General features: G+C 35.3%; 3 protein-coding genes, 1 non-coding gene and 1 pseudogene across 4 annotated transcripts; 2 read left to right on the forward strand and 3 right to left on the reverse strand.

Annotated features, from left to right (window-relative positions):
- Nucleotides 1-8,176: 8,176 nt before the first annotated feature.
- Nucleotides 8,177-9,116, forward strand: LOC125995916 (olfactory receptor 14J1-like; annotated as a pseudogene).
- A 10,916-nt stretch (nucleotides 9,117-20,032) lies between these two features.
- On the reverse strand, nucleotides 20,033-20,995 carry LOC125995917 (olfactory receptor 14J1-like). Its single transcript, XM_049764868.1, has one exon. It carries the CDS (start codon nucleotides 20,993-20,995, stop codon nucleotides 20,033-20,035), a length of 963 nt encoding a protein of 320 aa, XP_049620825.1.
- Nucleotides 20,996-25,368: 4,373 nt separating this feature from the next.
- Nucleotides 25,369-25,539, forward strand: LOC125996887 (U1 spliceosomal RNA). The gene has a single exon (XR_007491548.1). It is a non-coding gene; the product is annotated as a U1 spliceosomal RNA (small nuclear RNA).
- Nucleotides 25,540-33,140: 7,601 nt separating this feature from the next.
- On the reverse strand, nucleotides 33,141-34,106 carry LOC125995918 (olfactory receptor 14J1-like). Its single transcript, XM_049764869.1, has one exon. The coding sequence runs from the start codon at nucleotides 34,104-34,106 to the stop codon at nucleotides 33,141-33,143; it is 966 nt and encodes a 321-aa protein (XP_049620826.1).
- Nucleotides 34,107-41,477: 7,371 nt separating this feature from the next.
- LOC125995919 (olfactory receptor 14J1-like) lies at nucleotides 41,478-42,428 on the reverse strand. The gene has a single exon (XM_049764870.1). It carries the CDS (start codon nucleotides 42,426-42,428, stop codon nucleotides 41,478-41,480), a length of 951 nt encoding a protein of 316 aa, XP_049620827.1.
- Nucleotides 42,429-63,909: the final 21,481 nt, after the last annotated feature.

Here is a 63,909-nt window from a genome sequence, read left to right on the forward strand (position 1 = left end):
TAACTTGGTTCTAACATGAATTCTATACAGAGATACTTTTTTACCAGCATTGCTTATAGAACAGATCTCAAAGGGGAAAAAGCAAACAAACAAACAAACAAATAAAGCAGTGGGCAATATTGTCACTGCATAAGAGAATATTCAAAAAGAATTATAGATGTTAAGGGAATACATCTAAGATATACAAAGGAGATAAACATGACCCTTTTATATTTTAGAAATAGTTGGGAGAGGGGAGGGTGTTGTTTCAGAGACATCACTTTGGTCTGTGATTTGGCATCTGGGGTCTGTACACAACTACCAGCACTCCCGTATCAGGAAATGTCTTTGAGTGGGGGAGTCTTGGAAAGTGATTATGGAAGCAAGCACAGGTACCCAGTGAAGGAAATTGGAGGATAGGAGTTTGTTGATAATAAAATTGATAGGAACAGAGTTTTGGTTTCTTCTCAGGCTGAGATTTTATTTTTTCATTTTGGGAGCTGGCTGGCAGTTAGCTTGAGAGAGGATATTAATCTGCTTCATAAGGGTAAACACCTGAGGGTAAACATGATTACATGTGGGGGTGAAAGTAAAGAACTAGAAATGAGCCTGTAGGTGGTGAGCCAGTGGGGGAAGGAAATAATACAATATAGACATTCTGTATACTGTAAAAGTAGATGAACCCCTAGGATATCCTATTTATCCATACTATTTAAGACTAAGTGGATTAAACTATATGATATCCTATAAATCTATATACATTTTACACATGGGGTGGTAGCCCCATGAAATTTGAGAATGGGGATTAGTGGGAAGAGAAGTTCACCTGTCCCCTCCCCCATTACATGCCACTGGTGCAGCGTGGGGGATGACCACCCCAGGCAGGTGGTCTGGGGTAACTGTGGGATCTGGAGGAAGGAAAGAGAAGGTTGTGGGATGCAGCCAGAGGCCGCATCTTCCCCTAAGTTTGGCCAAAAAGCCTACAGCTTGACAGCACACTGTCCCCTTGTTCCTGCTGAAGCTTCCAACTTCCAAAGAGGAGTTTGAATTCTTAATTATGCTGGAAGCCAGAAGATCAACAGTCCCCTCCCTTCCCCATGCAGGATGGGGAGATCTGGGGTCCATCCCCTTTAAAATGATTGCCAGACCCACCTGGCTGCCAACCCAGGCAGGCAGTCCCGGGTAACCCTGGAGTGTGGGAGGAAGGAGAGAGAAGGCTGTGGGATATAGCCAGAGGCTTCATCTTCCCCTAAGATTGGCCAAAAAAGCCTACAGCATGGAGCTACGCTGTCCCTGTGTTGCCTGCTCGGAGATATGTTTTATAGGCCAGCATGTGTTCTATCCTGGAGAATGACCCATGTGCATTGAAGAAAAATGTGTGTCCAGTTTTCTGAGGATGAGTGCCCTTTCTATATCTACTATCATACTCTCTTCCATTTATCTTTTCAGAGCTTGTATATTTTGTTGGGTTTCAGTCTGCTTACTTATCAAGGGGTAACAATACTATGTTGAGGTCTACCACAATTATTGTGTTTTTTTTTTATATCTTTTGTCAGATTTGTCAACAACTGTGTTAAATACTTTGCTGGTCCATCATGGAGTGTGTATATGTTTATAAGTCTGATTTCTTCCTGTTGTAAATATCCATTGATTAGTACAAGATGTCCATCTTTGTTCCTTACAACTTTTTTGAGTGTAAAGTTTGTGTCATCTGTTATTAGTATGGCCACTACGCTTTTTTTAGGGTGTTGTTTGCTTGGATAATTTTCCTTCATCGTTTTATTTTGAGTTTATGTTTGTTTTGACTATTCAGGTGTTTTTTGTAATCAGCAGAAGGTTGGATTCAGGTTGTTTTTTTTTTTTTATCCATTTAGCCACTCTGTGTCTCTTAACTGGTGCATTTAGTCCATTGACATTAAGAGAGATAATTGTCATGGGATTTAGTACCATCTCTGTGTAGAAGTTTGGGTTGTCTCTTGGTCAGTCTTGTTTTATTTTGAACCAAAATAATAGAAGTGGAACAAATTCAGTATTTAAAATGGAGAACAAGTAAATTCAAATCAACAAACTTACCAGTATTTCAGTGGAAATTATGGGCCTGTTTTTGGCAGGCAGTAGTTTGAGCATCCCTGCCCAATACTGAGAGGGGGAGTTGAGAAACAGAGAGAAGGAGAGGAGTTGGAGACTGCAGTGCACATCCCACACATATGCACTGTGAGTCCAGGATGAGTCTGCAGCTAAGCAGGATAGGCAGTGGTGGCAAAAACACCAGGCAGGCTAATAAGTGTCCTCAGTGGCCCATATGTGGGCCCACAGCCTGAGTTTGAGGATTCCTGGCACAAATAGTAATACTATTATAAACTCTGTTAGCTCATTAAACATGATATAGAGAGATAGAAATAAGATAAAGGCAAAAATAAAGCCTGTTATATCAAATTAAGTTTCTAGACTCATAGAACAGATAGGTAATGCAAGTCATAAATTTTTTTAGGCATTTGTAATTTATTTTTACAACATTCTGTATTTTTTTTAAGTTTTACTCATAATTCTCTTATAATTTGTAGTTTCTGCTTTTTAGATATCTGCACCTAAATTCTGATAGGTGATTCTTTACTATTGCCTTATTTCATTCAACATGAATGACCGTTTTATTTAGTAGAGAAGATTTAGTCTCCAAATTCTGAAATTCAGAGATATGAGCAGAATAAAAGCCTTCTATGAAACCTTTCCATGACATTTTTGGAGGGGGCCAAATCTAACTCTGCTCAGAAATTACTACTAGCTCTGCTCTCAGGGGTCACTCCTGGTGGGCTTGAGAAACCATAGGGCTTGTTGGAGAATGAATGTGGGTTGGCAACATGCAAGGTAAGAGTTTTGTTCATTGTATTTTCACTATAGCCAATTTGCATGAAAATTTTTGTATAAAGGTGGCATCTATAAACAACTTACTAGGAAATGGTTTTAAAATAAATATACATATATAAGTCATTTTTTTTCCTGTTTTTGTGACAAATTTTAAGATCATGAAGGCTCACTTTCCTGAAATATAACTCAGGACAGAGACCTGATTATGAAAATAAAGAGTAAATTGGACCTGATCATGAAGCAATGAGGTTGTTTAAATATGATAATTAATATTTTATAGTAGTTAATTAATCGAACAAACACTTTCAGAGTTTTTAATTTGTAATTTTCTTACTCAAAATGAAATTTGATTTGAAGTTAAAAAATTTATATTTCGGAGATATTTCTTGACTTCATTGCTTGCAACCAGGAGTATTTACTCCCTATTTAAATACAATTGTATTAGATATTCTGAGGCAACATTATAAATCATATAAATATAAGCAATTTATTTCATTATACTTCATTCATTCTTTGTAATTTTATTGTAAGGTACAAATTATAGGGAATGGAGGTGCAGTTTAATGGCAGAGCACTTAGTTTGCATGTGTAAAGCCATGGGTTCCATCACCAATACTTCAAAAATAAATAAAAATTAAAACACAAATTGCAATGTTTTTCAAAGATTTGGTTTAATAAAGAAATCTACAGCTAAAATCCTGGAAACTTGGTTTCATCATTAGATCAAGTCAAATGTACATGCTCTATGAGAAAACATAGTTAGTTCAGACCCAAGGGCATTTCTAAACAATGTCAATACCTTGAGGACCCAGCAACTCTGCTCCTACCAAAGGGACTTCAGACCCTGTTCTCTAATGACCAAAGAAGGATTAAAATAAAACTCATTCTCTTTCCACAGTCCAACGCTTGCTGAAAACTATGAATAACAAAGATCAGACCTTCAATAACATAGGAAACACTGCATCTCAGTTTGTCCTTTTGTTGAGCAAAGAAGTTTCTGAAAGTGTTCAGGTGAGTTTCCTGAAAACCAAAAGAAGAAGATTATGTGATTAATCAAAGTCTTAATAAGTTACTGATATGTAGAACCTTAAATAAAATGTATGAGTTCATATAACTTTCATGAAAACAAGGAAACTAGAGTAGAAAATCATAAACCCTTCCATCCCAGAAACATTTTGTGCAGTAAAATTTGACTTTCCTAGTAAAACATTGCTTTGACAGCTATCATGGGAGAGCAGTAAAAATGTGAATAAATGACATGTTTTATATTCTTATTATGCAGATTATTTGTATCCTATTATGACAGATATAAAATTGATTTTAAAAGTTGTGAACTATTTTCATATCACATATCGTAAGTTGTTTTTAGAAAGATAAACATATTTAAAAATGGAAAACAGATTAAGTTCATTTATCGAGGCATTTAGATACAAATGTGTATATATATATGTATACATATGGATATGTGTGGCATGAGATCAAATGTAGGTCCTTATAAATATCAGGGATATTGAATTACATCCTTAGTCATTGGAGGGTCACAATTAAGAGGGACTCTGTAAATTTATTATTCATTGTGCAAATCATATATGCTTCAGTCCTTTGATTTAACTCCAAACAGTCTGGATCAAATATTTTCATTTCAGCAATCACCCACATTTTCCTAAGAATAACTTAAGAGATTAATAAAAAAGCAAGAATAGAACTGAGGTTAAGAGATTTGCCTTGCATGTGGCCAAGCACAGTTAAAAATTTCAACATAATATAGGAATTCCCTCGACACCATCAGGAGTGATTTCTGTGCACAGAGCCGCAAGAAAGCCCTTAGAAACAACAGAGCGAAAAAAAAAAAAAGATAAACCTAAAAATATATAGCAAAACCAACATGAGAGAATGTGATTTCTCACACCCAAGCTTCCTTCCTGATTTCTTCTCAAAGGGAGAAACTAATGGGGAAAAAAATCTAAAAGAAAATCCTAGAGTAAAAATAAACAGGAAGGGCTTATTTTGAGAATTACAGGGAAAAATTTGTTCAGCAGAAATAACTGGTAAAAACACTACAAAATGAATCACAGGAAATACTTATTTAATGTTTTGTAATCACTAGTATCCAAAAACCTAGGATAAAGATGTAAAATTTTGACTGTGCCTTTGTTAGAAGTGAGCCTGTTAGAAGGAAACCCGTAAAGCCAAAAGGCAAGTCCTAGAGTGACATTTGAAGGACTAATATGCTACTTTGGGATTTTATTTATGACAAGTGACCATTAAAAATAGTTAAAGGAAACCAAAAAAGTGTGGAAATTATATCTAAAAACAAAGAAGTTACCCTAACATTCCCTTTACTTTTTCCTGTGGAATTCTTGATATCACAAAAGTTGTGGATAAAAAATTGAAATAAAGGTTAGCCCAGTTTTTATATGACATAGGTTGTAAGCTTATTTTATTTTTTGAACCACATCAGGAAAAGCTCGGGGGGTTACTCTTAGCTCTGCACTTAGGAATCACTTCTGGGTGTTCTCAGAGGTTGAATGCTGGGGACAAACCCAGGTCAGCCAGGTACAAAGCAAGAGCCCTCTCTGCTGTTCTAACATTCTCACCACAAGTAGTATTTATTTTATATACAAGTTGATTAATATTGATACATCTAACAAATATCATTATATACTTTACTATATTTTCAAGGAACAAAAATAAATAAAGTAAAAATCAACTTTTGGATATTATTTTACTATAAGGTCATAGTATTAACTGTAGTTATAAATTGGGGCAAAATGCAGATACAAAATTTTGGATAAATATGCAGTTTTTCTGTGTATATGAGTGAAAAGAAGTTTTTTTTTTCCACACAGAAAATTAAGGTAATTCTTGAAATATATAAACATAGGAGTTTCTGGAGACTGAAAAATTGACCTAATGAGTTCAGTTCAAGAAAATGAGAGTAGCCTAAGTGAGTAATGTATCTTTGTCATATCTAAGAAGAATACAGTTCAGTTACCTAAAATTTTCCTTTTTAGTCTAGATATAAAATTAGTTCAATTTAATCACATATGCATGGTGATATAAACCTAACACAAGTAGACAAACAGAATTAAGGTGAACCAGTTTTCAAATAGTTTAGATTCAGTGTGTAATGGGGGATGTTCTTTGGATCAAATCCTTTCCTTCAATCTCAGACTTAAGTATTCCTATATAATACTTAATACATAACCACTTTATTAATGAAGTATTTGTTTATACAAAGCATGAAAAATACCATTATATATGTAATCAAACACCTATTGGAGAAATGAAGAATTATTCATGCTTATATAGAATAATGATAAGATAATAGAACTCCAATACAAACATCACTTAGTATTTTCTGTAAATTCTTACTTTTTTTTTTTTTTTGGTTTTTCGGGCCACACCTGTTTGATGCTCAGGGGTTACTCCTGGCTACGCGCTCAGAAATTGCCCCTGGCTTGGGGGGACCATATGGGACCCTGGGGGATCGAACCTGGGTCCTTCTTTGGCTAGCGCTTGCAAGGCAGACACCTTACCTCTAGCGCCACCTCGCTGGCCCCATAAATTATTACATTTTTTAGGGAAAAGTAAGCTAAAGTTGTCTTACAGTTTTGCAAAGTTCTCTTTATTTAAAAAAAGAGATAAAAACTTTCATTTGTAGACAGCATGACAATACAATATTTTGAGCATCATTGCTAGAGTTTACACCAAGTGTAAGTATTTTTTTTTTGCTATTTTTAGCTGGTTTATTTGCTTTGTTTATTTACATACCACATGAGTGAACCCAGCCAGTAACTGTCTCTAAGTCCAAGGAACGTGTAACAATTGTGTTTGTAGTGATGCTTCTGTGAACAGATATAAAGATTAATGAAAAATATAGTAGCTGAAAAGTTGATTTAGAAATATATGCTTAGGGGCCAGAGAGATAGCATGGAGGTAGGACATTTCCCTTGCATGTAGAAGAATGGTGTTTCGAATTCCGGCATCCCATATGGTCCCTCGAGCCTGCCAGGAGTACCATATTTTCCGGGGTATAATACGACCCCCTAATTTTGCAGTTAAAACATAGGTGTAGGCCTATATTCGCTGTATCAGACAGAACGTTCCTGTGCTGCAACTGTATGTACCACAGTGAGCCAATCACAACAAGCAAAGGTTCAAAGGTTCAAAGGTTCTACTGTCATAGACTTCCTCTCTGACTCTGGCCAATCTGAGCAGGCTTTTGACAGCGTAGATTCGGTACAGAATATTGTCTAATTTTCATGCATCAAAAGCCTGCTTGGATTGGCTGAGTTAAAGAGGCGGTCCGAGCAGCCTGGCAGTGATTGGTGCAGGATCGAGTTGGAAAATTCGTTTTGTGGCAATATCCAGATGATTTTCATTTAGCAGCATATCAAAATATTTTTCTGGATATACTTGGTGTATAAGACAACCCCCGATTTTTGGTTGACTTTTTTTTTTCAAAAGTCGTCTTATACGCTGGAAAATACCGTAACCCCTGAGCATTGCCAGGCGTGAACCCCTATCAAAAAAAAAAAAAAAAAGAAAGAAAGAAATATATGCTTAGAGTAGAATAAAAATCATGACAAATAAAATGGAATGCTTCACAGAGCTATTATTAAAATTGCTCTTATATTTAGTTTTATGTAGAACATAGTTTCATTTTTAAATAAACTGAAAGGGCAAAATTTGATGAACTTCATTAATTTCCTGAATGTATTCTTTGAAATGAAAAAAGGTCATTAAAATAACTTGATGTCATTATCACTATGCAAAACTGCTTTATCTTTATAGTGAGAAAGATTTTTATTACTTTATTTAAACACTGTGATTACAAAATTGTTCAAGATTTAGTTTCAGTCAGACAATGTACATCACCGTTCATCAGTGCACATTTCCTGCTATCAATGTCCCCAGTTTCCCTTTCACCCTCTTCCCTGTCTGCCCTTGGGGAAGACATTTTATGTCTCTCTTTTTCTTATAATCTTTCTTCATTTTTTTCCTTTTAGACACTGTGATTTGCACTATTGCTAATGAAGAGGTGCCATGCCTTTTACTATATCTCCTTCCAACACTCGGATCTTATCCAGAGTGATCAGTTCCAACTATCAGTGGACTTTTCTCTACCATAATTGTGTTGCTTCACTCTTTGTGAAAAGCTTTCTAACATGGATATTATTACCATACTATATTTTGTCTTTCATATATCCCACAAATGAATGATATTATTCTATGTCTATCTGTCTCCTTCTGACTCTATCATGAGAAAGTCTTGCTGTTCAAATGTTTCCATCTGTCTAGCAGGAAATACAATCGAATATCAAAGACGATGGCTAATTTTACGATGAGTGGGTTTATTCTCATGGGGTTTTCTTCCAACCCTGAGCTAGAAATATTATATGCTTCTCTCTTCTTAGTCTTATATTTATTGTCTCTCACTGGCAACATCCTCATTATCACAGCAACTTCCATGGATGAGAGTCTCGACTCCCCCATGTACTTTTTCCTGAAGCATCTCTCCTTTTTGGATCTTTGCTACATTTCTGTGACTGTACCAAGATTCATTTGCAACTCTTTTATGCAGAGTGGAGAGATTTCCCTCTGGGAATGTATATTGTAATGCTTTGCTCTAATTCTTTGTGCTTCTGCTGAGCTGTTTATGCTCACGGTCATGTCCTATGATCGATCGCTACGTGGCCATCTGCCTTCCTCTGCGCTATGACATCATCATGGATACCAAAACCTGTGTCCATGGAGTTGTGGGTGTCTGGGTCAGTGCAGCCATCTCTGGAGTCATGCAAACAGCAGTTACTTTCTCCATGCATGTCTGTGGTCCCAGGGTCATTCACCAGTTCTTCTGTGATGTCCCCCAGCTGGTGAAACTCTCCTGTTCCAACGAATATATAAGAGAGATTGGAGTAGTTTTTTTCCTGGCCTTGGTAGGATTTCTTTGTGTGATTTTTATTGCATTCTCCTACATGCGCATATTTTCTTCTGTGCTAAGGATGCCATTTGCTGAGGGCAGGGTCAAGGCTTTTTCGACTTGCCTTCCTCACCTCGCTGTTGTCGTATTATTTATGTCCACAGTTGCCTTTGAATTTTTAAAGCCTCATTCGGACTCTCCTACTGGTTTGGACATTTTTCTCACTATCCTTTATACTATTGTGCCCCCAACAATTAATCCAGTTATCTATAGCCTGAGAAATAAAGCCATTAAGACAGCTGTAGGAAAGGTATTTCAAAGAATAAAAGGACCCCTCATATATTAAAGTATTTCTATTAATTCTCAGTTTGAAGACAAGTTAAAGATATATTGGGTAATAGTCATATTATACATAAGCATAGTAATACATAAAACTAGATAATGGATTGTAAAATTGTTTTATGCGTAAGTTTTCATATGTACACTACTTGAGTAAAAGAAACTCTCCAAACATATTTAGATGTTTAGGTAATAATCTAGAAAATATAGAAGATAAAATATTTTTCTTACTTTAATCTAAAATAAGATCAAACTGGGTTGACTGCATGCCAGGTAAGAGTCTTAATTCCTATAGAGTAGTTAATTATATTAGTTGAACTAGTCTAAGCCTAATTTAATTACAAAAAGTGGGCTAGGAATATGATTTAAAGTTTTTGAAAACATATCTGGCATGTATGATGCCATGGATTTGATACCAGGCACAATTTGTCCCTCCAGCACACCTGAGTGTAAGTCTCATGGAAGAAGCCAAAAATCAAGTCATGGAGTTTGAGGGTAAAGCCGAGGAAAACATCAACAAAGAACAGAAAACAAAGAAGATACGATATGAGTTCTATGGGACTGTCTCAATTAGCCAAATCATTTGCAGAAGAGAGATTACAAATCTCTCTTCAAAAATGATAAAGGGAAAGAATTACTGGTTGAGGACACAGCCTTAATGAGCACTTATTTTATTTTTTAAAAAAATATCTTTATTTAAACACCTTGATTACAAATACGATTGTAGTTGGGTTTCAGCTCTCCAGTGAAAAAGACACGCATATACATTGTTCCCTGTTGTGCAGAAAGCAATCAAAGACAGAGCACATGCTGGGATACAAGCAAAGTGTCGCGTAAATCAGTAAGATAACAATCACATCGTGTTTTCATGGCACAGTGCAATAAATCTAGGAATTAAACAAAAATATGAATAATAAAAATAAAACAAAAAATCCTCAAGCACCTGGAGACAAAAAACAAAATGTATTATCTACCAGAATCTATAAAAGAGGAATTATTTAGAATTTACAGTCTGCAAACTGAACCAAGAAGAGAGAGAACACCTGAAAAGTCTATTAAAGAGATTAGGGTCTAGTGAATGTCTAGTAAAAATGGAATCAGTGATCATATTATTGAATGACTTTTGTGACTCATGAGTGTTGGATATTATCCAGTTGGATTGTCTTGCCTGTGGCCTTGCAGTTTTTCCATTTCCTAAAGAAATTTTCCCTGTTCACTTCATCACTCAGATTCCTGTCTGATAGATTAACCTCATAAGTCTGATGGATTCTCTGTGCTCTCAATTCTATTCTAAAATTAAAGAAATACAACTTTACTAAAGAAGCTTACTTTACAAGTTATTGAAAATTGATTTTTGGATATATAGTGTTCTAGCATCAATCCCACTACCTGAATCAACGTTCCTCCACTAGTGGTCCCAAGTTCCCAAATTTCTTCTGAGTCTGCCACCTTGACAAGTACATTTCATAGTTGGTTGTTGCAGTTTGGATTTCATGTTTTTCATGTTTGTTGACTGTGGTTTAAGTATACAGCTATACAATCCCCTACATTACTGGTGTACACTACGTCCTAGAACCCTGTTATTTCTCTTCCTAATCTTTCTTTTTCCATTGATTTATTTCCTTTTCTGCCCTTCTTTTTGCTATAGTCTGTCTTTATTCCAGTATCATATAGTTTTGTTTACTATATATATATATATGCATACATACATATATGTATAATTGGCTCTGGGCTCAGAAATCACTCCTGGCAGGCTCAGGAGACCATTTGGCATGCTAGGGATTGAACCCAGGTCTGCCTAGGGTTGGACGTATGCAAGATAAATGCCCTACCACTGTGCTGTCATTCTGGCCCTGCTTACTGTATATTAAAGTATAACTTCGAGTCAGAAAATGCAAGCCTTCCCATAATTCTTTATTTCAAAATTTCTTTGGTTCTTTGAGCCAGAATTTTTTTTTTACTATATAAAGCAGTAATTCTAAATCTGAAAAAATATCATTAGAGTTTAATAAGAGAGGCATTTAATCTATGTGAAGTTCTGAATTGGGCGGATTTTAAAATATTTGCCACATGTGGTGGTGTTTAGGTCTTAATTTCAACTCTGAACTCAGGAATCACTCCTGTGGAAGTTGAGGAATAATTGGTGCCTGGAATCAATCCCTTACTGGCTTAGTCAACATGCATGGCAAGTACACTATACTATCCTTTCAGTTCTAGCATAATCATTGTGGCCATCTAAATTATTTTAGTACATGAATATCAAATATTTTTACATTTCCTAGTGTCTTTTTTTGTTTTCTTTAATCATGACTTATAATTGACAATGTGTAAGTTTTTCATAAACAATGTTAAGTTAAATTTTAAGTACTTTCTGTTTGGTGACTACTAAAATGGGGGTAATATATAAAAGTACAAAAAACTTTTGTGCGTTCATTTTGTCATCTCCAACTTTGCAGTATTGGGTTATTGTTTCTAATAGTTTCATATGCAAATAGTGACATTTAACTGTTTTTTTCCTTCCTGAATACCTTTGATTTCTTTTTCATGCCCATTACTCTGTCACAAACTCCTAAGACTATACTGATCACAGGTGTAGAAAGGGAACATCTTTGATTTATGCCTGATCTTAGAGGAAACTCTTTCAGGTTTTTTGCCATTAAATTGATTAAAAATTACATGCTAGAAAACAATGAAAAAAATGTATATCAAGAAAAGCAGAGGCAGAAATCTCCAGGATATGAACCTCAGATGTTTAATTATCAACAATGATACAAAAAAAGAAAAGAAATGGGCTCCATCAAATTAAGATGGTATTATATGCCCAAAGAGATTCAGAATCAAATTAAAATACCTTACTTAATACAAAAAATTTATGCACACAAATCAATCAGAAAGACAGAGGCTAATATACAAAATTTACAAATCTCTCACCATGATGAACAATAAAAGTTTAAATAAGTCCATCAAAATTGGGAGGAATGATTGATAGACATATTCCTGAAAAAGATTTATGGATATATCACAGATGCATAACAATGAGTTCATCATCTTTTATTATCAGGGAAATGCTAATCAAGATAACAGTGAGATTGTATTTCACAACAGTGAGAATGGTAGAGGCAAGTGTATCTATAGAGAGACAGAGAGAGGTAGAGAGGTAGAGATATAGAGACTGGAAATACCCAAAAGTTGATACAGATGTGGTGAAAAGAAGTTCTGGTTAAGCCTTTGTAGAAAGCATTGTGAATATTTCTCAAAAATTTTGACCTGCACTATGACCAAGTGATTCAACATATGGGCACCTACTCCTCAAACAAACAAAAAAAAACACAGTTCTAAAACAATGCACAATTATCTTAATTGTAATATTTAGTACAAAATAGCTTATATATGAAAACAATCCAAGTCAACAATGACCAATGAAAGACTAAAGGATACAGAAGTTATTATAGAGATATATAATTTAGTATTAAATATGATAAAATCATGCAGTTGACTGCAATGTGGATACACTTGAAATGTACCATATTAAATGAAATGAGTCAGAGGACAGAAGACAAAGACCAGATAAATTTACTTATCTCTGGTAGATAGAAAGATAACTCAAGATATTGAATAGCATTGAAGAGTATAAAACAATGACAAATCCTTGCCCTTTAATTACAAAGCTCAGATTATAAAACCGTGGAGGAGCAGAGAAGGTTGAGAAAGAGGCAGATTAGGGGTGACATAGGGACAGTGGTGGAGAATATTAGATATTTGGATGATAAAGGTATAATAATTTTGCAATCAATATAATAACTTTTAAAACTATTATAGCCACATATTCCAAACTATAATTTTAAAAATTTAAAGTTTAAAAGACTGGATATTTCATTGCTTCATCAGCAGCAAACTATGGGCATTTTATCCCCCCTCCCATTTTTTCTTTTTTTTTAATATAATTTTTATTTTGATCATAGTGGCTTACATATTGTTGACAATAATATTTTAGGTACATATTTACATAAAATCAGGGTGGATTCCCATCACCAAATTGTCCTCCCAACACCTCTGTTTTTGTCCTACCTCCCAATTTCAAGCTTAGATGTTATCCTAAGATCAAATAATAAATTTAATTATTATCCTGTCAATACAATTAATTAAAATGATTTAATTTGATTTGTTTGATTTTTTTGAAATTAAGATACAACTTATAATATCTTAATTGTTTGTGCCAATATATGCAAAAAAACTTATATGCAAGTAACCAGGTCATTAAATCACTTAAGCAGAAAAATATGGTGCAAGAAAAACTAATTTTATTGCAAGCTGGTTCCCAGGTTGTTACGCTGAACTGCCAATACCCACAGCACCTGGGAACTCTGTGGCATCCAGTGGGACTTCTCAATAAACCCCAAATGGTCAAAAGATTGACCATTTCTCAATACAAACTACACTAGGGTGGAAGGTACTAGCTGGCAGAGATTATAAATTTTCTCCAGGTGTCAGAGCCTGAGACAGTTTGTCTGTATAATTAAGAAATATCTGAATGTACTCTGGTGAGCTTCCATAGGTTTGAAAAGGGCTATAATTAAAAATAAAATATAAATAAAAACATATGTTGAGAGCAATCAAATGAGCCATCTCCATTTCTTGAAATGTTTCCAAAAACGTGTGAATTCTCAAGGAGTGAGGGAATTAGAAAGTCTGTCTTGAATACAGGCAGTGGGTGGGAGGGAGATGGGGCCACTGGTGATGGGAATGTTGTACTGGTGAAGGGAGTGGTCTTTTTATGACTAAAAACCATCTACAATCATGTTTGTAATCACAATGCTTCATGCTATTATTTTTTTTTTTTTTTGGTTTTTGGGCCACACCCGGTAACGCTCAGGGGTTACTCCTGGCTATGTGCTCAGAAGTTGCTCCTGGCTTGGGGGACCATATGGGACACCGGGGGATCGAACCGTGGTCCGTCCAAGGCTAGCGCAGGCAAGGCAGGCACCTTACCTTTAGCGCCACCGCCCGGCCCCTCATGCTATTATTTTTAAAAGATTTTAAAACTGTGTAAATTCATCTTGTTTTAATTAAGGCTAAGAATATGGAAGAAATATGACAAATTTCTTCAATTCCAGAACCATTATAGAGAAAAATGATCATTTCCTAAAAATATCTTTGGTGTACAGACATTATCACATGCTTTCTGGGCTCAGAGATTTTGCTCAAAATACTGAGGACATGCTTTGCAGTTTGGAGCTGGAGATCTTCCTGGTATAGAGAACAATCTCCAAGTATAGAGTCATGACTATCCCATGAACACTACTGACCTATCTCAGAAAATAAATTAAAAAAATGAAAGATGTTTCTCCTGAAGAAAATAATTGCCTATTTTCATCTATGGACAAATGTTGTTTTCCCACTGGTTTCAAACACTCTAGAGGTCCAGGTTTATGGATTCGTGCCCTTGGCCCTCTCCTTCTCCCTTTCTGCTCTTTTTCTGAGGCCAGCACAAAGTTTCTCAGAAACTTAGTTCTGCTATTTTGTTCTGCATTTTCCCCCTAAAACTAAAACAAACTGGTGATTTTATTTATATCCAAGATAAAAAATATATATAGTTAGAAGAAAAAGGATCATGAAATTTTGCTTTCAGACACGGCAAAATAATAAACCTACAATAAAAAAAACCAGTGTGTTCATTGTGACCTGTACACAGGAAGGGTGATGACAACAGAGAGAGCCTTTTTTCTTTTTTCTAGCTGGTGGTTAAAGACAACTAGACTAGAGGGAGAAGTTCCGGCAGATCTCCAGAGGCTGATGCTATTCCCTGTCATTCTCCAACTTCAACCTGGCTGGTTCACACTAGCCTGAAGATGCTATGTTGCTTGGCCCCTGAGTGCCATGGACCAGCTATGCCACCCAGGAGTGCTAAGGGACCTCAGGACCAGCAATGTTTGGGGGCTATGTGATACCAGGACCTTATTAGGGAGTAGCAAAGTTTGCTCTTTACTATCTCTGTGCTGGTATTTTAAACTCATTGTTTTTTTTTCACTAGGGTGGAAAGCAAATACTTATCATGTACTCAAGGGACCCCCTGGTCTACTCCTGTGATATTCAGTGAACCAGAGTTTAGGTACAGAGTGAGAGCTCAAGTATGAAGTGCCTGGAAAGTCCCGCCATGCTGGGAATAACTAGATTCTGTCTGGCATGCACAGAATGTCTGGGGCATGCACACCAGACAGTGCTCAGAAATCCTAATAGTGCAAGGGATCAAATACACGTGAAGGTAAAGTGCATGCTTTGTATGTGGGAGTCCCACATTTTGTTCTTGCACATCATGGTTATAGCAGTCCCTGAGTACAGTCCCTGGAACTAGTCCCTAGTATCACTGTGTTTGGCCTAAAGCAAACAATTAAAAAATTGCAAAATCATAGAATGAAAAAAAAGAAACTTTGTCAAGGTACTCCACAATGTATGAACTAATAAAATTTTATAGGATGCCCCAGATTCCTATACCTTGATCCTTTTTAACTTGTGCCCCAGGATCAAATAGTTTTAATTTTTTCAATTTGTAAATTTGAAATATCAATGTGAAAATTCACATTTCATAACCAATATCCATAATTTTACATAATTACTGCATATAGTAAGTACTACAGAAAATCCTTCAATTTATGCAGAGGAAATATTTATACTGACATCTTACCCAAACTTCATAGTTTAGAAGGATGTTACAAAAATTTTCATTCAGTAGATTACATCTTGCCCTGCAGTCAGCAGCAATCAGAAGACAAAAGACTATGGCTAACATTACTTGGAGTAGATTTCTTCTTCTTGGTTTTTCGCCAATCCTGAGCTAGAATTCATATATGGTTCTCTGTTCTTAGAACTTGTTGTCTTTAACTGGGAACATCCACATTATCACCATAACTTCCATGAATGAATGTCTCAACTCCTGCATGTACTTTTTCTTGAAACATATCTCTCTTTTGGATCTCTGCTATATTTCTGCTACTGTCCCAAGATTCATTTATTACACTTACATCCAGACTGGATATATTTCCATCTGAGAATGCATATTATAGTGCTTTGTTTACTGTATGAGGTTCTACTCAGCTGGTCATGCTCACAGTGATATCTCTATGACTCTACATGGCCATCTGCCTTTTCCTGCATTATGACATCATCATGATGTCAGATCCTGTACCCATACATCAGTCAGAGCTTGAGTCAGTGGGCTATCTCTGGTAGTCGTGTATATAGCAACTACTTTCTGCACCATTTTTTTGGTGACATCCCCTCCAATCCTGAAATTCTCCTGCTCTAATGACTGTATGGATGAGGTTGTTGTTACTGCCTCCATGGCCTTGTTGTAATTTCTTTGTTTCATCTTTATTGGATTCTCCTACATGTACATATTATCTTTTTACTGAAAGTGCCATCTGCTGAAGACAGAGCCAAGGCCTTTTCCATTTTCTTCACCACCTCGCTATTGTCATATTACATATTTCTAGAGGTGTCTGAATATTTGAGACCTTATTTTGAATCTCCAAATTTGGGGCATGTTTCTTACTATTATGTGTATAGTAATTCCCAAAACCTTCAATTTAATGGTCTATAGCATGAGAAATAAAGCTATTAAGTCTTCTTTAAGTAATTTTTTCACAGAATAAAAGAAACACTGACTTCTATTCATTCTCAATTCAAAGAAAAATTTGATGTAGAGTAGAAAATATTATTATAGCTAATTAATAATATAAATTGTTTTAGAACCACACTTGGTAATACTCAAATACCGCTTCTGTGACCTTGGGGCACCACATGGGATGTTGAGGATCTAACTAGTGTTAGCAGCTTCCAAAGCATACACCTTCCCACAGTATAACCATTCTGGTCCTTATAGATCAAAATGTATATAAAGTAATTTTTTACGCCCCCCACTCACAAAGTGATGTTTTACGGTTGGTGAAGCTCTATTGTTATGCTAGCTGAGAAATTAAAATATTTATACTTTGGCTACAGAAAAATGATTTTTGTTTATTTTAAGTTGAGTATTAACCCACAGGTGAGGAGCAGGGGCAATACTGAGGGTAGGGTGTTTACCTTGCACACTGCCAAATCAGGTGCAATCCTGAGCATCCCATATAGTCCCCCAAGCCTGCCAGCAGTGATTTCTGAGTGCAGAGTCAGGAGGAATCCCTGATGCCGCCTGGTTTGGCCCCAAAACTCAAAAATAATTACATATAAAAATGATGCAAATTTGACAGTGTATAAGATGTCAATGTAATTTTGTCACCCTAGGGTTTACATGGTGACAATGGAAAAGAGTAGATATGACCTATTTTATTTTACTAGTTATACATCTATATCTGTGACATCAAAACATATATTATGACCAAAAACTGATGAAAAATTTCTGATTTTTATCAAAAGCAATCCAGAATTTATTTGTTTTCTTCTGTTTGTTTCTTTTGTTTTTGGGCCACACCCGGAGGCTTTCAGGAGTTATTCCTGGCTATTCACTCAGAAATTGTTCCTGACAGGCTCCAGGGACCATATGGGATGCTGGGATCAGCCCAGGTCGGCTGGGTGCAAGACAATATCCCTACCCACTGTGCTAATCGCTCTAGCCCCAGCAATCTAGAATTTAATACCTTTCTACCAGTTTCTTTAGTCTCTATGCAGACATGGTAAAGTTTCTTTTAAAAAAGTCATGTACTCCATTCCTCTTCATATGCACTGGATTACTATGCACTTATTCATAAGGAAGAAATTTTTAAATAAAGCAATCTGGGAGAGCCACAGGAATTTATTTTTTGGGGGGACACACCCAGTGATGCTCAGGGGTTACTCCTGGCTATGTGCTCAAAAATCGCTCCTGGCGTGTGGGACCATATGGGATGCTGGGGGATCGAACCGCAGTCTGTCCTAGGCTAGGCAGATGCCTTACTGCTTTGAGCCACCACTCTGGCCCCAGGAATTAATATTTTTATTTTACATATTTATTTTTAGACACTGTGATTTAAATACAAGGTTTTTGACAATATAGTTTCAGAATGACAATGTTCAAGTTCTAATTCCACAACTAATAAGACCACAATACTGAAAATTTTTATCATTTAAAAATGTTCTATGTGGGAGGATAGTATGTAAGCTATAAACTGTTAGTATGATTTGATTCTTTGTTTCTATTTTGATCACATTATTACATTTCAATTTTTTTGATATATCTTCAATATTGTAAATTTAATATATTATAAATAAATTTTTTAAAGTTTTATTTATTTATACGTTCAATCAAAATAAAGCTTTGTTGCCCTTTTTATGATTGGTATATTTTTATGTATATTAAAATAGACATATGTATATAATCTATTTTTATGTATATTATATACACATAGTGATATTAAACTTCGTTTATTTTCAATATGGATCCCAATAAATTTGTTGTTGTTGGTTTGTTGCTATGGAAAAAAATTCGGAGATTTTACTCATTACCAATGGAGAAAGGAAACATCCTTGCTTTGTGCTGATTCTAGACAGAAAACATTTATTCTTTTACAATTAAGTATGATAAAAGAACAGAATGTTATATGAAAATTGATGAAATATGTGTAAATAAAATACAGCCAGAGTTCTACGGGATATTGACCTAAAGAAATCCTTGTTATTTGGCAACAGTGGCAAAAATATGTAAACAAAAGCAAAGAAATAAATGTCACCATTTAAACCCACAGGCTAAAAATTAAAAGGTACTGTATAGAATGTGAGAAAATATTTGCAGAAAATAATTCAGATAAAAGGCTTATATCCAAATATTTTTAATCATGCTCTCACAATGGCAACAGTAAAAGTACCAATAATCCCATCAAAAATGGGGAGAAAAGATAAAGAAACTTTACTAAAAATGACATATAGATGGCCCAAAGACATGAAAAAGTGTTCATTGCATTCTATTATTAGGAAAATGCAAAAAAAAATATTACAGTGAAATTACATGTCATGTCAGTGGAAATGGAAATAACCAGTGTTAGGGGTGCAGTAGAAAAGGAACTTTCATTCACTGTTACTGGAAATGTTATTTGATTCAGGTACAATGGAAAGCAAATGAATATTTCTTCACAAAGTAAGATGTAGAGTTGCAATCTGACCCAGAAATTCAACCTCTGGCATCAATATCCCACCAAGCAAGAAACATTGGTTTGAAAACTTAGCACAATTATATTTTTTGCAATGCTTAATACAACGGCCGAAATGTGGAAGCAGCCCAAATGACCATTGACAGATGACCGGATACAATAGTTCTGCAAGAGATACACAAGGCAAATTTGTGCATAAATTTGTGCATAAACCTGTTTTCTAAACTATAATACAAAAATTTATAAAAAATAAAAAAGTAGACTATTTTTTGCTTCATTGGCAATAAACAATATTTTGTCCCCTTTTTAAGAAAAAGTAACTGCGAGCTTGGGTATTATCCATGATCAAATTTAGATTAAATTATGACAGTTAATATACCTGATTAAAATTAGTCTTGTAGTATATTCAAGAAATTAAATTAAATTAAAATATTGTAATACATAATAGATGTTGATTATAGAATATTATGCAATATTTAGATTATGAAACTTATGAAACAGTGTAGAAATAAAAAACACAAAAATTCTACTGTATTGATTGCATGATCCAATGAAAGCAACTAAATCTATACACCCAGTAATTAGATGAGATCATTTAATCACCTTGATAGAATGAGGTCACTAGACATTATTAGTATTTAGTAAGCTTTTGTTGCTAGTTGATCATTCCATTACTTTTGTTTCTGAATATTAGGAGGTATCAGATACACATTAGTGTCCTAATTAATGTGTTTCTTTGAAATGACAATAATAAAAATTGGAATATGTCACAAAATTTTGAGTTATTGATCAACTATATCAATATTAGTCATATGTTGAATTTCTTGAATACAGAGCAAATAGGAAATGCTTCAGTTCTTCTTTGTAAAACCTTCTTTACAGCTGACTTTATGGCTTTATTTCTCAGGCTGTAGATCATTGGATTGAATGTTGGGGGAATGACTGTATACATCAAAGTCAGAAACATGTCCAAAGCAGTTGGAGAGTAAGAATGAGGCTTAAAATACTCAAAGGCACCTGTAGACATAAACAATATGACAACAACAAGGTGGGGGAGGCAGGTGGAAAAGGCCTTGGCTCTGCCCTCCACAGATGGCATCCTCAGCACAGAGGCAAATATGTGCACATAAGAGAATATGATAAAAATGAAACAAAGAAATGACAGTAAAACCATGAAGACAGTGACACCAACCTCAGCAAGATAGTCATTGGAGCAGGAGAGTTTCAGGATCTGGGGGATGTTACAGAAGAACTGGTGGATGATCTTGGGGCCACAGAAGCGAATGGAGAAAGTAGCTGCTGTGTGCATGACTCCGGAGATGACCCCACTGACCCAGGCACTGATGACTCCATGGACACAGGTTCTGACATCCATGATGATGTCATAGTGCAGCGGAAGGCAGATGGCCACGTAGCGGTCATAGGACATCACTGTGAGCATGGCCATTTCAACACTACCACAGACAGCAAAAGCAAAGCACTGCACTATGCATTCCCCAAGGGAAATATTGCCACTCTGCATGAAAGAGTTGTAAATGTATTTCGGTACAGTCACAGAAATATAGCAGAGATCCAAGAAGGAGAGATGCTTCAGGAAGAAGTACATGGGGGAATTGAGGCTCTCATCCATGGAAGTGGTGGTGATGATGAGGATGTTGCCAGTTAAAGCCAACAAGTAGAAGACTAAGAACAAAGATGTATATAACATTTCTAGCTCAGGGTTGGCAGAAAACCCCATGAGAATAAACCCACTGATGGTGAGATTAGCCATAGTCCTTCATCTCTGATTGACTTCAGCTGCAAAACAGATGAAAACATTTGAATAAAGATTTTCTGTTTTTTTTATTAATTTAAGCTTCATGTAATTCCCACAATTCCTGTTATAAATGAGCATCAGAACTCTCATTATTATTAATAGTATAAGGTGATCACGTTAAGTCATTTTATTACCTTTTTCTCATCCATGAAATTAATTTGGAATTTGATGAAGTTATATCAAAGAAGTTATATAAAACAAACTAGTTGATGAAGTTTTGCCTTTCCATCTCACTTAAAGAGGAAATTTATTTATATAGAGCTAAAATGTATATAAAACCAAACAATTTTATTAATGTGACTCTGAAACTTTCAATTTTATTACCTAAAATATTTATCCTGTGAATCTAAGTTTTTCAGAGAATTTGCGTTCTCATTGTAATTCTATATAGTTTGATAGATCTGTAAAACAGGATATTTACACAGTGTCCTGATTCATATCATAAGTATATGACCGGAACAGAGATATAACTAATATCAGTCAATAACTAAAACCATACTTTGGTTTCATAAAAGAAGAAAGCTTATGCATGCAAAAAGGTTTTTTAAATGCATTCCTCAGACTTTAGTACAATTACTCAATGGTTTCATTTGGAATATCAATTAGTAAAGTGAATAAATTAACAAATGTCAGCAAAACAAACCCTAACATTTGTGTAAATTCTAGTGATTACCATGGATAAAGGGAAGGAGGAAGAGAGATAAGGGTAATGAGTTATTTTGATTGTCATTGGCGATATATGTGGTTTGCTGATATAATTGAACTAAAATTACATAGAAGGTAAAATGATGATTAATGAAACAATTAATAAATTTATTATTTTTCTTTATTTTAAGATTTTTTAGACAGAATTGTACTATAGTTATGCTATTAAGTAAAGATAACTTTGACATAGAATTAAATAATCATGGACATGAAGTTACTCAATTCCCAATAGAAAAGGATAGACTTTGCCTAGAATAACATGCATATTAAAATACAGAACATTTATGTACTTTAGAAAAGATATTTAAGTGTGTATTTAATAAAATGTAATAATTATAAAATTAGGTTCTATATGACCATGATATAACCAAATTTATAATCTATTTACATGAAGTCATATAAGATAAACATTAGTACATTCTATTTGTGTATAAAACCAAAGATTTTAACAGTAACAATATAATTATATAAAGCAAAGTTACCGTATCTTAAGCAAAATTTTAATGAAGTAATAAATAATCAATAGTTAAGAGACACGCAGTTATTTTACATTGGTTTAATACAACATCATTGGTAATCTTAAGTGTAAATTAACAGCTATTTATAAGATAATATCTTTAGGAGGTTTTGAAAATATGATTGAAGAGTGATGTTTTTCTTTCTTCGGTATGGACTATTTTATATATACCTGATGCCAAAATATGATCTCAGAAATGTAATTGAAAGAAACTAAAGAGCAGAACTTAATTAGCCACATAAAATGTAATTATTTCTAAAAGGTGTGTGAATAATTATGTTCATTGCTGATAGGTTGTTAGCCTCACTCACAGACCAATGACAATCAAATCCTCCATTTTCATTTTGCTGTACTAATTCCATTGATGAAGTGAAATACTTGACTTGAAATGGATGATAATGAATATTTTCTTCTCCAGATATGTATCAAGTAATCAGACAATAAAGTTGTTCAAATATGAGTTTAAAAATGAGGCCATCCAATTATACATTGAGTATAACCTATTTGGAAACCGGAAAACCCTATTTATGTGTTACTAATATTTGTGCAGGTATATATCTCCATGTATGTAAATGTGCATGCTCCCCTAACTATGTATGCTTCTTGACATGAAAAGGACACATTTACTCATTTATCTCTTCCAACTAAAACTCACCAGCTCAATTTTTAAGGCTTCCAGGAAACTTCATTCTTTTCAATTTGGAGAACATTCACATTTCCCTGTATGGAACCAAAGAAAGATTTATTTATATACATAAAAGAGTGCCTACTAACCCTAAGTTTCTTGTTTGGTTTTACTCACTTATTTAGAACTACTATTATAATGGCCATACAGTAGAATATTATCCAGGTTTCCATTTATATTTATGTTTTATGTCTCTTGGAAATAAAATGTTATCTAATTATACATGGTGTATATATCTCATTTAGCTGTTGTATATAAAAGTAAGTTTATAACCTTATTACATATAGAGACCTAACCCTGAATCATAAATTTACTACATCTCTGTGATTCCAAAGTTATAACATGATAAAAGAGAAGGACCTTACATTTCCACAGTTGCTCTTAGATATTATTTTAACATCTTTGGCTCTAATTTTTGAATTATAATTTCAAATATTAAAATTAATACTTGCACACAGTACATCTGTATGCTTGAAATCTCTAAATATAGTCTTTTAAGTGTTGCCCCAGAAGTGGACACTGGATTGACTTCTTTGATTGTAAATTGCTTCAACTTGCTAAAACTAATAAAATCACAATTAGGATCCTACAGGTCTATCCTAATTTTAAGGATATTAGTGCTTTCAAATGTAAAAATTATTGCAAATAATCTACTTGGAGATTTTGTTACTAGTTATTATTGTTGCATATATTTTTCCTACATTTCTCAATAAAGCCTTTAAAAATGTATTTTGTCCATTCCACGATTTTCTTTCATCAAGGAAGCAATCAGGTGGCTGAGATGATTGGTTGCATCAAGAACCAGAATATCTCATGACATTCTTGTAATATTTTTCTAGATTTCACTTATAGGTGGGGGTGGAGATAAGAAGGCTTGGGGTGGACTTGAGGGTAGGACTGATGTTAGGGGGAAGAGAACAATGATCTTAGATCCATCTCTGTGATCTGGGATTATTCCTGGTGGTGTTTTTGAATCCAATTGGTGTTTGGATCAGGGCAAGATAAGCACCTTAACCTTGGACTATCTCCTGAATTCTGGATTTTTTTCTTAATCCCTCAACATATTAATGACAAAATATGAATATATGCTTTCATTAAAATATATAATCAAGGCTTTAGGGTATGGATCAAAGGGATGGGACATGTGGGATTCATGTAGTGTAGTCAGATACTGTTCTCAGCAACACACGAGTCCCAAGCTGTGCTGACTTTGGATCCTCCAAATATATTTAATCCAAGGATTTAAGATTTGGCTCTTGTCATTGGGAGTGCCTGGGTTTAATCTCTGATCAAATATCAAATACGCACACACATACTTTGATCTATTTTCTATATAAAAATGTGTTTACTTCTCTTAAATAACCTATTTCTGCAATATGGAAAGTATATCAAAACTTTGGAAACAATTTTCTAACTGTAAATAATGCAAAAATAATATATTAATATTTCTACAAAAAGAATATAAACTCTATCACTGTGCCATATTTTATGTATTTATTCTGATCTTCCACAATGTATAAAGAAGAAAGGCTTTTCTAGGGAAGTGAGAATTTTATTCCACATATTTCTATATTGGAATGGAAGGGATTTCTAGTTTTCCTCCACTGTAGTCCTCCTTTCCAAATTATCTGATCTAATGCATTAATTAAACTTTTACAACTTAATCACTAATACAGTTTCAAAATCTCTATAATCTTTTCCTTTAGCATCCCAGGAAACTCACCATAGACAACCAGAAACTTGTTTCTACATAAGACAAGTTCAGTGTCAGCAGTAGACAGCAAAATAGCAAAATAGCAAAAGTAGTAAAAGTAGCTATGGGTTTAATCTCTATTAGTTACTCTCCCACCATGATATTAAGTTTGTGGAAGAAAAATGGTCTATATTAGTCCTTCCTTGGTCACCAGAGGTGGCCAAGTCCCTTTGGTACTAGCAAATTTTCTGTTTCTCAGGGCATGTACATAGTTTTAATAATACCCTTGGGCCCAAACATGCAATTATATTAAGTTTTCCTGGAGATTATACACTTGAGTTTATTTTATCATGATGACCCTTAGTGTCCTGAGGGTCTAATTTTATTTGTGCTCATTGTGCCAATTTATGTAAAATAAATAGTTCTGTTTTAAATAAATTAATTACTTTATTTTGCTGTGCTGGGAATCACCCACTGCTTTATAAGTGCCAAGAAAATACTCTCCTCAGAGCTATACACCTGATTTTATAGTTTTTGTTGTGTTTGAAATTCATAATATCAGAGTTAATTATGAAAATTAGTAGATATTGATTTGATCCAAGTCATCTCATTCAGCATTTAATACTATACTTTTAATAATAAGAAAAGAGAATAAATACTAGAATATTGCAATCAACGAAGCAAATATATATCCTCAAGTTTGGTACCCCTAAATATGAAAGGAATTCATACTTACCTGGCAGGGGAGATACCATGATCACGAAGGTGGTTTTTCCAGAATGAGGCTTAGCCATTGAACTTCGGATATGCTGACCCCTGCGGTTTCCCCAAATGTGGGAAACTCGATTGCATAATTTATAAAACAAAAACAAAAAATATGAAATGAATTTTATTTTGACCAGGAGGCACATCCATAAAAATCATCAAGATATTTGTTCAGTGGTGGATTGAATACTATAAAGCCATTCGATATTATAAAACAACTTCATAGTTTGTGATCACACCCAATAGAGCATTTTTATTAGTAAAGGTGACAACCCGTATCTAACAGAAGAGTTCCTTTCTCTTCATTCTAGCCAGTCCTGGGTCTTCTTCATATAAGTTATTTTGCTCATATGAGGTTATAAATCAATGTCTATTGGACTGCATTTCCTTGATAACTAGTGATAAGGAACACTTTTCTCAGTGGTATTTGTTCCTCTTTATGTTTTCTTTGAGTTAGTGTGCTTAGTTCCACTCTCTGTTGGGGAGTGGATTTATTATTTATTAATTTATTAATCGACATTAATAAAATATTAATATTTGATATTAGGTTTTATGAATGTGTCAATAGCTTTGATAGTAGATTTTAGATACATGGAGTGGGAATATTTTATCACATTAAATATGGTTACTTTATATTATTCATTGTTTTGCAGAGCAAACAAGCTCTGAGAAGGGGCATGTGGGCTCAAATGAAATGTTCAGGGCTTAACCAATCTGGCTTAACCAGATGCCTTAACCTTTCCATGGAACCGGTTTTTGTAACTGCTCTCAAGCATGTAGTTATAGATATGTTTTTGTAAAGTTTAAATTATGATCCTTATTGCTTGCACAATAGATAGATCTAAATGGAAAATAGGCTAAACAAATAATTGTATTTGCGTAAATATCAATTAGCTATTTGTTTAAGAATTTGCTTCCCCTCCCCCCATCCTGCCAGGTTCCTCTTTATCCTTCCCGCCATCAAAATGTGTTTATGCTCCCATTGGTTAAAATTGTTGTACTTGTACAAATCTGATTGGTTTATGTTTCAATCCTATGTTACTAAAATAGGCCCTGGATTGAGCTATTATGAAAGGGGCCCTTGGGCTACTGTGAAGGTAAGAAGTGCTCAGGCCATGGGGGTATTGTTGGAAAGATGTGTGCAGAAATAATGTTAACCGTATATTAACTTCTGATCCTCAATACAAATAAGCTATTATAAAATAAAAAAAAAACATGAAGCTAGAAGGCAAAAAAAAAAAAAAAAAGAAATGTTCAGGGCTTATTCCTGACTTTGCACTCAGGGTACAAGACATTGAATTGACGTTGGCCACATTGGAGGCAAGTATCTTCATTTTCTGTACTCTCTTTTTGGTCTAAAATGATAACTATAGTTTTTATTATTATAGTTTTGTAGTACAATCAGAGAAAATAACACCTAATTTTTGTCACTGCTTTAACTATTGAGTTGTTTATGGTTTCATATGCAATTTCTTATATTTGTGTTGTATTATTGAAAATGCCAGTATTGAAAAAATGGTGTTGTGTCCTGTGGCCATATAGGTGGCCATGTGCTGAGGAATTCCAGGCTCTGTGGAGTGGGGTCTATGTGCTGACATGGCTGCTGACGTGGATCATGGGTGTGGCTACCGGACTTCCAGAAATACAGAGGAGAGTCAAGCTGCTTGTCCAGACTCTGAGAAAATATTCACTCTTGTTGAATTGGTGGATTAGACATTTCTGCAGAGATCAGTGAAAACGCACTGCAGTTTGGCCATTGGTGGTTGTTGTGGATGTGTGTTCAGCAGACAAGGCTTCAGCAGCTTGTGATACTTCTCTGAGACTGAGTGATGTGCCCCAAAGCTATCAGTTGAGACTGGTGTACCCAGGAGTTTTTGCAGCTTGACTTGCTTTTCTTTTAAGAGTAAAATGACATTTTTAGCTTACTGATAAGCAGACATGGCAACATTTGTGGGCCATGGGCTGTCAAATTTATTTATCTTAACCATATTTGCTGACTACATTTTCCTTTAACATATTGGTGGCCATGGGCTGTCAAATTTATTTATCTTAACTATATTTGCTGACTACATTTTCATTTAACTTATATTGGTTCTTAGTATAATTTCTAAGCCTGTTGTGCCTTTCTTTCAAAAGAAAATATATCAACTGTTTGCAGACAATGAAACAAAGAAATATCTTCTAGTCTCTTAAACATTACTAACATGTTTGTATTATAATTTAAGTAAAATTATTATAATAGTATTAGTTTATTATATTACTACAAAGTATTTAAGATTCTCGACCACTATCCTCATATAATGCCTTATATTTCTCCTACTTCTGTTTGCTCCTTCACTGTTTTGTAATCCGAGATTTGGAATCTAAGGATTAAAGAGTCATCATTGTTTGATATTCTTCAGTGCAGTTTGAGATTCTTGGTTTATCTTTCTATATATCTTCAAATTATTTCTCTTAACATGACACATTCTATTTCCACCAAATTAGTAGTGAACTACATTATTCAACTTTTTTTTCCCCTTTTATATTTTGGGGTTTTGGGGCCATACCCGGCGGCACTCAAGGTTACTTCTGGCTCTCTGTTCAGAAATCGCTCCTGGCAGGTACGGGGGACCATATGTGATGCCAGGATTGGAACCACCATTGGTCATGCCTTGGGTCAGCTACTAATAAGGCAAACACTTTACCGCTGTGCTATCTCTACAGCTTCAGATTTCAACTTTTTTTTTTTTTTTTGGTTTTTGAGGCTACACCGAGTGATGCTCAGGGGTTACTCCTGGCTAAGCGCTCAGAAATTGCCCCTGGCTTGCGGGGACCATATGGGACAACGGGGGATCGAACCGCGGTCCTTCCTTGGCTAGCGCTTGCAAGGCAGACACCTTACCTCCAGTGCCACCTCGCTGGCCCCAGATTTCAACTTTTCTTTAAGCTGCATTTTTTCCCGACTTTGTACACTTACCTGTCATTGAGCACTTGGGTTGTTTCCACATCTTAGCTAATGTGCTAAACATGGCAATGAACATTGTTTTACTTAGTTTTTTAATTAATGAAATAAAATTCATCGGGGAATTTATGCTCAGAAAATGCACTACTGGATCATACTGGAATTCTATCCTCACATTCTGAAAAATACCCATAACCTTCATTTTGAGAAATACTCATAATAGTTGAACCAGAAAATGTTCCCATCAACAGTGAATGAGGATAACTTTTTCACCAATCCCCACCAAAACGTCTGTTTGCAGTCTTTTCTTCTACATACCGTATCACTGGCATAAAATAGTGTCATGACATTGTTCTGTATTTTTCTGATAGTAGGATACAAAAAAAGTCCTTTTGGGACTTTGCTATGTCATCTCATATCTATCTTTTTCTGTGACATATATATTTCTTTCTTCTTCTACATTTTGATGGTATATTGATACTTTTATTTTTGAGCCTTGTAAACTCATGTTTCTTGGGTATTAGGTATTATCTGAATGATTGTGTGCCAATATTTTCCCATATTCAATAAGTATCTTCATTTTAGCCTCAATTTCTTTGGTCATAAAACCCTTTTTAATTATATGTGGTCCATTTATTCACTTTTATTTTTTTTATTTTACTAGTATTGTCAATAATCAAAGCTACTAATTACGTTTATATCCTGGAGAGTTCTGTATTTATCTTGGTATGTATTTCATAAATTATTGTCTAACATCAAGTTCTTTCATCATAGTTAATGGCAAAAGACTGAAGATTTTCCCATAAGATCAGGCAACAGCAATAATGTTTCCATTTTTCCACTTATAATCTCTGTGAACTTGGAAGTTGTTGCTAGAGAAAAAGAGAAGAAAGAATTCAGAGACACAATGCTAATAAATAATCAGTTTTCATATTAAGAATTACATGCATAGAAAATCTAACATTCTCATAAGTTTTTAAAAACAATGATCCAATAATCAAAATTGCAGAATAATTAATACATAAAAGTTTATTGTATTTTTATATAAAATAATGAACTTGATAAAAAAGAAAGTAAAGGGACGCCCCATTTAAGAGGGTTCAAACATAGAATACCTAAAAATCAACTTAGCAATGAATATGAAACCTGCCCATCAAAAGCTATGAATCAGAATTGAAGGAAATAGAAAAGGGCACAGGAAATGGAGAAATATTCATGTTTATGAAATATAAATTTTATTTTGTCAATCAAGAACCTTATATGGATTAAATGTAATTGTCATCACATTCCATTCACAGCAAAAGATACTAAATTCACCAAAGAGCCAAAGCAATTGTGAGGAAAAAGAATGATAGAGGCATCGAGTTTAATAGTGGAATAAAGACAAATTTAGAACAAAAGAGTATAATTAATAGCACAGTAAATAACCCTCAGATTTATTTACATTATTGTACATTCTAAAATTTAGCACCCCCCCTTTTTTGAGTCACATCCAGTGGCACTCAGGGGATATTCCTGGCTCTGCACTCAGAAATCACTCTGGCAGGCACAGGGATGCTGGGATTCGAACCACGGTTCGTCCTGGATTGGCTGCATGGAAGGCAAATGCCCTACTGCTGAGCTATCTCTCAGAACTCTAAAATTTAACCCTTTCTTTCAGATTATACTTTGTGTTTTGCATTTTGTATTTGGTGTCTGCATACTTGAGGATTATTTTAGTTTTATATTTTATTGCTAACATTTTTTTTTCTTGCTGTTTTGGGCCACATCTGTACTCAAGATCACTTGGTCTATCTGTGGTACCATATGGAATATGGGGATTGAACCTGAGTTAGCTGTATGCAACACCAACACTCTACTTGTTATATTATTGCTCCAGCACCTTATCATTAATTAAAATATTTTATCTACTCATGTTTCTTATAACAAAGTGCTCTGGGCAACAGGCCAGGCCCGGTATTGAACATGAGATGAGGCTCCTACACACAGCTTGTTCTCCAAATATTTAAGTTCCCTTACCCATCTCTTGACCAACTTCAATCTTGTATTTAATTTGTAGCTTCAGCTCATTGTATTATGAAAATATCTGACCTAATTTTAGTGTTCTTGATTTTAGTGCCACTTTTCTTTCTCAGCAAGAGGTCTGTGTTAACAGTGTTCTATGAACAATGAACATTTGGCTCTATGGGGTTGGAGAGTCTTGAAAGTCTTGAAAGTGAATGAGAGCTTTCCAAGCATTCATCGAGGCAGCTGTTTTTGCTAATTTTCTTTGGTTAACATGTTTAATATTGAGTTCTATATTCCATTATTCCTTTGTGATGCTGTGTCTCTTTCTTTAGACCTGTTATGAGTTGCTTTGTGTCATCACTGGGTGTTTCTGTGTTAATAACTGCTAAGTTCTCTTGATGGAGAAACTCCTAATCATTAAATGATCTCAATTTTATCTCTCAATAACATTTTGAGTTTGAAATCATTTTTATTTCTGATATGTCCATGGCTGCACATGTCTTTTTTCTCTTTTACTAAAATTCAAGTGTTCCCCTTTTAAACAAGTAACATGACATGCCTTTTATTTCCATATATGTGTATATATATTTATAATATATATGTATATATTTATAATATATATGTATATATATAAACCTATCTACATCTTTCATTTTTGTGTCAGGGGTTGAGTCATAGTTGGCGGTGCTCAAAGGCTACATCTGACTCTGTTCAGGGGCACCTTCTGTCAGTCTTTGAGAGATCATGAAGTATTGAAATTGATCCTGGCCATCTTCTTTCAAGGAATGGGCTTGACCTGTCAATATATGTGTTGTATCTTTTATTTGTGACTTGGGGTCATTCTTAAAGTTGGAAATTATCAAAATAAAGCAATGTATAGATAAGTTTAGTATGGATTGAGGGTGTATTTTTAGTTTGTCTTCCTTTCTATAGTCTCTAATTTCCTCTATTTTGGCATCTGTCTTTTGTGCACCTAATAGCTATTGTTTGCTTAGTATAAACTTTTAAAATTTATTTTGGTGGGTTCTCTGAGCTTCCTGTGTTTAAATATCTTTCTTCCTTGAACTGGTTAATTCTTGTCTGTTATATTTTCAATAAATTTTAGGGTGCAGATCAATAATATAGTGAGTAGAGCTCTTAACTTAAATAGAGCCAACAGGGTGTGATCTTTGATATCCCATTTGTTCCCCAAAGCCCTGGAGGAGTAGTTACTGAGTGCATAGCCAGGAGTAACCCCTAGCACTGTGAGGTGTGCTCCAAAACCAAAACCAAAAATATGTATATATGTATATGTGTTGGATCTCCTCGATGGCACTTTTCCCAAACCAAGTGGCACACAGAACTCCTGTATACCTATTTGTTTCAGAGGACCTGGTAGAGCATTTTTAAAGGTATTCTTGAGGATGAAAGCTTTGGAGAGACACAGTCCTAAAAGAGGAAGAACAGCACAAATAAGGGTGCAATCCCCCCACAATTAGTGATTCCTAATTGGGCTTGACTCGGGCCATTCCTCCTACCTCACAGAGAGCCCTAGTTAAAGGAGAGATTACCTATCAACACAGTGTTGACCCAGAAGCAATTCTAAGGCCAGTGTTCATACTTATCTTCTCCCTGACGTTTTACTTGCCCCAGAATATGCTTCTGCTATGTCCTCTTACCCTGCACATATCCCAATTCCTCTTTTCCTATATAAAACTTGGAATGAAATAAACTGCCTCTGGTTATCAGCTGGGACCCCTTTCTTTTTCAATCATCAGCTGGCAGAAACATCCTTTTTCCCTGAAAACACTCGAAGGGGTAAGTTGACCTTTGTTGGCCAATAGAGTCAGTGCATATATGTAAGTTATTTCCTTTCATCATCTTTTTCCTCATTTGTAATACCTCTTAGGCAAATGTTGCTATTCAAGCAGTCCTGTAAACCTCCTATCTTATCTTTATTTTTTTCTATTCTTTTTTGATAATTTCCTTTGCATGAATCTCTGAATCCATGACTTGATTTTTGGCTTTAGACATTATGCACATGAAATTTTCCTTTGTGTTTTCAGTTTAACTATAATCACTGAAATAATTCCCATATGCACAATGAAATATATAAAAATAGAAACTGAAAAGATGAAAGATTCATTCACCCAGTTTGAAAGACATTATTAAAATAAAGGATCAATTTTGTGATCATAAATGTAATGAATATATATTTTTATTCCAATCATCTGACCTAAAGAAATAGAATTCTGCAATCCCTATCAAGTTTGACTAGCTTTTTTCATTAAAACAGAACAATATTAAAATAAGTATAGATCACAAAATGCCTTAATAACCTATATAATCTACATAATGAACAATATACCTCCTAAGGTATATAACATATATATACATATATACCTAAGGTACAAAGTTTTTTTCTATATAGCAAAACATTTTCATATTATTGGTATATAATAAGTAACTGTGTTGGAGATAAAATATTGTAGTCCTGAGGTTATATTGCTAACAGATTTGTAGACAGGGGCCTAAAATCAAATAAAACTGTATTCTCTGGCTTTTTAGATTGTTCAGTTATTGATTTATGAAAATCAATCTATTTTGCAATGAAGTCACTAAGACATTGTAAGTAAGCTTTTATTGCTACTTGATTATTTAATTACTTTTGATTGTGAACTTTAGGTGGTAACAGATATACATTAATATCCCAAATAATGTGTTTCTATGAGATGACAGTAATAAAAAGTTGGAATAAGTTGTGACAAAAATTAATTTATTGTTTAGCTATATCTATATTAGCCATTATATTCTGAACTTTTCTCCTAATAAATAACAAATAGAAATAAATGCTTCATTTCTTTGAAAAACCTTCTTTGCTGCTGACTTTATGGCTTTATTTCTCAGGCTGTAGATCATTGGATTGAATGTTGGGGGAACGACTGTATACATCATAGTAATAAATAAGTCAAAAGCAGTTGGAGAGTAAGAATGAGGCTTAAAAAATGCGAAGGCAAATGTAGATAAAAATAATATGACAACAGCAAGGTGGGGGAGGCAGGTGGAAAAGGCCTTGGCCCTGCCCTCCGCTGATGGCATCCTCAGCACAGAGGAAAATATGTGCACGTACGAGAATCCAATAAAGATGAAACAAAGAAATGCCAGCAAAGAGAGGAAGACAGACACACCAACCTCAGCAAGATAATCATTGGAGCAGGAGAGTTTCAGGATCTGGGGGATGTCACAGAAGAACTGGTGGATGATCCGGGGGCCACAGAAGCGAATGGAGAAAGTCGCTGCTGTGTGCATGACGCCAGAGATGGTCCCACTGACCCAGACACAAACGACTCCATGGAGGCAGGTTCTGAAATCCATGATGATGTCATAATGCAGAGGAAGGCAGATGGCCACGTAGCGGTCATAGGACATCAACGTGAGCATGGCCACTTCAACAGTACCACACCCAATGAAAGCAAAGCACTGCACTATGCATTCCCCGAGGGAAATATTGCCACTCTGCATGAAAGAATTGTAGATGGATCTCGGTACAGTCACAGAAATATAGCAGAGATCCAAGAAGGAGAGATGCTTCAGGAAGAAGTACATGGGGGAGTTGAGGCTCTCATCCATGGAAGTGGTGGTGATGATGAGGATATTACCGGTTAATGCCAACAAGTAGAAGACTAAGAACAAAGAAGTATATAAGAGTTGTAGCTCAGGGTTGGCAGAAAACCCCATGAGAACAAACCCGCTGATGGTGAGATTAGCCATAGTCCTTCATCTCGGATTGAAGTCAGCTGCAAAACAAATGGAAACATCTGAACACAAGTTCTCTGTTTCTTATTATTTTAAGCTTCCCGTAATTCATGAAGTTCATTTTAGAAATAAGGATCATAATATTTTATTATTATTATTATTATTATTATGTAGTGCACATAGGTATGACCACATGAAGTAATTTTATTACCTTTTTCTCAGCCATGAAATTAATTTGGAAGTTGATGAACTCATATAAATGTAGTTAAAATTGATGAAGTTTTGCCCTTCCATTTGTTTAGAAGGGGAAATGGAGAACACTAAAAATGTATATAATACTCTGTAATTTTTCATGTGGCTATGAATCATTCTTTTAGTGCCTAAAATATTTAAACTGCATTTATATTTTTTCCAGTGAATTTGGGTTCTTATTAGTCTTTATATCTACTTTGATAGATCTGTTAAACAGGATATGCTCACAGTGTCATTATATATATCACAGATACATGACAGGAACAAAGATAGAGCTAATATTAGTCAATAACTAAAACTATAATTTGGTTTCACACAGAAGACAGTTTATGTGGGCCCGGAGAGATAGCACAGCGGCGTTAGCCTTGCAAGCAGCCAATCCAGGACCAAAGGTGGTTGGTTCAAATCCCGGTGTCCCATATGGTCCCCCGTGCCTGCCAGGAGCTATTTCTGAGAAGACAGCCAGGAGTAACCCCTGAGCAATGCTGGGTGTGGCCCAAAAACCAAAAAAAAAAAAAAAAAAAAGACAGTTTATGCATGCAAAAAGGTTTTTTTCCAATGCTTTTCTCAGACTTTAGAACAGTTTCTGGATCTTTTCATTTTTATTTAGAATAACAATTATCAAAGCAAATGAACTAAAAATAGCCAAACAAACCCTAAAATTTGAGTAAATTCTCATAATTACCATTAGTAAAGGGAATGAAAAAGAGAGGTAACTATAGTGGTTTATTTTGATTATCTTTGGTGATATATGTAGTGAGCTGATATACATATATATTTAAAGTAAAGTTACATAGAAGGCAAAATGGTGGTTAATAAAAATATACATTAGTAAAAACAAATTTTGTATTTTTCTTTATTTCAAGAAAGTTTTAAAACAGTATAATGCAACAGTTATGCTGCTAAGTAGAAATACTTTTGACATAAACTTAAATAATCTTGGACATGAAATAACTCAATTCCCAATAGAAAATGACACAAACACTTTGCCTAGAAAAATACTGAAATTAAAATACATAACATGTATGTACTTTAGAAAATATATTTAATTTTATAGTTAATAAAATTCATGAATTATAAAACAAAATGTTGTACCAACATGAATTCACAAGATTCAAAGTCTAAAATGTTTATCTGAATAAAGTCATATAAGACATACAGTAGTGCTTTCCATTTGTATGTACCCTGTGTAAAAAAATCAAAATTTAAATAGAAACAATATAATTATATAAAGCAAAGTCATATTTAAGAAAAATTTTAATTAAGCCAATAAGTAATCAATAGTTAAAATACATTTATTTTATATTGGTTTAATACAACACAGTTGGTAATCTTAAGTGTAAGTAAACTACTTACCAGATAATATTTTAGGAGGTTTTGAAAATATGATTGAAGGGTTATGTTTGTCTCTATTTGGCATATACTATTTTATATATACCTGATGTCAAAATATAAAATCAGTTATAAAATTGAAAGAAACTAAAAAGCAGAAAGCAATTAGCTACATAAAATATAATTATTTGTAAATGGCAAATGAATAATTGTTTATTGCTGATATGTTGTTAAGCCTCACTCACAGACCAATAACAACAGAATATTCCTTTTTTACAGAACTAATTCCATGGATGAAATGAAATACTTGACTTGAAAATGATGATAATGGATATTATCTTCTCTAGATATGTATCAAATAATTATACAAAAAAGTTCAAATGTGAGATTAAAAAGAGGCCATACATTTACACATTAACTCTAACCTATTTGAAAATTGGATCATCCTTATTATGTGTTGATGATACTTGCGCAAGTGTATATCTCCATATATGTAACTGTGTATATTTCTAACTACATATGCTTCTAGTCATGAAAAAGACACATTTACTCATTTTTCTCTTGCAACTAAAACTCACCAGGTCAATATTTATAGCTTCCAGGAACCTTCATTTCTTTGTCTGTAGAGAAAGTTCATATTTTCTGTATGGAACCAAAGAAAGATTTATTTATAGACATGAAAGAGTGTCTACTTTCCCCAAGTTTCATGTTTGGTTTTACTCCCCAATTTATAACTACTTTTATTATAATGGCCATAGAGTTGAGTAATATCCAGGCTTTCATTTAGATTCATATATGGTTATGTTCCTTGGAAATAAACTAATGTATCTAATTACACATGGTCAATATATCTTAATTGGATATTAAACCATTGTATATAAAAGTAAGTCTATTACCTCATTATTTTAAAAACTGACCAAACGCTGAGTCATTATTTTAGTACATCCCTTGATTTCAAAAACACATGCAACATAATAGAGAAGGACCTTACAATTCCTCTGTTGTTCTTAGTTATCATTTCAACATCATTGGCTCTACTTTGTGAAATATCATTTCAAGTATAGAATGATTACTTGAATACATTTCACCTGTATGCTTGAAATTCCAAAGTAAAGTTAGTCTTTTAAGTGTTGCCACAGAATTGGACACTGGATTGAATTATTTGATTGTAAATTGCTTCAACTTGGTAACAATAATAAAAATTAAAATTAGATTCCTACAAGTCTATCCAAATTTTAAGGACATTAGTGCTTTCAAAATGTGACAATAATTTCAAATAATCTGTTTGGAAACTTTTTTACCAAGCAATTTTTTGGACATATTTTCATCTACAATCATCAATAAAATCATTAAAAAATCTATTTTGTCCATTCCAAGATTTTCTTCCATCAGTGAAGAAAACAGGAAGCTTAAGTGACTGGTTGAGTCAAGAACCATAGTCTCTCATGAAACTCTTGCAATGTTGGGCCGGGCTGGAGCGGTGATGCGAGTGGTAAGGTGTCTGCCTTGCCTGTGCTAGCCTAGGATGGACCGCAGTTCGATCCCCAGAAATTCCATATGGTCCCCCAAACCAGAACTGATTTTTGAGCGCATAGCCAGAGTAACCCCTGAGCATCACCAAATGTGGCCAAAACCTCACTTCCCCCAAAAAAGAAATTCTTGCAATATTTTTATAAATTTTACCTGTAGGTGGGGTGGGGATAAGAAGGCTTGTGGTGGGCTTGGGGCAACTTTAGGGGACTTGGTAACACGATTTATACATCCAGATCTGCTCTGGGATCAATCCTGGTGGTATTTTTGAACCAAATTTGGTGATTTGGTTAGGGCAAGCCAAGACCATAATCCTTTAGTTTTGAGTTTCTTTTTTAATTAACTCATTCAATAATGAGAAAATATGGGTATGTGTTTTCATTAAAATATATAATCAAGGTTTTAGGAGATGGTCCAAAGGGCATGTGGATTTTATGTAGTGCAGTAAGATTCTGTTTTCAGAAGCACACAGAATCCCAGGTGGTGTTGCCTGTGGCTCCTCCAAAAATATTGTATCCAAAGACTGAGGATGTGATTCTTGTATTTGGAAGGGCCTGAAATTAATCTCTGATTAGATATTAAATGCACACATTCACACACACTGTTGACCTATTCTCTGCATAAAATGTTTTTACAAATTTTAACTTATTTCTGCAACATGGAAAGTAGTTCAAACTTTTGAAACAATCTTACAACTAAGAATAATGGAATACAAATAAGAATCTGTACAATTAGGATATAAACTTTATTATTATGCCATTCTTCATGTATTTACATTGATTTTCTACTATGGCTAAAGAAGGAAGGCTTTCTAGGGAAGTGAGAATTTTATTTCTGGATATGTTAGATTATGAATATCTTACACATAATATAATTTCTGGAATGGAGTGTAAGGAATTTCCAGTTTTTCTTTACTGAAGTTTTCCTTTCTATTCAATTGATCTGATATCGTACATTTTACTTAAAGTATTACAATTCAATCTCTAATACAGTTTTCATAATCTCTGTAATCCTTACCTCTAGCATCCCAGGATACTCATTATAGCATGACTTGGAACTTGTTTCAACATAAGGAAAAGCTCAGTAGAGAGCAAAAGAGCAAAAGAGCAAAAAAGCAAAAGTAGCTGTAGGTATATTTTCTATCACTTATTCTCCCACCATGATATCCAGTTTGTTGAAGGAAAATGGGCTATATTAGTCCTTTCTTGGTCACCAGAGGTTAGACCCTTCTGGTCCCTTTGGTACTAGCAAATATTCTGTTGCTCAGGGCACGCATAGTTTTAAAAATACCCTTGAGCCCTAACACACAATTATATTGAATTTTCCTGGAGATTATACACTTGGGTTTATATCATGATGATGACACTTATGTCCTGAGAGTCTAGTTCTATTTGTGCTCATTGAGCCAATTTATACAAAAAATAGTTCTGTTTTAATGAACTAAATTAATTAATTTTGTTGTCCAGGATTCACCCACTGCTTCACAAGTGCCTAGAAAATACTCTCCTCTGAATTATACACCTGATCCTATAGTTTTGGTTGTGCTTGAAATTTAGAATATCCAAGAGACATAATTTATTAAAAAATTATTAGCTCTTGATTTGATTCAAATGATCTCATTCCAGAATTTAATCCTGTGATTCCAATCATAAGAAAAGGAAGGACATGCTAGTGGATTGCAAACAAAGAAGCAAAGATATGTCTCCATGTTTGGTACCCCTAAATATGAAATAATTTTATTTTGATCCAGGAGGCACATCAATAAAAAACCATCTAGAGATTTTTAATTGGTAGACTGACTACTCTAAATCCACTGAACACTATAAAACTACTTCATAATTAATGATCTCACCCAATTGAGAGTTTTTATTACTCAAGGTGAAAACTCTTCAGCCCACAGTGGAAGAGTCGCTTTTACTCCATCCCAGCCAGCCCTTGGTCTTTTTTACATAAGTTACTTTGCTTATCTGAGGTTATAAATCAATGTCTATTGGACTGCATTTCCTTGATAACAAGTGATAAGGAACATTGCTTTCTGTTGCATTTGTTCCTCCTTATGTTTTCTTTGATTCAGTGTCTGCTCAATAACACATTATTGGGGGGCATTTTTCTTTGATGTTTAGTTTTTTTAATAATTTTTATTGTGATCAATGTGAATTACAAGGCATTCACAGTATATTTAAGGTACATTATGACAGATAGATCTGACTCATTCAGGGGCATCTTCTGTCAGTCCTTGAGGGATCATGAAGTATTGGAATTGATCCTGGCCATCTTCTTGCAAGGAATGGCCTTGCAAGGAATGGCTTGGCCTGTCTATATATGTGCTGTGTCTTTTTTTGTGACTTGGGGCCATTATCAAGTTTGGAAATGATCAACATAAATCAGTATATGAACATTTCAGAATGGGTTCAAAGTGTATTTTTAGTTTGTCTTCCTTTCTTTAGTTTCTCTTGTCTCCTCTATCTTGTCTTTTGTGCGACTAATAGCTATTATTTTCTTAACACAAAGTTTTAAAATTTAATTTTGGTGGGCTCTCTGAGCTTCCTGTTTGAATATTTTCCTTCTGTGAACTGGTTAATTCTTGTCTATTATATTTTCAATCAATTTTTTAGGTTGCAGAGCAAAAATATAATGGGTAGGGCTCTTGACTTGCACAGAACAAATGGAGTGTGATCTTTGGTATCCCATTTGTTCACCAGAGCCCAGCAGAAGTAGATATTGAGTGCATAGCTAGGAGTAACCCCTAGCACTGTGAGGTGTGGCCCAAAACCAAAATCAAAAAATATGTATATATGTATGTGTGTTGGATCTCCTCTAATGATCTATTCTCAAGCGGAACTGGTACACAGAATTCCTATATACATATGTGTTTCAGAGGACCCAGAGAACAATTTTTAAGGTAATTTTCTTGAGGATAAAAGATTTGGAGAGACTCAGTCCCAGAAAAGAGGAAGCACAGCACAAAGAAGGGTACTATCCCCCCATGATTAGTGATTCCTAATTGGGCTTGACTATTCCTCCTTCCTCACAGAGAGCCCTAGTTAAAGGAGCGATTACATATCAACACAGTGTTTGTCCAGAAGCAATCCTAAGGCCCATTGTTCATACTTATCTTCTCCAAGACATCTTAATTGCCCCAGATATGCCCCTGCACATATCCCAATTCCTCTTATCCTATTTAAGATTTATTGGAATGGAATAAACTGCCTCTGGTTATCAGCTGGGACCCCTTTCTTTTCCAGTCATCAGCTGGCAGAAACATCGTTGGTCCCTGAACACATCCAAAGGAGGATGTTGACCTTTGCTGGCCATTGGGGTCAGCACATATATGTAAGTTATTCCCTTTCTTCTCTTTTCCAGGATTTGTAATACCTCAGGCAAATGCTGCTATTGAGTCAATCCTGTAGACCTCCTATCTTCTCTTTAATTTTTTCTGTTCTTTTTTGATAGCTTCCTATGCATGAGTCTCTGGATCCATGACTTGATTTTTGGCTTTATTCATTATGCACATGAAATTTTCCTTTGTGTTTTGAGTTTAACAATAATCACTAAAATAATTACCAAAACAATGAAATATATAAAAATAGAAACTGAAAAGATAAAAGATTCATTCACCCAGAACTTGAATACATTATTAAAAAAACAAATCAATTTAGTGCTCATAAATAGAATAAATATTTTATTCCAATCATCTGACCTAAATAAACAAACAGAATTCTGCAATTCCTATCAAATTTGACTAGCTATTTTACATGAAACCTGAAGAAAAAATACTAAAATAAGTATAGAATCACAAAACACCTTAAATTACCTATAAAATCTACACAATGAACAATATACCTCCTAAGGTATGACTCCATTTCTCTATAGCAAAAAATTTTTCAGTATTATGGTAACTAATAATTAACTGTGTTGGAGCTGAAACATTGTAGGCCTGAGGCTATAATGCCAACAAATTTGTAAACAGGGGCTTAAAATATCAAATAAATCTTGTATTTCTGTAGCTTTTTTAGATTGTTCAGTTATTGATTTGTGAAAATCAATATATCCTACAATGAGGTCACTGAAACATTGTTAGAATTTAGTAAGTTTTTCTTGCTGATTGTTCACCCATTACATTTGTTTTTGAATATCAGGTGGTATCAGATAAACATTAGTATCCAAAATAATGTGTTTCTCTGGGATCACAGTAATAAAAAGTTGGAATAATTTGTGACAAAAATTGATTTATTAATCAGCTATATCTATATTATTCATTATATACTAAAATTATCTCCTGATAGCAAATAGAAACAAGTGCTTCATTTCTTCTTTGAAAAACTTTCTTGAAGCTGACTTTATGGCTTTATTTCTCAAGCTATAGATCATTGGATTGAATGTTGGGGGAACGACTGTATACATCATAGTAAGAAATATGTCAAAAGCAGTTGGAGAGTAAGAATGAGGCTTAAAAAACGCGAAGGCAAATGTAGATATAAACAATATGACAACAGCAAGGTGAGGGAGGCAGGTGGAAAAGGCCTTGGCTCTGCCCTCCGCTGATGGCATCCTCAGCACAGAGGAAAATATGTGCACGTACGAGAATCCAACAAAGATGAAACAAAGAAATGCCAGCAAAGAGAGGAAGACAGACACACCAACCTCAGCAGGATAGTCATTGGAGCAGGAGAGTTTCAGGATCTGGGGGATGTCACAGAAGAACTGGTGGATGATCCGGGGGCCACAGAAGTGGATGGAGAAAGTCGCTGCTATGTGCATGACTCCAGAGATGGCCCCACTGACCCAGACACTGACGACTCCTTGGAGGCAGGTTCTGACATCCATGATGATGTCATAATGCAGAGGAAGGCAGATGGCCACGTAGCGGTCATAGGACATCAACGTGAGCATGGCCACTTCAACAGTACCACACCTAATGAAAGCAAAGCACTGCACTATGCATTCCCCGAGGGAAATATTGCCACTCTGCATGAAAGAATTGTAAATGGATCTGGGTACAGTCACAGAAATATAGCAGAGATCCAAGAAGGAGAGATGCTTCAGGAAGAAGTACATGGGGGAGTTGAGACTCTTATCCATGGAAGTGGTGGTGATGATGAGGATATTACCGGTTAATGCCAATAAATATAAGACTATGAACAAAGAAGTATATAAGATTTGTAACTCATGGTTGGCAGAAAATCCCATGAGAACAAACCCACTCGTGGTGAGATTAGCCATAGTCCTTCAACTCTGATTGATGTCAGCTAGAAAAAATGGAAACATTTGAACAGAAATTTTAATGTGTCTTATTTTAATCTTCATATAAAACATGAATTTCATTTAAAAATGAGCAACATAACTTTTTTATTATTACTATGTAGTACGGATAGTTATGAACACATTAAGTAATTTTATAACCTTTTTCTCAGCCATGAAATTAAGTTGGAAATTAATGAAGTTATATAAATGTAGTAACATTAAACTAAAAAGTTGATGAAGTTTTGCCCTTCCGTTCATTTAGAAGGGGAAGTGTATTTATATAACACTAAAATATAAATAACAATATTCAATGTTTAATGTGGCTATGAATCATTCTTTTAGTACCTAAAATATTTTTTTCCAGTTTTTTTTAAGTTTTTTTTTTACATTTTATTTTTTTTATTTATTTTTTTATTTAAATACCTTGATTACATACATGATTGTGTTTTGGTTTTAGTCATGTAAAGAACACCACCCATCACCAGTGCAACGTTCCCATCACCAATGTCCCAAGTCTCCCTCCTCCCCACCCGACCCCCGCCTGTTTTCCCTCATACATTCTCATTATTAGGACAGTTCAAAATGTAGTCATTTCTCTAACTAAACTCATCACTCTTTGTGGTGAGCTTCCTGAGGTGAGCTGAAACTCCCAGCTCTTTTCTCTTTGTAGTCTGAAAAATTATTATTGCAAGAATGTCTTTCATTTTTCTTAAAACCCATAGATGAATGAGACAATTCTGCGTTTTTCTCTCTCTGACTTATTTCACTCAGCATAATAGATTCTGTGTACATCCCATGTATAGGAAAATTTCATGACTTCATCTCTCCTGACAGCTGCATAATATTCCATTGTGTATATGTACCACAGTTTCTTTAGCCATTCGTCTGTTGAAGGGCATCTTGGTTGTTTCCAGAGTCTTGCTATGGTAAATAGTGCTGCAATGAATATAGGTGTAAGGAAGGGGTTTTTGTATTATATTTTTGTGTTCCTAGGGTATATTCCTAGGAGTGGTATAGCTGGATCGTATGGGAGCTCAGTTTCCAGTTTTTGGAGGAATCTCCATATTGCTTTCCATAAAGGTTGAACTAGACGGCATTCCCACCAGCAGTGGATAAGAGTTCCTTTCTCTCCACATCCCTGCCAACACTGTTTATTCTCATTCTTTGTGATGTGTGCCATTCTCTGGGGTATGGGGTGGTATCTCATCATTGTTTTGATTTGCAACTCCCTGATGATTAGTGATGTGGAGCATTTTTTCATGTGTCTTTTGGCCATTTGTATTTCTCTTTGTCAAAGTGTCTGTTCATTTCTTCTCCCCATTTTTTGATGGGATTAGATGTTTTTTTCTTGTAAAGTTCTGTCAGTGCCTTGTATATTTTGGAGATTAGCCCCTTATCTGATGGATATTGGGTGAATAGTTTCTCCCACTCAGTGGGTGGCTCTTGTATCTTGGGCACTATTTCCTTTGAGGTGCAGAAGCTTCTCAGCTTAATATATTCCCATCTGTTAATCTCTGCTTTCACTTGCTTGGAGAGTGCAGTTTCTTCCTTGAAGATACCTTTAGTCTCAATGTCCTGGAGTGTTTTACCTACGTGTTGTTCTATATATCTTATGGTTTTGGGTCTGATATCGAGGTCTTTAATCCATTTGGATTTTACCTTCGTACATGATGTTAGCTGGGGGTCTAAGTTGAATTTTTTGCAAGTGGCTACCCAGTTGTGCCAACACCACTTGTTGAAGAGGCTTTCTTTGTTCCATTTAGGATTTTTTGCTTCTTTATCAAAAATTAGGTGATTGTATGTCTGGGGAACATTCTCTGAGTATTCAAGCTTATTCCACTGATCTGAGGGCCTGTCCTTATTCCAATACCACATAGGAAGCAAAAATATTTTAATTTTCTGTACTATCTCTTTGGTCTAAAAGGATAACTATAGTTATGTACAACAGTTTTGATTATTACAGTTTTGTAGTACTATCAGAGACAATAACACATACTATGTTTTCTTGTCATTGCTTTAAATATTAAGGTGTTTATGATTTCATATGCAGTTTATGTTAGTGTCAAATCATTGAAAATGCCACCTTAGCAAGGTGGCCATTTGCTAAGAAATGTCAGTCTCTGTGGAACTGGGTCTATGTACTGACATGGCTGCTGATGGTGATCATGGGTGTGGCTACCGGGCTTCCAGAAATAGAGGAGAAGAGTCAAGCTGTTTTTTCAGACTCTGAGAAAATATCCCTTCCTGTTGAATTGGTTGATTAGGCATCTCTGCAGAGATCAGTGAAAAGCACTGAAGTATGGCCATTTGTGGTTTTTGTGGGTGTGTGTTCTGCTGACAAGGCTTCAGCAGGTTGTGTACTTATTCTGACTCCTAGTGATCTGCCCCAGAGCTTTTGATTGAGACTGGTATACCCAGGAGTTTTTGCAGCTTGACTTGCTTTTATTTCAAGAATAAAATGACATTTGGAGTTGACTGATAAGATGACATGGCAACAGCTCTGGGTAATAGGCTGACAAATTCATTGATTTTATGTTGGTTACCATGACCTGACAGTGGCCACTTTTGCAAAAGCCTCTCTGCCATTTTCCAATCTTGCACCTGCAAGTGCTGTTTTGTTACAAAGCCCCTGAGCCAGCAGGAAAAAAATGCAGCTACAAAAGTAATAAATAACTTTTAGCCCAGGGGAGAGGAACACAGCCTGGTACCACTCCCAGGAATGAAGCTATACTCCCCTGGCCCACATTCTCGAGTTAACAAGGCATTCATTATTGTTTTTGTGCAACATTGTTTTTGCTAAGTTATTTTCTTGAGAACTAGCCCCACCATAAATCTGTTAAGAGTTTAGGAATGTAGTTAGGTAGCCCCTACCCAGGGTCACAAGGTGTTTCCATGGAAACTGCTTATCCAGCATGACTTGCAATATGTTCCGCCCCCTATCCCACTGCCCACTTCCCATATTTGGAAAATTATTTACTTTCTTTGTTTCACTTAGTCTGAGCTGTGCTTATATCTTATTTGGAATAATGAAATGACTTGCGCGCCAAAAAGATGATTGACATTATCTTTTGCCAGCCCCCTTCACCTTCCCTATATAAGAAGGTGCTGAACCACATTAAATTGCCTTTGAACGGAAATTCTGTCTTGGGCCTTGTTATTAACCTCTCTTAGATTTTTTCAAGGTGTGGTTGTGTGATCTGAGCTTTGGAAAATAAAGGTGCGGTTGTTCGTGAGCCTCTCGTCCACTCTCCGCTGGCCGGGCCCCTTCGAGGGGCTTACAGGACACCCGCAATTTTAACCATATTTGCATTTTTATTTAGCTTGTAATTTGTTCTTAGAATAATTTCTATGCCGGTCATGCCTTTCTCTCATAAAAGAACATATCAGGACCTGAGCGATACCATAGTGGTAGGGCGTTTGCATTGCACATGGCTGCCCAGGACGAACCTGGGTTCAATCTCCAGTCTCCCATTTTGTCCCCCCAAGTCAGGAACTATTTCTGAGCATAGAACCAGGAATGACCCCTGAGTGGCACCAAATGTGGCCCCAAGCCCCCCAAAATAAAGCAATTTATCAATTGTTTGCAGAAATTAAACAAAGAAATATCTTCTAGTCTTTTAAAATCTACTATATGGGAATCTAGGATTTGGGTGCAAACACTCCAGCTCTGGGAACTTCTCAGCAATGATGTCTTTAATGTTTGCTTCTTCATATGGGTTTTATTCCTGATTCTCTGAGACCCCAATGATACTAATGTTGTCCCTATTGAATTTATTCCAAGAGTTTATTGTTGTCTGTTGGCTTACTTTGAGATATTTTTTCATCTTCTGTTTATTTATTTTAATATTCTTTCCTAACATCTTCTACTACATGGATGTGTTATGCTGCTGATATTCCAGCTCATTGATTCTGTCTTCAGCAGTTATTACTCTGTTGGCTGGTCATTCTGGTGAGTTTTTCATTTTGCCTACCCAGTTTTATAGTTCTTTCATTTCTGTTTAAAGTTTCCTTATTCCTACACGCATATATTCTTGAATACTTTTGGCTGTTTGTTTTATTATTTCTTTAAATTCTTTGACAAACCTCAATACTCTCTAAAGTACTTATTGAGAGACTGTATAGATAGCTGATTCTAGCTGAGTTTTCAGAATAAACATCTTAATTCACTAAGAGTGGTATAGTACTGTATTTCTTTCATATTGTGATCTTTGTAGTGTAGTGGTGTTTTTATGTATTGTCATGGGGCTCCTCAAGTATAGGAATTGTGCCACTGCGGGTAAATGAAGAAAGGTTATGTTTTCAACGGGTGCACTAACCTGGGTTAAAAATGGCTCTTCTGAGTCAAAAGCAGCCTGTCAACCCTACTAGTCAAGACTTTTTTGCAGCCATGCTTTTCTAGTGACACACCGGGGTGAAAAGGCTCTCTTAAGTCAAAGAGTAGCTTCTTATGGCCAGGCTTTACTCTGGGCACACTAACCTGTCTAAAGAAGTGATAATGCAGATAGGAATGTTAAGCTGCAGGCAGACACTACAGTATAAATAGTCAAGCCTGCTCAAATTCATGTTTTTATTTTTGAGCATTGTGATATATAAATGTATTTTAATATGCTAAATTTTTATTTTTTTATTTTTTTAAACCTATCTCCAGTGCAACATTCCCATCACCAATGTCCCAAGCATTGTGATATATTATATAGTCTGGGTATCACCCAATTTTTGAACTATTTTATGTAAATATTTTCTAAAAATAAAGTGTCGCATTTTATTTTAGACTAAGATATTTTTTTATCACATAACACTCTTTTAATTATACGTAGTCCATTTTTTCACTTTTGTTTTTCTTATTTTTACCACTGATGTCAAATAATTAAAATGATTTCTTAGGTCAATATTCAGGAGAGTTCTTAGTACAGTTATGTTGGTATGTATTTCATGAATTATTGTCTAATATTAAGGTCTATTAACATAACTATTATTCAAAGATTGAAAACTTTCCCTGTAAGAGCAGGCACACAGAAATAATGTTTCCTTTCTTCATTTTTAATATGTATGGGCTTGGGAGGCTGCTAGAGAAAGCAAGGCAAGAAAAAGAAAATAAAGAGATCGAAATTGGAAAGAAAAAGCTAAATATACTATTTGCATGTGAAAAATAATGGCACAAAAATTCCAATAATCATATTAAAACTCTTATAAACAATAAACCAATACTGCAAATTTGCACACTAAATTATTATATAAAAATTTCTACATTAGTGGTGGGAAGCTGCACTGGTGAAGGGGGTGTTCTTTACGTGACTGAAACCTAATAACAATCATATTTGTAATCAAGATGTTTAAATAAAAGAAAAAATTTAAAAAAATTTCTTCTATCTTTACATAAATAATGACTTTGAAAAAAGTAAATAAAAAGAACACCCCATTTAATAGGGTTCACACATAAAATACCTAAAAATCAACTTAACAATAACTGAAACTTGTCCTTCAAAAATACTGCTCATCACTGAAGGAAATAGATGAGGACAACAGAACTTAGATAGAAAATATTCCATGTTTTAGATCAGAAGTATTCATATTACCAAAATATTCAGCCAAGGAAAACTTTAATTGGATTAAATGTAATCATCAAATTTTAGAGAAATGCTTCAAGTAATTAGAACAATACCTATTAAAATTTATATGAATTATACAATTCCTCAAAGAGCCAAGCAGTTTTAAAAAATGATGATGGAAACATTCTATTTTCTGATTTTATTTTGTGATACCGCTTAATGAAAATGTTGCTGTTGAGGTAGCTTTCATATATTTTTGTATTTTTTTGTTTGTTTGTTTTTGGTCCATACCTGGGGGTTCTTAGGGGTTACTTCTGGTTCTGCATCCAGAAATAGCTTCTGGCAGACTTGAGGGACCATATGAGATGCCAAGGCATGAACCCAGATCCAACACAGTTAAGCTGCATGCAGAGCAAATGCCCTATATCTATGCTATCACTCTGGCTCCAGATCTCATATCTTTAGTCTCTTTATGTTCTTTTTTGTGTTTTGTTTGTTTGTTTGTTTGTTTTCTGTTCTTTTTTGATAGCTTCCTTTGCATGAGCCTCAATCTTCATAACTTTATTTTTGGCTTTAGTCATTATGCTCATAATATTCTCCATGGTGTTTTCAGTGTAACTATAATTGCTGAAATGAAAATTGAAAGCACAATAAATGTGTGGACACTAAAAAGGTTAAAGATTCGTCCACAAATTGAAGCCATTGTTCTAATAAATAATAGAAAGCATACAAAATTTATTTTGAGTGTATCATGAATTTATATATATATAATTATATTTATATATATATGATACACATGATATTTATATATCAATATATATGATATATATCAATATATATATATATAAATTAATGATACGCATGATATATATATATTGGGTTTGGGGCCATCCCTGGTGATGCACAGGAGTTACTCCTGGCTATGCACTCAGCAATCACTTCTGGCTTGGGGGACCATATGGGATGCTGGGCAATAAATGCTGTGGTCTACCCCAGGTTAGCATGTGTAAGGCAAATACCCTTCTGCTTTTGCCACTACTTCAGCTCCATGAATTAATATTTTTATAATAATCATCTTACCTAAACAAATAGACAGAATGTTGTGTTCAATATCAAATTTTTTTTTGGTTTTTCAGGTCACACCCATTCGATGCTTAGGAGTTACTCCTGGCTAAGCGCTCAGAAATTGCTCCTGGTTTGGGAGGACCATATGGGAAACCGGGGGGATTGAACCGCTGTCCTTCCTTGGCTAGCACTTGCAAGGCAGACACCTTACCTCTAGCGCCACCTTGCCGGCCCCTCTCTATCAAATTTGAATAACAATTTTTATAAAAATTGTGGAACAATATTAAAATACATATGAAATCAATAAAAGACCAATACAACTTCCACAATAAACAATATATCTCCACAAGTGTAATGAAAGTGACCTTCTTCCTGTTGTTGCTTAAGAATGACTCCAGCCAAACAGAGGTTTTGTGAAAAAGGGGTTTAACCAGACAAAAATGGGTGGAAAGGGAGGGCAGTGTCTTACAGCAATCCTATTTAGAAAATCCACCCAGCAATCACTATCACAACCAACTCCAACCAACAACTCCCACACCTACAATATTCTAGCTTGGATTCTTCTATGCCCAGGGCAACTGTTTTTCAATGTGATACAGGAGTCTATAATTGAGAGCCTTTGCTCTTAAGATCCTCTTTTTTAGGGTTAATCTCAAACACATAGGTACAATTTTCTCTCAGACAAAAAGTTTCAAGTATTTTGGTTTTACTGCTGTATCAGAGTTGAATAGCTTAAGCCTGAGACAATATTGTAGAAAGGGACCTAAAATTAATTACAGAACATCAAAATTTGCATTACTGTGGGTCTCCCAAATACTTTTTCCTTCTTAATGTATGCAGAATAATCCAGTGTAACTGAAGAGGCAAAACAAAGTATGCATCTTTCTCAAGGCAACTTTAGTATGTCTGAGTGAAGCTAAAGAGACCAATAGAAAATGTTGTGGGGCCAGAATGATGGCACAGTGGTAGGGCATTTGCCTTGCATGTGGCTGACCTAGGACTGACCTTGGTTTGATCCCAGCATTCCATAGGTTCAGCAAGCCAGGAGTGATTTCTGAGCGCATAGCCAGGAATAACCCTTGAATGTCACCAGGTAAAGTCCAAAATCCCCCCAAAAAAGAAAGAAAATTGTTGTGCATTGAATGATAAATAATGCTAGAATCAAAACCTATTATCAATTCTTAAATAGATAGACAATACACATAATATATAACATTCAAACTACAATTTTATGAGGAAAATAAACTTTCAGTGTAATTTTTTCATAATAACGTTATAAATTAATAAGGGAACAAAAAGTGTTGGAATCTTAAGCATTGTGAAATATTTGCTATTTTCACACCTCATTTTGTAGGTTAATACAAAATTCATGAGTCATATTTTGTTGATCTAAGTATGAATATTTTTATTTCTCAGCTAGCACATGCATAAAAGGGTTTCATAAACTATAAAATATAACCTAAAATAAATTTTAATACAGAAGCATCATAGTAGGTAGGGTAGGGTGCTCGCCTTGTATGTGGCTGATACTGGTTTGCTCCCAGGAACCCTATATGGTCATCCAAGTACTGCCAAAAGGAATTATGAAGAATATAGCTGGGGTAACCTCTGTGTACCAAAGAGTGAGGTCCTAAAATTTAAAACTACTTATTGTATCAAGCATTTACATTAATATTAGTGTATATTGAATTTGACTCCCAATTGAGAACAAATACAAGCAAATGCTTCTTTTCTTCTTTGGAAAACTTTCCTTACAGCTGACTTGATGGCTTTATTTCTCAGGCTATAGATCATTGTATTAAAGGTTGGGGGAACTACTGTATACATCATTGTAAGAAACATGTCCAAAACAGTTGGAGAATCAGACTGAGGTTTAAAATACTCAAAGGCACCTGTAGAAAAAAATAAAATGACAACAGTGAGGCAAGTGGAAAAGGCCTTGGTCCTGCTCTCTGCAGATGACATCCTCAGCACAGAGGAAAATGTATTTATATAGGAGAATCCATAAAGATGACACAGAGAAATGCAGCCAAAGATTGGAAAGCACTGACACCAATCTCATGGATGTGGTCATTAGAGCAGGAGAGTTTCAGGATCTGGGAGACATCACAGAAAAACTGGTGGAGGATCCGGGGACCACAGAAGTGGATGGAGAAAGTAGCTGATGTGTGCATGACTGCAATGATAACCCCACTGATCCAGACACCTACAAATCCATGAACACAGGTTCTGACATCCATGATGATGTCATAGTGCAGTGGAGGGCAGATGGCAACATAGCGATCATAGGACATCAACGTGAGCATGGCCAGCTCAACAGTACCACAGAGAGCGAAAGCATAGAGCTGCACTATGCATTCTCAGAGGTTTATATTCCCACTCTGCATGAAAGAGTTGTAAATGGATCTCGGTACAGTCACAGAACTATAACCAACATCCGAAAAAGAAAGATGCTTCAGGAAAAAGTACATGGGGGAGTTGAGACTGTCATCTCTGGAAGTGGTGATGATAATGAGGATCTTGCCAATTAGAGCCAATAAGTACAGGAACAAGAACAAAGACACAACTAAGTTTTCTAGCTCAGGGTTGGTGGAAAAACCCATGAGAACAAACCCACTCACAGTGAGATTAGCCATAGTCCTTCATTTCTGATTCTTCTTGGCTGCAAGACAAAAAAAATTTTTTGAACAAAAATTTTTTGTTTGTTGGTATTCAGAATTTCTTGTCATTCATTAAGTTAGAAATAAACCTCATGACTTTCTCATTGTCTTGAAGAAATAGTTTTTGTAGTGATGCTCACATAAAAGTTTTATTGGATTTTTCTCAGGTACTTAAGTTAATTTAAATATTTTGCATTTCGGTCTCCTGTAAAATGAGGAAATATATCTATATAAAAGATAGACAGCGATTTTAAATGCAACTATGAGTCATTCCATTTTATTTACCTAAAATATTTATACTGTACATATTTATAAATGTTTCAAGTGCTGGAATTTCTCATTGGTATTTACATGTACTTATATGGATTTTTGGAACATAATATCTATATGAACACATTCCTGATATAACTTATAAATAGATATGGCAGGAACACAGTTCTATTACAGTAATCACCTACATCTATATTAGAAACCATCTTTATCTGCCTCACAAATGGAGGGAGAAATAATGGAAGGTATAAGACCAAACAGTCTATGAACATTGAGTAGAAACAAAAAACTATCAGACGTAAACACCAAATCCAAATTCAACGACAAGGGAATCGATGCCCAATCTCCAAACTAGACACAGAGGGGACCATTTATACTTGCAGCCTGGTGGAGGGGGGAAGGGCGGGAGATAGGGGATGCATGCTGCGAACAGGGATGGAGGGAGCACAACATTGGTGGTGGGAATGCCCCTGATTCAATGTCACTATGTACCTAAAAATATTACAGTGAAAGACTTCTAAAAAACTCTAAAGTGTTCTCATTTAAGCATAAAGTTTATGTATACAAAAATATCCTTTCAAATACTTTTTCAGAATTTAAGAGTTACTAAAGAGTTTCACTTTCATGTAGAAAATCAATCATCAGAGCAGATAAACTAGCAAATACCAGCCCAACAAAAACCCTTACAATCTGATTAAACTCTAAGAGTTTTTGTTTCTCATTATTCAAACTCTAGGAATTACCGTCGAGAACAGGGAGGGGTTAGGATGTTGGGTAATTTTGATTGTCTTCGTGATATGTATAGCAAGCTTACATATATATACATATATATATACATATATATGAAAGTTATATACAACAAAGTTTTAAAACAGAATGTTCTGAGAGTTTTGCTATTAAATAGGAATACTTTTGATATAAACTTACATATACAAAGATATGAAGTTACTAACTGTCCAATAGAAAATGACAAAAATACACTTTCCCTAGAATAATAGTAAAAGTAAATTGTCAAATCTGAGTTGAATAAGAGGTCATTCCCACCACACACTATTCTAACCTATTTGTAAACTAGATCACCTTCGTTATGAGTTTATAATACTTATGTAGGTGTATGTTTGCATATTAATCTTCAATCCCAGAAGGGTTTAAATTAGGTACTTTTGGGGCTGGAGTGGTGGTGCTAGAGGTAAGGCATCTGCCTTTTAAGCGCTAGCTAGAATGGACCTTGGTTCTATCTTCAGGCATCCCATATGGTCCCCCAAGCCAGAAGCAATTTCTGAAGGCATAGCCAGAAGTAACTCCTGAGTGTCAGTGGGTATGGCCCCCAAAATAAAAAAAATGAATTAGGTACTTTTTATATATTGAATGGAATGAAATGCCAAGCCTTAGATGATGATATTTGATGTTTCTTAGACATGAAAATGACACATTGACTATTATTTTTTTCTCTTTCAATTAAAACTCACCAAGTTAATATTTGCAGCTTCTAGAAACTTCTATTTCTTTGTAACTGGGGAAAGTTCATGCTTTCCTGTATAGAACCAAAGAAAGAGTCAATTATCCTCATGAAATAGTGCTGACTTACCCTAAATCTCATGCTTGGTTTTACACATCAATTTATATTGTGTCCATTATATAGTAGAATAATATCCTGTTTTTTTAGATTTATATAAATGTTATGTCCTTGAAAATATAAGTGTGTTTAATTAATCATAGTTTATTTTAAATAGCTATTTTAAATAGCATTTAAATATCAACTCATTATGTGTAAAAGTAATTTATTACCACACTACATATAAAAACACCAGTCATTGTTTCACCACAACTCTGATTTTCAAGACTCAAGAAAAGAGAAGGGTCTTTCAGTATCTCTGTTGTTCTTAGATATTATTTCCACATTTTGGGTTCTACTTTGTGAAATATCATTCCAAGTATTTAAAATGATCACTCGTAGCCTTGAAATACCAAAGCATTGTTAGCACTTTAAATGACGCTTCAGAATTGTACACTATGGGGCTGGAGAGATGGCACAGCGGTAAGGCATTTGCCTTGCATGCAGAAGGACAGTGGTTCAAATCCCAGCATCCCATATGTTCCCCGAAGCCTGCCGGGGCGGTTTCTGAGCATAGAGCGAGCCCCTGAATGCTGCCGGGTGTGACTCAAAACCCAAAAATAAAAAAAAAAGGACACTAGATAGATTTCTTTGATTATAACTTACTCCAACCTGCTAACACAAATAAATCACAATAAAAATCCTATTTGGGGGCCGGAGAGATAGCATGGAGGTAAGGCATTTGCCTTGCATGCAGAAGGACTGTGGTTTGAATCCCGGCATTCCATATGGTCCCTCGGGCCTGCCAGGAGCGATTTCTGAGCATAGAGCCAGGAGTAACCCCTGAGCACTGCCAGTTGTGACCCAAAAACCAAATAAATAAATAAAAATAATAAAAATTCTATTTGTTTATTTTATGGATATTATGCTCTTAGGGTATAAAAATAATTCCTCTGATCAAATTAGTGATTTTGTTGGCATCTTTTTTGTACATAGTGTCCTCTGTAATTCTCAATAAAGTATTTAAAATCTATTTTATTTATCCAGGACTTTTTCCATCAGAATTTCTCCCTTGTGGAAGAAATCAGGCAGCTGATGGTTACTTGTTTTTTTTTTATCAAGAATCAATTGAAACAACTGATTGTCGTTTATTGGGTTTTATATGTAGGCAGGATATGGGGTGGGAAGAATAGTTTGGGGATACAGTGAACATCAGCTATGTTATATATCCAACTTTGTGATTAGTTATCACACCGATGGTGTTTCTAGAACTCAAATGTGGCATTGGGCTCTACGTTGGCTTAGCCCAGGGTATGACAAGTACTTTACCTTTGTTCTATTACTTTATTTATGGATTTTTTTAATCCTTTATTGAATTAAAAATATAGGTATTTGCTTTCATTAAAATATATAATCAATGGTTTTGGGTGTGGGTCAAAAGGATTAGGCATAGTGTTTTCATTCTGGACAGGACGACTCAGTTCCCAGTGCCACAAGCCCCTGAGGCTGTGCTGACTGTGGCCCCTTCATTAATATTTCAACCAAAGGCTGTGAATGTGACTCTTGTATTTGTAAGAGCCTTGGCTTAATCTCTCATCACATACACACACACACACACACACACACACACACACACACACACACACACACCTACCTAGTTGACCTATTTTCAGTATGAAATTTGCTTGCTGCTATTAAACAACTTATTTCTGGATATGGAAAGTGTTTCACAACTTTATAAATCAAGTTTATAACTGTAAATAATAAGGTACAAAAAAGAATCTGAATAATAAGAATATAAACTACCACTGTACCATTCCTTCATATATTAACACTAATATTCTATTATGTCTATAGCAGAAAGCCTTTGCAAGGGAAGCAAAAACTTCATTCCACATAATATTTCTTCAGTGGAATGGAAGGGATTTCCAGTTTTTTCCCTCTAGAATCCTCCTTTTTAAAAATGACCTAATACACTTATGTCTAAAGTGTTACAAATCAGTAAATAATAAGTCTTTAAATAATCTATAATTTTTTATCTCTAGCATCCCAGAGTACATTCAGAACTTGTGTCAACATAAGGACAAGTTCAGCATCAACTGTGGACCCTTGGCTCCAGGTTTGTTCTCTGTTATTTATACTCCCACCATGAAATGATGAAATGTGGCTGTTGGAGAGAGAAAATGGTCCATATTAGTCCTTTCTTGGCTAAAAGAATTTAGTACTTGAGGTCCCTTTGCTACAAGCATAGTTCTGTTGCTTGGGGCATTTCCATTGTTTGTAAAAATACTCTTGGGGCCCAAACATGCAATTATAATGAGTTTTCCTGGAGATTATTCATCCAAGTTGAATTCATGATAACACTGAGTCCTGAGCATCTTTGCATTCATTGAACCAAATTATAGAACAATGTAGTTGTGTTTTAATTAATTCATTTATTTTACTGTATTTGGAACCAAATCCAGAGCTTCCCAAATGCTAAGAATTATACACCTAATCCTATAGTTCGCGTTGTGTTGGAAATTCAGAATATCCAACAGCCTTAATTTAAAATTTAATTACTTCAATATTAATCTGATCTGTTTTAATGACGGTTTTAACGCTATAATTCCATTTATAAGAATAGGGAGTAAGTACGAGTAGATTGCAAACAAGGAAGCAAAGAAATATCTCTAACTTCGATATCCCTAAAATTATCAAAAGAATTTTATTGAGACAGAAAGTAACAAATATCCACTAAAAGGCCACCTAAGTGTAGTTAAATACAAAGAGCACACGCCTGTTTTCCCCAAATCAGAGATTTTGTCCTACCTACCTTTTCCCTTCACCCACCCCTTTTGAGATGTAAAGACCTACCTTGCTATGATTAGCATCAGATATGTACCTTTACCTTCAAATTCATCATTCCCCCCCTGCTCCCAGGTGGCTTGAGTCCAGGTAAAAAAAATCTTAGAGGGGGGATGGCCAGCAGCTCTCAGTACTCAACGCTAGAAAATCCCTGACCCCAAGCTTTTCTCCCTAAGTTTGTATATTTTTTTTAAATCCTGTCAGTGTCCCAGCTTCAGACACATTCAGTGTTAAAGTATTGCAAATGGGGGACCGGGCGGTGGCGCCAGAGGTAAGGTGCCTGCCTTGCCTGCGCTAGCCTTGGATGGACCGCGGTTCGATCCCCCGGTGTCCCATATGGTCCCCCAAGCCAGGAGCGACTTCTGAGCGCATAGCCAGGAGTAACCCTTGAGCGTCACCGGGTGTGGCCCAAAAACCAAAAAAAAAAAAAAAAAAAAAAAAAAGTATTGCAAATGGAGCCACTACATCTGGCATCTGAACAGGGACCTTCACACAGGGACAAGAACGGTGAGGGGGCTAACAAGTTTTCTGGGGTAATCTGGGAGTGGGGCTAGCCTGTCTGCCAGTGGATTGGGGAGAAAGACACCATTCCCTCCTGGATCATCACCATGGTGATCATACTGGACTGAATATGTTGTGCCCTCTATTGTATAATCAACATACAGGGGCCTCTTCCTGAGTTGCCTCATATTTCTCTGGTGTGTTTACCAACATTTCTCTCTCCATACTGATTATGCCACATCATTTATTGATTTGCTTCTGCATTTTTCAGGTAGAACTGAAGATCATATTTCCCAGAAAAAGCTCCAGTCATGTGTTAATATTGTCTATAAAATAAATTGTTGGTTTTCCAAAAAAGCACTTTAGAGACCAAAATTTGGAAAGGGAAATTTTCTTGTATTACTGACACTATATTCTATTCCATGGAGGAAAAAGTTCGCCCTAAAACAATTACTTCACCCAGCCAAACTTAAATTCAGGTTTGAAAGGAGAATACACAGCTTCATGGATAAACAATAGGTTATAAACTTTAAAGACAATACCAGCCTTAAAGGATGAACTGAAATATATACTTTAACATAAGACAAACCACAAGACATACCAAACTCCTACTAAAAGATGACACTAAATCCTACGACAATCATCTACCGTATTTGCCAGAGTATAAGACGACCCCCTAATTTTGCAGTTAAAACATAGGTTTAGGCCTATAATCTCTGTATCAGACAGAATGTTCCTGTGATGCAACTGTATGTACCACAGTGAGCCAATCACAACAAGCAAAGGTTCAAAGGTTATAGTGTAATAGACTTCTTCTCTGACTCTGGCCGATCTGAGCAGGCTTTTTACAGTGTAGATTCGAGTCCAGAACATTGTCTAATTTGCATGCATCAAAAGCCTGCTTAGATTGGCTGAGTTAGAGAGGCAGTCTGAGCAGCCTTGCAGTGATTGGTCCCTTATCATAGGCAACTTTTCTGGCAATTCCCTGGTGGTGTCAGTTAATCTCCCCCACTACATGAACCAAACAACACCCCATCCTCGGACCCTAGCACTGAACCACCAACATGGTTAGCTGGGTTTTGCCAGAAGTGGCCCCAGATCTCCTGAGTACTGTTTGGGAGCCCCCAAGAAAGAGATCTGGAAACTCTGCAGTCTGATATTTTTGTTATTTTAGTGGCATATTGAAACATTTTTCGGGATATACTGGGCACTTAAGATGACCCGCGATTTTCGGTTGACTATTTTTTGTTTCAAAAGTCGTCTTATACGCTGGCAAATATGGTATCTTTCTCAACATCAATGAACTAAATGCACCAATTAAGAGACTCAGTGGCAAAAAAAAATGGATCAAAAAACTAAATCCAAAGTTTTTCTGCCTATAAGATACACATCTGATAGTCTGAACAAATACAGACTCAAACTCAAAGGTTTGAGGATAATCATTCAAGCCACAAACTCCCTTCAAAAGGCCAGAGTGGCCATACTAATTGCAGATGACACACATTTTAGACTTAAGAATGTTAAAGGGACAGAAAAGGACACTTCCTAATAATTAAGATATATATGATTAATATATATATAATAGGAAGAAATAACACTCCTAAACATATATGCACCCAATGACAGAGCAGCAACATATTTAAAACAACTACTGACAAACTTGAAGGATGTTATCAATAGCAACACAATCTCCCATCATGGGAGATTCAACAGTGCCTTGTCACTACTAGATAGGGCAACCAGGCTGAAACCTAACAAGAAAATACTAATACTAAAAGGAGCAATGGAAGGAATGTTCATTCCCAGAAAACTAGATACATATTCTTCTCCTATGCACATGGATCATTCTCCAAAGTAGAGCAAAGGCTGGCCCATAAAACATACCTGCATAAAATAAGGCAATAGAAGTTTTACATACTACCTTCTCAGATCAGAATGCACTGAAATTAGAAGTGAATAACAAGCAGAAAAAGAGGAAATAATTAACACCTGGAAATTAAACTGTTCACTACGGAACAACCAGTGGATCAAAGATGAAATCACAGAGGAAATAAAAAGATATCTGGAAACAAACAAGAATGAAGACTCGAATTAACAGAATCAATGGGACACAGCTAAAGTGGTACTAAGAGGAAAATCTATATATTTGAAAGCATTCATAAGGAAGAAGAGACCTACATAAATAACTTAATGGCACAGCTTATAAAGTTGGAATGTGATCAACAAAATGAATCAAAAATAGGAACATGGAAGGAAATAATAAAGTTTAGAGCAGAAATCAATGAATGGGAAGTCAAAGAAACAACACAAAAGATAAAAGGAAGCAAGATGTTGTTCTTTGAAAAAATAAACAAGATCAGTAAACCACTACTAGCAACACTCACAAAGGAAGAGAGAAAAACTCAATAAACTGAATCAGAAATGAAAACAGGTAAATTACTGTTGTTTTAATATATTAATTAATGAGTCCTAGAATTGATGTGGGGATGGTTGAGACCTTTCTGAGCTCAACCCAGCACCCACAGCCCCTCGGCCTGGCAGATCTGAAGGTTGCAGGGTGAGGACAGAGAGATTTACAAAGCAGTCAGAGAAGTTCCAGGAGTCAGCCAGCTTTATTTCACAGTCCCTACCACCATGTACACCTCTTCGCAAGTCCTCTATGCTAAGTCTTTTCCTAGCAGCTACTTGTCTACTCTTTCTGTCTCTCGGCCTCTGTCTCCCTTTCAGTTGCTTTTTTCAGGCTTCCCAACTGGCTTCCAGGTTGACTGACTCCCTTTGCTGATGCTACTGCTGCTGAATCTATTGCTGAATTGATGACACTGGATCTCTGTTGAATCTCGCTCTTGCTTCTCACTTCTGCCACACTTTTGCCTCGAACTCTCCTTCTTAATCCTGGCCTCCCCCCAAGTCAGCCTCTTTTACCCAGCCATTCCTGGTGTGGGCAGTTCTGATCATTCAGGTGGGAAAAATAAGAAGTTGGCGGAGGGGATACCAACAAATTGCTACACGTAATACAGAAATTCAAGGGTGTAATCCGAGACGACTTTGAAAATTCTATGCTACAAAACATGAGAATCTGGAAGAAATGAATAGATTCTTGGACTATTATAACCTCCCAATGTTGAACCAATATGATCTAGTATATCTGCGTAGATCCATCACTATTGAGGAAATTAACATGTTCATCAATAGTCTTCGAAAAACAAATCCCTAGGCCCACATGGATTTACTAACAAATTCTGTCAAACCTTCCAAGAAGACCTACTGCCTATACTTTTCAGGCTCTTCTAGGAAATAGAAGAAACAGAAACACTCCAAAATAGTGTTTAAGAAATGAATATTACCTTGATACCAAAGGCAGACAGAGATGCCACCAAAAAAAAAAAAAGATAGAGAGAATTACAGACCAATATCCCTGATGAACACAGATGCAAAGGTCCTAAACAAAATCCTAGCAAATTGGATTTAATGCCTTATCAAAAAAGAGATTATTGTAATAATACACAGAAACAATAGAGAGGATGGATGGAAGGTCTGGCCCATGATATGAAGCTTATCACAAAGAATGGTGACTTCAGTTAGAGAAACAATTAAGCTGACAAGTACCATGACAATGGTAGTGAGTGAGAGAAATAGAATGTCTGTCTTGAATACAGGCAAGGGATGGGGGAAGAGGAAGATGGAGGGCATTGGTGGTGGCAACATTGCACTGGTGAATGGGTTTTTTATATATATTTCTATATATTATATATTTCTATATAGTTATAAGTATACATTTATATAACTACATATATTTATTTTTAGATATATACCTAAAATCCAGCTACAAACATGCTTGTAATCATGGTGCTTAAATAAATATATTTATAAAGAATTAAATAAATACATTTGTAAAAGAATTAAATGAAAAGAAAGTCATGCACCATAACCAAGTATGATTCAATCCAGAGATTCAAGGTTAGTGCAGCATACTTAAATAAATCAATGCAATACTCAACAGGTACTAAAAGAAAATTTAAAAGCACATGATCATATAAATAAATACAAATAATGCATTTGATAAGGTCTAACACCCACGCATGATAAAAACTTTGAACAAGTCGAAAATGGAAGGAGCTTTTCTCAATATAGTCAGGGCCATTTACTACAAGCCCATGGTAAATAATATAATCAAAAGAGAAAATCTGAAAGCCTCTAAGATCTGGCACAAGGCAAGGCTGCCCCTTCTTGGCACTCCTATTTAATATAGTACTGGAACTCCTTGCTATAGCAATTAAGAAAGATATTGATATCAAAGACGTCCAGATAGGAAAGGAAGAAGTCAAACTCTCCCTGTTTGCAGATGACATGATACTATAAATATAAAATCCTAAAGACATCTAAAATCTCCTAGAAACAATAGATTCAATATAGCAAAGTGGCAGGCTACAAAATTAATGCACAAGAGTCAACAACTTCTTATACACAAACAATGATAGAGGAGAAATAGGCATTAAAAAATTAATCCTGGGGCCGGAGAGATAGCATGGAGATAGAGTGTTTGCCTTACATGCAGAAGGATGGTAGTTCCAACTCCGGCGTCCCATATGGTCCCCTAAGCCTGCCAGGAGCGATTTCTGAGCATAGAGCAAGGAGTAACCCCTGAGCACTGCTAAGTGTGACCCAAAAGCCAAAAAAAAAAATCAATCCCATTCACAATAGCACCACAAAAATTCAAATACTTGTATTCAACTTAGCTAACTAAATAACTAAAGGACCCACACACACAAAGAAAACTATAAATTATTGCTTCAATAAATAAAAGAGAAAGCAAGAAAATGGAGAGAAATACACTGCTCATGATTGGGAGAATTAACATCATAAAAATGGCAATACTTCCCAATGCGTAATACATATTTATTAGAATCCTTTTAAGGATGCCCAGAACATTCTTCAAAGTGAATCTAACACTTATGAAATCATTTGGAACAATAAACGCCCCAGAATAGCTAAAATAATACTTAGAAATAGAAGGGAGCCATCAATTTTCCAAACTTTGAATTGTGTTACATGGCAATAATCATTAAAAGAGCATGGTACTGGAATAAAGACAGATCTTCAAGATTAATGGAATAAATTTGAATATTCAGAAAATGATCCCCAAATGGAACAAGGAATACTTCTTCAACAAGAAATGCTGGGACAACTTGCCAGCTACATGCAAAAAGTAAACCCAGACCCCTCTTTAACAGCATGTACAAAAGTCAAATCCAAATAGATTATACACCTTGATATCAGATCTAAAACTATAAGGCATATTGAAGTAAATGCAAGCAAAACACTCCATAACACTGAGACTAAAAGAATCTTCAAGGAGGAAAATCACTGACCAAACAAGTGGAGGCAGAGATAAGCAAACAGGATTACATCAAACTGAAAAACTTTTGACTTAAAAGGAAACAATGACTAAGACACAAAGGCCACCCATGGAATGGGAGAAATTGTTCATTCAATATTCATTAAATAAAGGGTTAATATCTAAAATATACAAGGTACTGACAACTTAACAAGAAAAATAACCTAACCCTATCAAAAATGGGGAGAAGTGAACAGATATTTCCTCAAAGAAGAGGTAGAGATGGCCAAAAGGCACAGGAAAAAATTTTCCACATAACTAATAATCAGGAAATGCAAATCAAAACAACAAAGAAATATTATCTCATGACAGAGACTGGCACACATCACATAGAACAAGAACAACCACTGCTGGTGTGGCTGTGGGGAGAAAGAAATTCTGATTTGCTGATAGTGGGAATGCTGTGTAGTCCAGCCTTTCTGGAAAACAGTATGGATCTTCCTTAAAGAACTGGACATTGAGTTCTCATATAATCCAGTAATACCACTCCAAGGGTTATGCCCTAGGGACTCAAAAACACAATATAATAACAATTTCTGCATTCCTATGTTCATAGCATTGCTTTTTTACAATAGCCCAAATATGGAAACAACCGAGATGCACAACAACAGATGCATGGCTAAGGAAACTGTGGTATATATACACAATGAAATAATATGTAGTTGTTAGAAAAATTAAGTTACAAAATTTGCTTTTACATGGATTGATATGGAGTTTATTATGTGTAGTGAAATAAGTCAGAGGGAAAGAGATAAACACAGAATGGTCTCATTCATCTGTGGGATTTAAGAAAAATAAAACAATAGTATAGTAATAATATCCAGAGACAATAGAGATTAGGGCCAAATGGCCAAGTTCATTATATGAAGCTTATCACAGAGATTGATGAGTGGAGTTAGAGAAATAATTACACTAACAAATATCATGACAATGAGAGAGAGAGAGAGAGAGAGAGAGAGAGAGAGAGAGAGAGAGAGAGAGAGATACAATGCCTATCTCCAAGGCGGATAAGGGATAGGGGGTGGGGGAGAAGGGGCATGGGAGACATTGGTGGCAGGAAAATTGCACTGGTGAAGGGGTATGCATCTTATGGCTGAAACCCAACTATAAACATATTTGTTATCTTGGTGTTAAATTAAGAAATTATAGTTATTATTATTATTATTATTAATTTTGGACCACACCCGATGATGCTCAAGTGTTACTCCTGGCTGTGTGCTCAAAAATCGCTCCTGGCTTGGGAGACCATTTGGGACACTGGGGGATCGAACCGAGGTCTGTCCTTGGTCAGCTGCGTGCAAGGAAAAATGCCATACCACTCCTCCATCACTGCAGTCCCAAGAAATTATTATTCATAAAATTTCTTAGGGAAAAAAAAAACAGCAAAATTCGTAACACCACAACAACGATGGATAGGAACCTCTAGAACCTAGAGACTCTGTCGTAGACGCTGACCTATAACCTGCGCAAAGACCAAGATCGCTAGCTACAGTGGTTTGATTTTCACACACACAACCGAGAGGAAACTTTCCTGGCATCACAAAAAGCCTTTGGGATGGGGTAATGAGTATCTATGGAGCCAGGGGTTGATCCCATGATGGTATGCTTCAAGGACGGA

The sequence above is a fragment of the Suncus etruscus genome, chromosome 18 (genome assembly GCF_024139225.1).
Source record: "Suncus etruscus isolate mSunEtr1 chromosome 18, mSunEtr1.pri.cur, whole genome shotgun sequence".
NCBI lineage: Eukaryota > Metazoa > Chordata > Mammalia > Eulipotyphla > Soricidae > Suncus > Suncus etruscus.

Excerpts from the sequence above, each read along its gene's own strand:
- LOC125995918 (XM_049764869.1), bottom strand. The coding sequence starts at position 34,106 with ATGGCTAATCTCACCATCAGCGGGTTTGTTCTCATGGGGTTTTCTGCC.
- LOC125995917 (XM_049764868.1), bottom strand. The coding sequence starts at position 20,995 with ATGGCTAATCTCACCATCAGTGGGTTTATTCTCATGGGGTTTTCTGCC.
- LOC125995919 (XM_049764870.1), bottom strand. The coding sequence starts at position 42,428 with ATGGCTAATCTCACCACGAGTGGGTTTGTTCTCATGGGATTTTCTGCC.